The sequence below is a fragment of the Rhinatrema bivittatum genome, chromosome 8 (genome assembly GCF_901001135.1).
Source record: "Rhinatrema bivittatum chromosome 8, aRhiBiv1.1, whole genome shotgun sequence".
Taxonomy (NCBI): domain Eukaryota; kingdom Metazoa; phylum Chordata; class Amphibia; order Gymnophiona; family Rhinatrematidae; genus Rhinatrema; species Rhinatrema bivittatum.
The window spans coordinates 122800820-122872908 of NC_042622.1; the positions used below are offsets into that span (position 1 = coordinate 122800820).

The window sequence follows — 72089 nt, forward strand, 5'->3', positions numbered from 1 at the left end:
AGGCGCCAGGCACAACGGCCATTTGCCGCTGTGCCAGGGATCGCGGGCCGGCAGTTGGCCAGTGTGCGCAACTTACTTCAGCCCCAGGACTGAAGTAAGTTTTGCAACAAAAAAAAAAGACGAAGGAAAAGGTAGGGTGGAAAGGGAAGGTGGGGTGGGGAGGAAGGCAGCGTGGCTCGGAGTGGGCACAGCACGCGCAAGTGCACAATTATGCACCCCCTTGCGCGCACTGACCCCGGATTTTATAACATGCGCGCGCCTGCGTGAGCATGTTATAAAATCGGGCATACATGTGCGCGCGCACCCTTTTAAAATCTACCCCTAAAATTCTTCAGCTGAATTTTAAACATTCTAAATATTTTATTGTTAAAAATGATGCAATAGAGAATATATTCTTTAATTTTAACTGGTTGTAAAAAAAGTTATTAAATTTGATTTACTTTCACAAAAGTTTGAATCTTCACTTTATTAGTGAGAAATCTGGGACTGATGTTTTGGTTCAGGGTGGAACAGAAAACAAACTCTCCTGCATCTCACTGTCAACCTCAAGAAGTTCTGAACTCTTCTGGAGTTTTTATAGAGCAGAGCAAGGATGTTAGCATAGAACATAGTAACATAGTATTGTCAGCAGAAAAAGACCAAATAGTCCATCCAGTCTGCCCAGCAAGCTTCCCATGGCAGGAACTACCACTGCGTGAAGGTTATCCTCATGTGTCTGTTAAGGGGAGTAACTGCCCCCTTGCCTTATATTAAGGATAATAATGCTTATAAGCAAAACCAAGCAACTGTCAAATCCATAACAAAATTACTGCAACATTTTTACATGGTGAGCAGCCTTCCTGATAATTCAGTCAATTCTGCTTGAACATTCTATGCTTTTAGTCTTGGCCATAGAAGCTTTATCCCCAATGTCAGCGTTATCAGTACCCAAGACCGTAAAATGTTTCCCTTTTCAACTTGCCATACAAAAAAATATGTTCAAATTCTGGTATCCCCTCAGTCACAGCACTTCAAAATCCCTCCCCTGCCAGATACTTTGTGAAATAACATGAAAACCTGCAATAAAAAACACTTAGAATCTATACAGCAAACCTGCCATACCATTACAGCACTAACAGCCAGGACTCAAACAGCAATAACCCTACCTATGAAAATACAACACTGCAAATATAGAACACAGTACATTCCTGTTGGAAAACCAAAACAGACTACTAAAGATCCCTACACAGAACCTGCATGCTGGTCAGCAGAATCCCTTGTCGCTGTCACACACGCAGAGCACAGACTGACCCTTACCTGTTACACAATGAAGGACCAGAAATTAAACCAGAAATATGCAAATAGTGAAATCTTGAGAAGCCAGACTCTCTGGGGCAACTTGAAAACCGGGGGCAGAAGTATAAAGTCCACAAAGAGTTTTTACCCATAGGGCTAGATTTTAAAAGCCCTGCGCGCGTAAATCCTGCCGGACTTACGAGCACAGGGCATTTGCGCACCGGCGCGTCTATATTGCATAGGCCGCCGGCGCGCGCAAAGCCCCAGGACGCGCGTAAGTCCCGGGGCTTCGTAAAAGGGGTGGGAGGGGGCGTGTCCAGGGCGTGTCTGGGGGCGTAGCGATGGTTCGGGGGCGGGCCGGGAGGGCGGTTCCGAGTCCCCCGGCACTGCGGCCTGTGCCGGGGGATGCCGAGGCAGCGTGCGCAAGTTACGCCTGCTTCAAGCAGGCGTAACTTGCACAACAAAGGTAAGGGGGATTTAGGTAGGGCTGGGGGGTGGGGTAGATAGGGGAAGGGAGGGGAAGGTGGGGTGACGAGGAAGGAAAATTCCCTCCGAGGCCGCTCTGATTTCGGAGCGGCCTCGGAGGGAACAGAGGCAGGCTGCACGGCTCGGCGCGCACAGGCTGCTGATTTTGCGCAGCCTTGCGCGCGCCAACCCCGGATTTTATAAGATACGCGTGGCTACGCGCCGGTTGTGCGAACAAAAGTACGCACACGCATACTTAAGATCTACCTCAGTGTGTTTACACCAATTTCCAAAGGGAAAATATTTCTTTTTGAAAAATGAATTGGAAAAACAATGTGCACAGACTTGAACCTACTATTTTGTTTGGGTCCTTTTTTAGATTATAAATCATAGGTACTCCCTGCTCTGCCCTCTCCTCAAGCAGCAGGCACATGTGGCTGTTTTAGGAAGCATAAGCTTGCTTTGTATAATTTTTGGTGACACACGTCCCACCTGTTGTTGTCATACCAGCGTGTGCCGACACACTGGCAGAGAACATAAGAACATGCCATACTGGGTCAGCCCAGCATCCTGTTTCCAACAGAGGCCAATCCAGGCCATAAGATCCACTGCTCTAAAAGAGCCCAATACATGATGTGGGGTTGGTCAAAAGGCTAATATTTGGAAATTATGAAGAAGTGATTAACAAACATAGAAAACCTTGTGCCTCATATTAGTCTATGATATGCCCGCATCTTGAATACTGAATAATGTTCAGCTCATCCCACAGGTTTTGGATAGGACAGCCCAGTTGTAGTGTCCGGTTACAAGGGTAACTGGACACTATAAAACCCGGTGAGGCAAGTCCAGGGGGGCCAATCAGTGGTGGCAGCCTGGCAGCGCTCCAATCCCCTGCCTGTCTTCTGGGCTCAGGTTCAACTCTCCTCCTCCTCTGTGACTTCCACGACTCTGGAGTTGATGTGCCACTTCACTTTGACCTCATCTAATTCCTACGTGGTGCCACCCCATCTCTCCAAGCTAAAGATAATTAGTTGTTCGGCACCTGCTGCTGCTTTGTGCTTTCTTCCTGCCCTCTCTGTTTATGTGAGTCCTGCGCAGGCCGCAGCACAGCAGAACAGTAATGTTATTGGGCTTCTAACTTCACAGTTTGGCCGTACTGGCTGTGCTGCGACCTGCACGAGACTCACTTAATCAGGACAGGGCAAAGCAGCTGCAGGCGCGGCACAACTAATTATCTTTACTTTGGAGAGATACGGCCGCACCGCGTGGGGCTCGGATGAGGTCAAAGTGAAGCGACATGTCAACTCCACAACTGTGGGAGTCGCAGAGGACAGTCAGGCCCCAGCCCCAAAGACAGGCAGACAATATCTGCCTGATTTGAAAGGGGATGGGGGAGGCTGCAGCAGCCCCACCTAAGTGTCCGGTCCTGCTCCGTGGAAACGTTGGCAGACCTATCACCCCACAGCACCTCCCCTTTATCTCTCTCTCTCTTCCCACCTTTACATCTCTCCTCTCAGGCCAATGCAGAGAGCGGCATTCAGACGAACATGCAGTTTTATAGCGGTAGAAGGCACATCTTGTGAGTGCAGACCTTACTGCTGATGTAGCAAGGAGTTTTATGCTCACAAAATGTGCATTCTCAAGTGGGAGCACTGGTCACCACCCTCGCATGGAAATGCCATGCAAATGAGTGCATTAAGCAGTGCTCCTTGATGCAGAGGGGTGTGCTGGCCAAACACAAGTCTTTCTTAGCACTGGAAATTCAATTCCTGGGTCATTTCTGGCACTTAAAAAAAAAAAAAAAAAGATATTTGGACTTATCTGTGTAGGTGGCGGCGGCTGCTACTTCTCTGAATACGTTTATACGTATCCCAGATAAATGACAGCCACCGCCATTTAAATGGATGCATTTATACTTATCCGACTAAGTAGCAGCTAATAACGGGACTGCATCGGCCTGTCAGGGGCATCCTCTCCCCCCCCCCCCCCCTTCCTGAGTTAAAATCTGCGTTCAGCCTGTGCCAAATGCACATTTTAAACTCAATGAGCTTTTTTTTTTTTTTTTAACTTCCAATGCATTTGCAGGAAGTTAAAAAAAATATATTAATCTGAGCATTAAAACTGTTCCCTGAAAACCAGTGCACACTTTCTTAACGCTCAGATTATTTCATCGGTTAGTGCAGTTAGTGTAGCTGGGTTCAAAAAAGGTTTGGATAAGTTCTTGGAGAAGTCCATTAACGGCTATTAATCAAGTTTACTTAGGGAATAGCCACTGTTATTAATTGCATCAGTAGCATGGGATCTTCTTAGTGTTTGGGTAATTGCCAGGTTCTTGTGGCCTGGTTTGGCCTCTGTTGGAAACAGGATGCTGGGCTTGATGGACCCTTGGTCTGACCCAGCATGGCAATTTCTTATGTTCTTATTGGTCTTTCTATGAGCAAATTACAGGAGGTAAAATGAGACTGAGGACTGCGTCTATCAAAAAGTGCTATTGAAATGGTTAGTAGTAGCAACATCAGCAGTATCATCAGGTAAGTAAAATCCCACCTCACTTTAATGTCTTATTGTTTTAATTTTAAATCGGAAAGTTCAAAATCCTTATAACAAAATACAATTTTGGTTTGTAATCCATGACATCATCACTGTATTGTGATGCCTGGGCTATGCAAACATGTAATTAAAAATAAAGGAAAAGCTGGGTTGAAATAGGGGAAACGAAAGAAAAAATCTATACTACACAGAGAGAGTCAAGGAATTAGAGACAGGACATTAAATGGATTATTTATTTCATTATTTGAATTAATTGTTAATGAAATAAACTCAGTTCATCCTCCTCTGCCACCTCTCATCTCCTCTCTGCATCAGCCTCAGGTGGTCTCTCCCACCCACTTATGATGTCATGATGACAGCAGGATGGCTTGTAAAAGCCAAAGCTGCCAGGGTTCACTGTCATTTCAAAGGATGGCAGCAAGCTGTGAGCAGCTCTGTCTACGCTAGCTCTGGATATCAGGAGATGGAAGGACCGGAAGATTCTGGAACTGAACTCCAAGTGACAGAACAAAGGTGAGACTATTGCAGCACAGAACTAAAGTTTATCTAAAACTAGAACTAACAAATGTAATAACTCCTTCCTTTATGCCTCACCTTTCTTTTCTCATCCTCCCTTCTCCCTTTTATGTATTTATTTTCAATTTATTCACCAAATCCCAACTTTCCCTTCCTCTGCATACACACTACCCTTCCACCTACTCTCTCTAGTTTCCCCCTCCCCATTCACATTCCCCTCCTTATTTCATCTTCCCTCCCCACCCACAGCACCCTATTTCCTCCCATCCACTCCCACCCATTCATTGCTTCCCCTCCCTCTCCTTCCCCCTTCTCTCCCTTTATCTCCTTGCCCTATTTTTGCCCTCCCATCCCATTCTTTATCACCTATCCCCTCCAAATTTATCTCTACCTTCCCCCTCTCCTCCCACCCTTTTTCTCCATCCCAATCACTCTTGCCCATCCCAATTCCTCTTGCCCCTCCCCTTCTACGTCCTACTTTTAGTTATCCTTGACACTCAGTTTCCCTCTCACACTTTCTCCATTCCTCCCCTGCTCTCCTTTCTCTTGCCCTCCCCGTATTATCTACCCATCCCCTTCCCTTTCATGTACCTTGCCCCTCCACTCCTACAATTGCCCATATAGCTTCCCCTTCCTTCACCATTTCTTCCCCTCCCCTCCCAAACTTTCTTGCCCTCACCCTCCTCTTTGTCTTCTCTTCCCAATGTTTCCCAGTCCACCACCCCCTAATCTTTTCCCTCCCACTTTTTCTCTTCTCCCTTCCCCTTTCTCCTCCCTTCCCTTGTGATTCACCTGGCCCCTCCCCCTTTCCTGCCCTCCTTCCCTTTTCTCTCTCTGTACTCTTCCCCATCTCCACCCATCATTTGTCCCCTGACATCTTTCCTTCTCTCCACCCCTTCTCCCCCTGTGCCTTTCCCTCCCTACACCCCACCCCTTCCCCTTTGCACAGTTCCCCTCACCATCCTTTCTCTGCATCTTCCCCTTCTCTACACCTTCTACTATCCCTACCCCACCATTTCTCCCCCTACCCCTTCCACCCTTTCTGCTCCTTTTTCCCCATCTGTCCCCCCTTTCTTCCTCTTCACCTTCCCTGTCACCAGCCCTTATCTCTATGCACCATTTCCCCTCCCCACCCCTTCTTCCTCTTGACATTTCCCCCTTATACACCATCCCTTCTCCCTCTGACCCATAGACACTCTCCACCCCACCCCTTCTTTGTCTACATCCTTTCCCCTCTCCCTAACCATGCCCCTACTCCTTCTTCCTTCCCTATCACCCATACTATCCTTTCCCCTCCAACACACTCCTTCTCCCTCTCTTCCCTGCTCCTCTTCTTCCCCCTCCCCTTCCCCGTTCCTCCTTCACTCCCATTATTTCTTTCCCTGTCCCTTTAGCATTCTCTTCCCCTTCCCCTCTCCTTCCACCCTTCTTCTCTTCCACATCTCATTCCCCTTTTCCTTTGCTTGCCATCCTACCACTACCCCCTGCCTCCATCCTCCCCCTCTACATCCCATTTTCTCCTTCCACCCTCTCTCCTCCATCCCCTCTCTTTCCCATTTTCTCCTTACCCTTTCTTCCCACTGTCTCCTTTCTGTTCCTCTCCCTTCCTTTCTCTCCACTCTTCCTCCTTCTCTTTTTTCCTCACTCCCTTTCCTCCCCCCCTCATGTCTCTTATCCCTAGCTTCTCTCCTTCCCCTTCCTTCTCCTAGCTTATCCCATCTAATCCCAGCCCCTTCCTTTCCCCTACCATTTCTCCCCACACCGTCTCCTTCTTAGTTCAACTCCCCACCATTTATCCACCAGTCCTATCCCCTTCAACCTCCCATCACCTTCTTTCCACCCTCACTTTTCCCTTCCCATGCCCCTCGTTTTCCCCTATTTTCCTCTCCCCCTTTTTCTCCTCTCTCCTTCACCTTTTCTGCCCTTCTGTCTCTCAATTCCCCTCTTACTCTTCTTCTCTTCCCCCCACTCCACCCAACCATTCTCCCCCTACTCCCCTCCCCTTTCCTCCCTTTCCTTTTATTACCCCTTCCCCACCCATCCCTTCCTTTTTCCCTCCAGTCCTTTCTCTCTCCCTTCCAATCCATCCCCATTGTTCCCTCTTCCCTTTCTCATTATTCTTTTCTTTCACACTTGCTCATCTACTCTCCTCTTCTCTTTCCCCTCCATCTCCTTTTCCTTCCTCCTTTCTCCACTTCCTATCCCCTTTTTACTTTCCCATTTTCTCCCCTTCTTCCTCCTCCTCTCTTCTCCTCCCTCTTTCCCTTTACACGTTTTCCCTCTCCCAACATTACCTCCCATCTCCCCTTCCAACTCTCTCCCCTTCCCCCCCTTCCCACACTTTCCCACATACACATCCTTCTTCTCCCCCTTTCACCTTTGCCCATTCTCTTTTCTCATCCCTATCCTTCCACTTCTACACTTTCTCTCCTTCCTCTCCCCCACCCACTTTTCCTCTCCTTTCCCAAACTTTCTTCCCATCACCTCCCCTTTCCAGTCTTATTACTCAACCTTTCCCTCCTATTCTCCCCTTCCTCTTCCTTCTCCCCTTTCTCTATCCCCTTCTCTTTTCCCACCCTTTTTCTCTTTCCTTCCAACCTAACCTCTCCCCTCCCCTTTCTCACTCTTCTTCCCTTTCACCTTTTCCCTCCATCCTTCCCATTCCCCTTTCCCTCCCATCAATCTCCTTGCCCTTCTAATCTTTATCCATTTCTCCACCTCATCGTTCCCATTTCTCCTCCTCTCCTACTTTTCCCCCTTTTATCCTCCATTTTCTCCCCATCTCTCCTTCCCTCCTCTTCCCCTACATCCCTCTCTCCTTCCCCTCCTCTCCCACCCTTATTTACCCCTCAACTTCTGTTCCCCTCCCATCTCACGCTTCACCTCTTCCTCCCCTTCCATCTTTTCTCATCTCCCTCCCTCTTCTGACCCTCCGCTCTAGTAATATTTCCCTCTCCCCTCTCTTCCCATACTATTTCCCCTCCTCCACCTGTTTCCCCTTACCTCTCCAATCCTTTCCCTCTACTCTTCCATTCTATCCTCCCTTTCACTCTTCCTATACTTCACCCTATATTGCTTTCCCTTCCCTTTTTCCCCCTCCACATCTTTCATCTTCTCTCCCACCTCTTCTTCCCTCCCCTCTCCTTCCTCCAACCATCCCACTTTTTCTCCTCTTCCATCTCCCTTCCCTAATTTTCCTTTCTCCCTTCCCCTTCTTCCTTTCTGCTCCTCATAACCCTTCTCCCTTCCTCTTCTTCCCTTTTTTTTTACAACTTTTTTCTTCCTTCCTCTTTCTAGCTTTCTCCCCCTTCTGCTCCCCCTTCTCCCTCTTTTCTCTCTCTTCCTCCTCCTCCCCATCTCTTTATTTTATTTAATTATAAATTATCCCATGTAAATCACAAATTGATACCCATAAAATTTATAATAAGGTTTGTTCTCTGGGCTGCATTTTAATTTCTGAGATGGCTGTTAAGATCTTACTGCCACACAAAGTTTTATTTGTAACCTTGCCTTTTTAAAATATTTACTTAATATATTGTTTTCCTGAGATACAGGAGCATAATTCCCCACTGATAAAACTTTTTTCTAGTCCAAACACCAATCTAAGACATTGTTTTAGGAAATTTTACCTACACGTAGATAAGCAACCTTTATCACTGCCTTGTGAAACACGTTTAGATGCTATGGATGCTTTAGCCTGGTCACCACTGATTCAATAACCAGCACATAAATGTTTGATTTATTGTTTGACTTATTGTTTGTTTGTTATTCCTTCATTGCTATCTGGGGCAATTAACATTGATATAGAAAAGGTTCCATGGTCAGATCATTTTTTGGTTTTATGTTGCACTATATTTACAAATGTGTCATATTACCACTATGCCAACAAGGAGTATTTTAAAATGTGGTTACATTGATCCTTTTGAGATTATTTATTGATTTTGTTAAACATTAATGGCATGTTAAACATCCAAGCCATTGACACCTGGCATAATTCTCTCTTGTCAGTTTCTGAACATCTAGCTACTTTTAAATCTGTTTCAGTCAGGAGAAAACAATCAGTTCCATGGTTTGCACAAACAACAAAGCACTATCAGGCTGGAACCAATGTAAAATATCACAACCCAAGGTATTACAAACAATTAATAGATTAAGCTCTTCATCTTGTTCCCTTAACCCAACTTGGCCCAAAATGAACTTGTTGAATCAATTGCACAGATAGCTAATCTTTCATTGTCATCTGGTCAACTTCCATGTGCATTAACACAAACATCATTTAGATCTATTCAAAAGGAACCCAACTCTGACTCTATTGACTTCTCAAATGTTTGCCCTATCTCATATTTACCATTCCTTGGCAAGATAATAGAATCTGTAGTGCTGAAGCAATTATCTGAATTTCTTGATAACTCAATTTTTGATGAGTATCAGTTTGGGTTCAGAAAATTTCCTAACTCTGAAACTTTGCTCCTGTCCAGTTTTGATTCTATACTTCAAGGTTTTGACTCTAGTATGCAATACATATGTTCATTTTATTAGACATCACTTCAGCATATGACACACTCAATCATGCCATTCTTCTTGCTCATCTCATGGATCTCAGGATAGTTGTAGCAGTCCTGTCTTGGTTCAAATCATACCTTCACAAGCATAAGCAACGTGTTAGAATATCTTCGACGACTTCCTCATGATTTACTATTCCCATGGCAAGCTGGCCCTGGAACACCCTTCCACTCATTTGGCTTAGCATAAAGGATCCTAAAGATTTCCAAAAAGGGCTAAAAACAGTCCTTTAAAAAGCCAAGATCAAACTAAGAAGATGGTTTCCCTGTCACAGTTGATTTTCTTTAAAAATTATAATTAAAAAACACCATGATGGGGGGGTTTGAGAGGGAAATATGTGCACCAAACCTCTCTCTACATCTCCCTTTTAGTGATGGAAGCCTGCCTTAACATTCCTGTTTTCCCCCTTCCTTGTTTGTCACACAGCCCATCCCAACCAGTATCCCTCTTTCCCTCCAGCAGTCCATCCCTGCTAATTGCTCTCTCTCTCACCCTTCACTAGTCCAGCCCCACCAGTTGCTCTCTCTCACTCCACCAGTCCAGCCCCACTAGTCGCTCTCTCTCTCTCCCTCCACCAGACTATCCCCACCAGTCTGTCTCTTTACCCCACCCTGCTACTCTCTCTCTCTCTTTCTTTTCACAAGTCCATTCACTCTGGTCACTCCAGATCCAAACCGATCAAAATATGTGGCTGACTGTAGTTATATCAGTAAGTATTATTTAATGTTTTATACATTATCAATGAGTGTGTATATAATAAGTTCTTATTACATAAAATAACTTCTCTATATAAAAGAGAATCATGTGGGGCGTCCATGAAAAATTTGGAGATTGAAAAGGGTCAATGCTCCCAAAAAGGTTGTAAACCTCTGACTTAGAGCAATTATTTCAACACAGAGGCCAAAGAATATTAGTCTCAAGTGAGAGGTCTCCAGACTGGGTTGAAGCATTGGGACATCATGGCCATAAAACCTGGACCTTGTGTAGGGAGTAGGCCTAGGTAGGTCACGGTGATCTACCACAGCCTAGGCAAGGCCAAAACTCTTAAAATTATAGCATTTAGAAAGTTCTTTCTGCAGCTTTACATGCTGGTTCCTTTCTTGAGATTCAAGGGGAAATATATGGATTATAGTAATGATTTATAAAGATCTTGTGTTGTATTAGGAAGTGCTCAAGGAAGGATAAATGTGCTTCTCTGGTAGACAAAAAATAAGGTTAACAAAGATGCATCCACATATTATGTCAACTTAAATCATGTACATTTTCCATTGTTGCAGTGGAGTAGCATGGTGACTAAGCAGAGTGGCCTGGACCAAGCGGCCCACGAAGGACACAGCGGGGCCGACAGGTGCTGGATGATAGCTCTGAGGAGAACACAGAGGGAAATGGGCCTGCCGAAGAGCAGCGCCAGCCCGTCATGGAGGAGGAAGAGGTGGCAGACCAGCCAGGTGAACCTCATTCACTGATACCAGTCATTGGTCAGTTTGAAGGTGGGTAGCAGGGGAGTCGCTCATTTGAGGAGAGACAAAGATACATAGCCTCCAGGATGCAGTAAAAGAGGAAAGGCAGGCCATCCAGAAGGCGATGAGGGAAGAGCTATCAGCTGTTGAGGAAGAACTATAGGGCCTTCTGCAGTCCATGTAGGCACAAACAGCAGTACAGAGGAAGATTCTGCAAATGCAGCACTCACCACCCTTTCATGCACCAGATGTCTGGATACCTCCATAGGCAGAATGTTTACCTGCACCATTGCCCACTCCAACCATGATTCTACCACTACCCATCATAAAAACACTTCCAGTAATGCTGCCAGCACCAGCACCACTGTCCATGCAGCCAGCTGCATCACCACTTGCAGGATCATCATGCAGCCATGCTGCTGTGCTTCTGCCCCCCAGCTCCTGTGCTTTCCGAGGGCAGTGTGAGTTGCAACCGCACACCACTGAGTAGGAGCTCCCACGTAAAACAAGTGAAGGCCACAGAGCTTTTTCCCTCACCCCGTAAAAAAAAAAAAGGATGGCTAAGGAAGCATTCTTTATTTCTTCTTTATTTACATGGGGGTAGAAATTGAGCAGGCCACCAGCTAAGTTACAAGTATATTAAGTGGCATGGCTACGGAGAGGCATGGCTAAGGCGCTGAATATCTGCATACAAAGGGGACTTAGCCACATAATACTGAAGTCTAGCCCTGCTCAATAAGTTATCCGGTCTAAGTAGCACTGCCCAGTGCCCATCCACCTTTTATGTGGCTTAGTCGCTGCTATCTGCCAGTTGAATATCAGCACTACAGAGCACAGTTTTAAATAAATGCACATTAACTTTAGAAAATGTGTTTGTATCAGAGTGTTTTCTTGTGTAGCCTGTCATTGACTCATGTGCTATATCTCCTGTAAGTGCCTGTTCCTCCAGCTGTATTCTCTTTCAGTCCCTCTGGAGGAGGCAGGCATCTGATTTTGGCCAGGTTATGTAGCATATAGCAGGCTAGAAAGATCTCACAGATTTTAATTGGGTTGTAGAGAAGGCATCCCAGATCTGTCCAGACAATGGAAATGTGTTTTGAGTAAGCCAAAGGTTCTCTCTCATTGACTGCCCTGGTCTGCTAGTGGCCCCTGTTGTAACAAACCTCTGAAGTGGTCTGTGGGCAAGCCATGGGAATGAGAATCCAAGTTTAACATAGCATAAGGTCAGGCAATGATTGGAACAGTTGACAATAGAAGGCCAGAGCAATCCTGCAGGGCAAATGCTGTCAGTCCATCTATACTGAAGGAGACAATAAGAAGAGGTTAGCTGGTGTGTGTGGTGGTAGTGATTAAGTGCATGCCTATCTAGAAGCCAGCACTCGGTGATGTGTGTTTCCTAGAAGCAGTCATGGATTCCTCACTGCGAGGATGTAGGCATCATGAGTGGATCCAGGAAACCTGGGCACTTAATCCAAAATAATGACCTTGGCATCATAGACCACCTGCATATTGAGGGAGTGAAAGGCCTTGCAGTTGTGCTAGGTGACCTTTATTTGTTTTTTTTATACCGGTATACGTGGGTACATCATATCCATTTATAGCAAACTTAACAGGTTACAGAAAACAATATGCAGTGAACTAAACGATTTACAATAAAACAGATTGAGGCAAACTTAATGAAATACAATTACATATAGGGGGGAATACAAAAATTTACAATGGGTGGAGAAAAATATAGGGGAAGAGGGGGGATATGGGTGGAAGTGGGAGGTAGAAAACTAGATACAGGGGAAGAAGGAAGGGAGGGCGAGCACTATTCTGGATAGGCCTGGTAAAAAGCCATGTCTTAAGTTTTTTCTTGAAATTCTGGATGCATGGCTCTAGGCGGAGGTCAGGTGGCATTGAGTTCCAGAGGGTAGGCCCTGCGCTGGAGAGGGCACGTTGTTTCATGGATTTGAGGTGTGTAGTCTTGGGGGAGGGGATATATAGGCAACCTTTGTAGGCGGATCTAGTGGGATGGTTGGAGGCAAGGAAGCAGGGGGAGTCATCGAGCCATTGGGTGTTGTTGGTGTGTAGGGTTTTGTGGATTATGTGGGAAGAGAGGAGTTCCTTGAGGACTTGGGTAATGTGTTCAGATTTCCAGGTGTTGGTGAGAATTCTAGCTGCTGCATTTTGTAGCATCTGGAGGGTAGGCCTAGTAGTAGGGAGTTACTATAATCCAATTTGGAGAAAATGGTGGCTTGGAGTACTGTACGGAAGTCGTGGATGTAGAGGAGGGGTTTAAGTTTTTTAATGACCTGTATCTTAAATAATCTGTCTGTCTTTTATGATTGTGTTGATGTGCTTTTTCATGTTAAATTGTTGGTCAATGGTGACACCGAGATCCCGTATGCTGTGAGGGAACGAGATGGTGGGGGGGGGGGGGGAGTGGCGGATTACAGAGGGGTGGCATTATGTCATGTTGGGCAGATATGAAAAGTCGCTCTGTTTTAGAAGTGTTTAAGGCTAGGTGGAGATTGGCGAGGAGGGTATTTATGGATGAGAGGCAGTTTTCCTAGCTCTTGAGAGTTTTAGATATGGATTCTTGTATGGGGATAAAGATTTGTACATAGTCTGCATAAATATAATGTTTGAGGCCGAGGTCAGCAAGGAGTTGGCATAGGGGCAAAAAGTATATATTGAAAAGGGTGGAGGATAGGGAAGACCCCTGGGGGACACCTTGGGTTAATTGGATGGGTGTGGATTTGGTGTTACCAATTTTGACTATGTAGTCTCTCTTATCAAGATAAGATTTGAACCAGAGGTGGGCTGAGCCTGTAATGCCAATTTCTGAAAGGCGGTTCATGAGGAGATTGTGATTTATGTGTCGAAGGCAGAGGAGATATCAAGCAGAGCAAGAATGTATGAATGACCCTGGTCTAGACCTATAAAAGATGGTGTCTGAGAAGGAGATTAAGAGGGTTTCAGTATTAAAAAACTTGCAGAAGCTGAATTGGGATGTGGATAGTATGTTGTGATTTTCTAAGTAGTCAGAGATTTGAGAGTTAACTGCCTTTTCCATAACTTTAGCTAGGAAGGGAAGGTTAGAAATGGGCCGTTAGTTGGCAGGATCAGCAGGGTCGAGTGTGGGTTTTTTTGAGTAGTGGTTTGACTACAGCCTGTTTTAGTAAGTCTGGGACTTTGCCAAGGGATAAGGAGAAATTGATCATTTCAGATAGGGGTTTGGCGATAGAGTTGGGGATGGATAAGAGGGTTTTAGTGGGGATAGTATCAGAAGGGTGGTTAGCAGGTTTAATTTTCTTTATAATGGATTCTATTTCCATGGGTGTTGTGAGATCAAGCGTGTCTAATTTGGCATGGGGGTTTATTGTGAGCGGGTTCGCAAGGGTACTGGGGGAGGGGAAGCAGAGCAGAAGGTTTCCTATTTTATTAAAGAACAGTGCAAGTTCTTCGCTTTGTATGTGGTTGATTGTTTTGGGGTGGGGTCTTTGCGCCAGATTCTCTCTTTTATTCTGCGGTCTAGTTTAAGTTTAAATTTGGGGGTGTACCAGGGTTTCTTGGATTTGTGGGAATGGCATATTTCTCTGTGAATAATGGGACATAGCTCATTAGCAATATTATTGGTAAGTTTGTTCCAGGATGCGAGTGCGGCGTCTGGACTCATAAGGTCTAGTTTGTCGATGGTGTTAGAGAGTGAGGAGATTAGGTCTTCTTTGGAGCAGGGTTTTCTAAATTGTATGGTGTTACTGAGTGTGGGGTTGTGTGTGGGTAAAGTCATAAGGGTGAGGGAGGGTTCAATAAGGGAATGGTCTGACCAAGGGATGGGTGTGCAGAGGGGAGAAAGCAGGCATTGTATGGATCTTTCACCCCCTGGTGCCCTCATAGGGACATGAGTGCAATCAATAACTCCCAAGACAGAGGGGAAATGTGCTGATAGAAATCATGTATAATTTCATGTTTTTTGTGTTCTCTTGAGCACAAGAACAGTTTTTGGTTATGAATTGTGGAATATAAAACACTTGTAAATAAACAAGACAGCCAGGATCTGATCTGTATAGACAGAAATGGCAGACTGGCTGATTCCAACTGTGGCCCTAAGAGGGATTTGAAAGGTACCAGGGGAGTAGTAACCTTGAAGGGTCCAAGCAAAGCATGGACCCTTCAGGTGGTAGATTCGAGATGCCCTATAACTGCTGGCATAGGTATAGTTTCCTTGTTAAACCTGAACCTGTGCACTACTTGCTCTTCTGCCTCCTCCTCTGCTCTTTCTCCCTCCTGAGCCACATTGACCTGAGTACACAGAGGGCCAGTACAGTCATCTTGAAAAAGGACTTTACCAGAGTTGCACAATACCCTATATGTTGCTGGAGGAGTGGGTAATAGAGGGGAGATGAGGAAGGGGTGACGAGAGAAGAGATGGAGAGGGAGGCGAGGTGGAGAGGTGAGGAAGAAGAGGGGAGGAGGAGTGAAGAGCTGGAAATGGAGGAGGGAAGAGGGGTGAGATGGGAGGGAGGAGGGAGAAAAGAGTGAGGGGAGGGAAAGGAGGGAGAAGAGGGGAGGGAGAGAAGAGGTGGAGGAGGTAGAGAGGAAAGAGAGAAGAGGTGAGGAGGGAGATAAGGTGGAGAGGGAGAATGGGATAGGGGAAAAGAGGGAGAGAAGAGTTGGAGGGAGGACAGGAAAGGGGAGGTTGAGAGGGAGGGAAAGAAGAGGTGAGGAGGGAAAAGAGGGAGGAGGTGAAGACATTTATTTATTTATTTAGAATTCTTATATACCGACATTCTTGTAAATTGACAAATCATCAGTTTACAATCTAACAGAACAATCGCGGTTAAGGCGTTACATTAAAACAAAGCTTCTAATTGAGTAAATAGAACATCATAACAGTGGCAGCTGTTATGTTTGAGAGGGAGGATGGGAAAGGGGAGGTGGAGAGGAGGGAGAGAAGAGGGAGAGAATAGGGGGGAAGAGAGGACAGGGAGGAGGGTGAAAAGAGGTGGAAAGAGGAGGGAGAGAAGAGGTGGAGAGTAAGGCCAGAAAGGGGAGGTGGAGAAGGAGGAAGGGAGGGAAGAAGTGGGAGAGTAAGGGAAGGGATAGGAGAAAGGAATGGTTTTAGGAGGGGAGAGATGGGAGGAGAAGTAGAAGGGAAGGGAAAGGTGGGGGAGGGAACAAGGGGGACAGGGGAAGGTAGAAGAGTAGGAGGGAATTAGAGAGAAAGATTTGAGTGGGAAGGGAGATGGGCAAGGAGAAGACAAGAATAAGGAGAGGGTGGAATGAAGAGAGGGAGTAGGAGGGAAAGAGGAAGCGGAGAGAGAGGGGAAAGGGGGTGAGAGGTGAGTAGTGGATTAGAGGTAGATGGGAGAGGGAGGATGGAAGGGTAGGAAAAGGAAGAAGGGAAAGAGGGGGAGGGGAATGAAACAAAATGTAGGAAGGAGAGGCAGGGGAAGGGGAAAGGACAAGAAAGGGAAGGAGGGAAGGTAGAGAAGGAGAGGGAGAAGGTGAGGGAAAGGAGAGAAGGTAGAGAATGAGCAGGGAGTTGGGAGGGAAAGGTGAGGAGAGGATGGAGAAAAAGGGAGGAGGAGGTGTAGGTGATAGGGAAGGAGGAGAGGGGAAAGAAGGTGGGGAGGAAGTTGTGGAGGGGAAGGGGATAGGGAAGTAGGGGAAAGGAGGAGAGGGAGAGTGGAAATGAGCAGGGGAGGGGAGAAGAGGATGGATTACAAGTAGAAGGAAGAGAGGGAGGAATGTGGTGGGAGGAAGAGATGGGGAGAGAGGGATGGTGAAGTAGCTGGGGAAGTGGTGAAGGGGAGAGAGGAATAGATGAGGAAGGGAAGAAGCAGAGGAGAGGGGGACAGAGGGAAAGAGGGCAGGGGAGAGGAGAGGGGAGGAGGAAGGAAGGGTGATGGGGAAGGAGAGGGGAGGGGGAGAGAGGTAAGGGGTGGGGAGGGTAAAGGAAAGGAGGTAATGTGAGGTGGAAGGAGAGGTGGGGAGGGTGAAGGGGGAAGAGGCAGAAAAAGCAGGAGGAGGAGAGGGAGGAGAAAGTGGAAGGAGAGGGAGGTATTGAAGGATGAGAGAGAGAAAAGGGGGAGGGGGAGAGGAGAGGAGAGGGAGGAGGGTAGAGGGAGAAAAGATGGAGCAGGAAGGGAGAGAGGAGGAGAGAAAGGGAAGAAGGATGGGGATAGAGAGTGGAAGGAGGAAAGGAGAGAAGAGAAGGGGAATTGGGAGAGAGGAAGGGAAAGGAGAGTGGAGTGGAGAAGATAAAGGGAAGTAGGGGAAGGGAGGAAGGGGAAGAAGGGAGAAGAGAGGGGGAGGTGGAGATGAATGAGGGGAATGAGGCACAGGAAAGGAGAGGGGAAAGGTGAAGAGTGGGTGGAGAAAGGGAAAAAAGAGGAGAGGGGAGTGAAGTAGAGAAAGGGAGGGGAGAGGGAAGGGGAGGAGGGAGAAGGAATGCAGGAGGGGAGGAAGATGGGATAGGTGTGGAAAGTGTGAGGTGTTGAGGAGGGAAGGAGAGGGGGGAGAGAAAATGAAGAGGAGGGGGAAAGCAGGGGAGTAGAGGGGAAAGATGGGTAGTGAGAGATGGGGAGAGGAGTAGGGAGAAAGAAAAAGAAGGGAGCAGAGAGGACAGGGTGGGGGAGAGGTGGAAGGGTACAGGGTGAAGAAGGGAGGAAAGGGAAGGAGGGGGGAAAAGCAGAAGGGTAGAGGTAGAAAGTGGAAAATGAGGGTAGATGGGGGAAGGTTTGAGGGAGAGGGAAGGAGGAGAGTAGTGTAGAAGGGAAGGGGAAGACGGGGTGAAAGAGTGAGACGGGGAGATGGGACATGAAAGGAGAGGGGTGACTGTGTATGGAGAGGGAGGGGGAACAGGGATAGAGGGGAGGAAGATATGGAAGCCGAGACAGAGAAGGAGAAGATGGTAGGGGAGGGGTAGGAGAGGGGGAAGGAGGGGAGAGAGAATGGAAGGGAGGGGAAGGGGGAAGGAGGGGAGTGTGAAAGCAATCTTGAAAGGTGAAAAAGGTAGGTAGAGGAGAGGGAGAAGGGGTAGGGGGATATGGGGGAGAGGTGAAAGGCAGGTAGAGGAGAGGGGAAGGGGTAGGGGGAGAGGGACAGGAGGAGGAAGTGGAGGACAGGGGAGAGGAGGGATATGAGAGGTGGATTGGTTAGACAGAGGGGGAGAGAGAGGGAGAAAGGGAAGGAGAGGAGGAAGGATAGAGGGGAAGGTGAGGTTAAAGGGGAGTTTGAAGGAGGGGGAGTGGCAGAAGAAGTAGAGGGGACATGAGGAAAGAGTGATGGAGATGGAAAGGAGAGAGATAAGGGGATGGGAAGAGAGAAGGATGAGGAATGGCAAGAAGAGGGGGCAGTGAAAATAGGAAAGGGGAAGGAAAGGGGGAAGTAGGCAGAGGAGAAAGCAGGAGAGGCAGGTATGGAGAAGGGAACATGAAAAGAAGGGTGAGGAGATGAAAGTGGAATTCGAGGAGGGAGAGGGCGGAGGGAGGAGAAGGGAAGAGGAGGGGATAAGAAGATTGGGAGGGGGAAAAGAGGATATGATAGGGGAGAGAGGAGAGAAGAGGGGCAAGGAAATGGGGAGGGGAAAGGAGATGTGGATAGAATTAGGGACAAGGAGGAGGAGGATGATAGGTGGAGAAAGGAGAGTCAATATAGGCATGGAGGGTGTAGAAAGAGGGAGAAGAGGGAAGAGGAGAGGTGTGAGGAGGGAGCAGGAGGAGAAGCAGAAGAGGTGAGAGAGGGGAGGGGGACAGTGTTAGAGGGAGGGGAAGGGGATCAGAAAGGGGGAGCAGTGGAAAGTGGGTACAAAAGGAGAGAGGAAATATGGGAGGAAAGGGGAAAGAAGAGGAGAAAGGAGTTGGAAGAGAAGGTGGGAGAGGGGAACGAGAGGAAGATAAATGGTGTGGTTTGAAAAGGTGGGAAGGGAGGGGGAGGCATTGTGAGAAAGGAGGGAAAATTGGAAAAGAGGAAAGGAGGATGAGAGGAGGCATAAGAAGGAGAAGTAGTAGTTGGAAAAAGGTTGGTGGGGATGGGCAAGTGGATGGAGAGCATGTGGGGGAGGGGATAGGGAAAGGGTGGCTGGAGAGGGAGACGAAGGGTAAAGAGGATGGGAGGGGTAATTGGTGAAATGATGGGATGGGAAGGGGAATGGTACGCAGAGGGGTTTAGAAAAGGTGGGACTTGAGGGAAAGGGAAGAGGTGAATATGTAGGAGGGGGAAGGATAGGGGATTGTGGGAGAAAGGATGGACTAGGGAGAAGAAGAAAGAAAAGGCTAAAGGTGATAAGCATGAGTGGAGAAGAGAGGATGTAAAGGGGAGAAGAAAGGAGGAGAGAGAAAGGGGATAAAGAAGGGAAGGGATTGGACGAAGTTCCGAGGCCAATGGGGAGGAAGTGAGGAGAAAGGGTGGAGGGGGTAGGGCAGGTGGGAAGAAGAAATGGGGAAGGAGTGGGGGAAATTAGAAACCTGAGGTGGAAGGGTAGTAGTATGTAGGGGAAGAAAGGGAAACATGGGATTGGGGAGGATTGGATCAGGGAAAATAAATGGAAGGAAAGAAATTAGGGTGAACAAAGGAAGAGGAGGTATGAAGAAAGGAGTTATTACAATTGTTAGTTCTAGGTTTAGCTAAACTTTAGTTCTGTGCTGCAATAGTCTCACCTTTGTTTTGTCGCTTGGAGTTCAGTTCCAGAATCTTCCGGTCCTTCCATCTCCTGATATCCAGAGCCAGCGTAGACAGAGCTGCTCACAGCTTGCTGCCATCCTTTGAAATGACAGTGAACCCTGGCAGCTTTGGCTTTTACAAGCCATCCTGCTGTCATCATGACATCATAAGTGGGTGGGAGAGACCATCTGAGGCTGATGCAGAGAGGAGATGAGAGGTGGCAGAGGAGGACGAACTGAGTTTATTTCATTAACAATTAATTAAAATAATGAAATGAATAATCCCTTTAATGTCCTGTCTCTAATTCCCTGATCCTCTCTTTACTCTGGGGTTTTTTTTAATCTTTCTATTTGAACTCAGCTCCTGCTTTGCTTGTATCTCCCTATGTTTGCAGAGCCCAGGTTTACTGTTCCCATCACAATGCAATGAAGGTATTATTGATTATAATCCATGACGTCTCTGCAGCAGAACCTGAACTTTTTCATTAATAGTGGAATAGGAAGATACTAAACTGAAGAGGGAATTTTAGTTCACTGTTTTGGAAGTCAGTAACCACTCAGCTGATGCTACTATTACTAACCATTGAAGCACAGTGCTTGATAGATTCAGCCCTGTATCCCATCTTAGCCTCTGTAATATGCTCTTAGACCAGGGCTTTTCAGGGTATCCACAATGAATATACATGAGATAAATTTGAATACACTGAGTCTCCATGATATGCAGATTTATCTCATGCAAATTCATTGTGGATATTCTGAAAATCCAACTGGCTGTGAGGTCCCCAGGACTGGTTTGGGAAGCCCTGTTTTAAGACTATGGAAAATAATTCCCATTGATTCTACCCACTCACCCCAGACCTTTCTTTAAGCAGTGACCCTCTCAGCACAGTGAGCATGGGAACTGTGTCTGTAATCAAAGGCCTCACCTCTTCTGCAGAGGGTAGGGACTATGAGTAAAGTCTTAGTCTCTGCCCTCAATATGGCTGTGGGGATTGCGCTGGAGCCAGAGGTTTGCTAGGAATGGGGATTTGGAAGGCCACAGCCACTGAATCGGTGCTTAGGGATGGTGGCAGACTAAACCTGTCCCTGATTCTGACAGCAGAACGGAGCAATAGCTATTAGAGCTAGATTATCCAACATGTAGTCCACCATCCAGCCTGTTGGTCTCCCTGTCTTGTGCTGACACCAGAAACGCTTTCTAAATTCACAGGCCAACACTTCCTGGCTGCCGATCTCCTATGTTGTGAGATCAGTGGGAAGAGGTATCAGTTTGTCAGAATGCTCGTGATGCTTTCCCCCTCCCCCAGAAATGAGAGGGCATTTGGTGCAGACTCAACGGTATCTGCACAAGAACAAAGATGAAAAGGTGGCAGATGAATGCCAGAACATCGCCTCCAGAAAATGACTCTGGAGTGTCGTTACCATTGCCAGAGGAGGGAATCCCAGTCTGCTGTTAGCAGAAGAGGAGAACACACCATCTGGGGGCAAAGAAACAGGAAATGCTGGAGAGAGACAGAGGGGAGATTCCGCTGTTAGAGGGGGAGAATGGAGATACTGGGAATTGAGCAGAAGAAAGAGAGTGAGGAGAGATGCAGGAGTTGGGGGGAGATAGGCAGGGGGTAGAACCAGAGAGTAAGAGGAGAAATGCAAAGGTAGAAGGAGAGAGAGAGAGAGAGAGAGAGAGAGATAGGGGAGGTGCTGTGGAATGAACAGAATGTCATGGGCACAACGTAGACTTGTACGAGACACAAGGTTTTCTGTTTTGTTTGCAAATCTTTTTTTTTCATAATTTCAATAATTAGCCTTTTAGACCAATGGTGCATATTGGCCTCTTTAGAAATCTCCAAGCAATAACTCCAAAATATCTTTTCTAAGTAATAATGTCCAACCCAGCATCCCTAATTGTGTATGAGAAGCTTGTTTTTTGTGTATTACTTTTCTCATATCTATACTGAAGCTTAGGTGACACTATTGATGGAAATAACCAATAGGCTTCAGTAATAAATTCAGGAAAGTGAAATTTCCTATTGAAAATATATTTTAGTGTAGTTTAAACTTGGTTTAGTTCACACCTTTCTGCAGAAAACATCTTCACTCAATACATGTTGTAAGATACATGAAAAGCCTAAACATTTTAAGGACAAGGGGTTTTGATATGAAGCTAGAGTGGGGGAAGGTTCAGAGGAGACAGCTTTTTTTTTTTTTTTAGGGGTTTTATGCCAGTATTCAGTATTAGCACCTTCCTCCTGCTTTGATTGCCTTGTGGTCTCCCTAGAAAAACATGCATCTGGTGCTGCCTCTCCTCCCCCTCTCTCTGCAGAGAGAAGAAACGTGGGTAAGAGGCTGTTGCCTGAGCAGGGAAGCAGAGTGAGAAGAGGACTGATGCTGGGTCCTTGAGGGGAAAGAGAGAGGGGATTCAGTTTGCTTGCTCTCTGAGAGGCAGTGTGTGTGTGTGTGTGTTTGTGTGTGTGTGTGTGTGTGTGTGTGTGTGTGTGTGAGAGAGAGAGAGGGATATTATGTGGGACCACTGAGTCCCCATCATCATCATCATCCATTTGTGTATAGAGTAGGGAGGTTTTGTAGCTGGTGAACTCCTGTCATTGTTGTGGGAGGGGGATGTTATGTTAGAGTCCAAAATATCCAGACAACAAAGATAGACAAAAAAAAAAGCCTTTTCCTTTTGGTTTTGAATATGTCAGCTTTGCCAATGGCAATGTGTGCGCCATCTTAGATATCTTTGTATTTTGCGTGGTACAGAAGTTTATGCCTTTCTGATTCTATTTCTCCAGTGTTGCACTCATGCACAGTCTGGCTTCTTGGGATCGCCAGTTCAGTTTCTGCCTACATATTTCTATTTATAATTAGTGGCCACGTATTCTGTATGCCGTTAGAGTCTATCTACGTTGTGTCTGTGTGTTGAAGGAGAGGCATTCTGCTAGTGTATAGTTTCTGTATAGTGATCTGTAGCAGCCCGGCTTGTTCTATTTTCCCAAAAGGATGTGTATTGGTGTTCCATGATTGGGCGTAATATTTACAATGCCGTCCTGTCCTTTCATAGGCTCTGGGAACAGATGCAGGGAGTGGGGCCTTTGGTACTTGCCCCTTCCCAGGCTATCCCCAAGGAGGGTCCTGCAGGCAGCAAACTCTCTCTTTCCCCCAAGTCCCTTCTCCATGCAGAAGAGAGGACACGGAGCAGGAGTGGAGGTGGCAGATTTTTTTTTCAGGAGTACCTGCTCGTTCCCTCCTGTAAAGAAGCCCTGGATGTGGTGCTCTTTAGGGGTAGTGGTTGGGCTTGAAGATAATACAGTATGTAGTTGTAGGTACACTGTTTCTTAATTGCCTAGAGAAAAGTAGCTACAGAGATTCATGCTTAGTTTTGCTGTGGATATTTTTATCTCTGAAATACAAAGTGCATAGCTTTGAAAAAACAAAACTCTACACGCTATTGTCTCCCCCAGGCTAACCCTATTCCAGAAATGTCTCAGCCAAAATGTGGGAGGGGCCCTGGGTGGTTGCCCTTTATCATCCTACTTCCACGGAGGGCCCTGCATGTGCGGAAAGGCACATTTTTTTCCAGGGGGAAAAAAAAAAAGAACTAATCAAATCCCAATCCCCGGGACTTCCTGTACATTCTTGAAGGAAATCCCAAAGTGGTGACTCCCTTCGGTTAAGCCCTTTGGCAGTAACCCACAAAAGGGCTTGCTTTAGTGGCTCCCACATATGATGTTCATTTCACTCACTCGGTGTCCTCTGCTCTTCATCACTGGGCAGAATTCTAACAGTATTTGAGAACACGTTAATGACAAACCTCTTTCTTTTCTTCCCTCGCCGTGCTCCTAATCTTCCTCCCAAGTTTGTAGAGTTACACCAAATTCTGGATGTGCTATACATTTTCAAGCACATAGGTATAGGCCCAGGCAGTGGGCAGGCCAGAAAGGTCTGGTGGGGACAGTGAGGTGTCCCTGCCTATTTTACTCCACCAGCCTCAGAGTCGCACTTTGGGCAAAAAAGGATCAACCCCTAAGCTGCCCCCACCAGGGACACGACTCTCCTCCCTGCCCACTTTCCCCATGGAACTTGGGGTTTCTGTTCTAAGTGCATGCACTGGACCTCTTTCCTCCCCTGTTTTATTTGTCATTAGCACTAACAGCTGGCTTTATCTATTTATACTCTCCTGTTTTTTTATGGCACTTTAATAAAGTGCTTGAACATTTAATGCTGTTGTTTCATCCAGAGAGCAGTCACCTGTCGCAGGCCCTGCCCTCCCATTAGGGTATAAATACAGGAACTTCAAAGATGGTTTGGTGTTTTGTTTTGCTTTTTTTTTTTTTTTTAAAGGTTAAAGAGAAAATTGAAGGGAGAAAATGGATATTTGACTTTCCTTGTATGGATAATTAACCATTTAGAACACATGAGCTTTAATTTAGCTCCTGAAAGCATGAAAGAAGCTGGCTCAAATAGGAGTCTGAACTCAGTTAGGGGCTCCAAGGAGGACATTCTCCCAGAAAGGCTGGATAAAAATCCCGAAATCGGAGGACTACAGATTATTACAGATAATCTGTAGTCCTAATCCCTGTGTCTTACTTGGATTACTTACAGAATAAGAGAATGACCAGCTGAAACCTTCCTGTGGAAGTTACTACATTTTCCCCCTTCTTCCTATTTTTTTGGCTCCTTGGACTACTATTTCTAAGAAGTAAGGTGCTTCTTTTTTATTTGAGGAAAAACTGGTGATTGACAAAAGATTTGCCATAATGATTTAAACCAACCGTAAAGCAAAAGTGGCTTGAAAGGAAGGCATGAAGGAATTTGTTAATGTAATCCGCCCTTGGATTACATGAGGGTGTGCACAATTCCCAGAACTGTCTGTCATATCCTGGCACTTCACATAGCTCCTGGGATGCCAGGGTCTGTCCAGCGGGCAGCAGGGGTTTAACCTCCTGGGGTCCTGGTGCTGGCATAGTCACCAGAAGCCCAAATGCACAGGGGAGGGGTCTTCCTGATGGAGAGACACACTGGAATGAGGCAAAGAGTCCAGTGAATGGTGTTCGAATCAAAAACTCTTTACTGAAGCGTAAAAAACAAAATGCAAAATAGGGTGGCAAAAATCATGAACAGCATAATTACAATTCTTGTAACACGTCTCTTATTTATTTATTGACAGAGACTGCGCTGGACATCGCCGAGAGCGGGTAAGTTCGGACCTCGCACTAGGTAGGGCTTTTATGGGTTTGGGGGAGAGGGGTTTGGAGTGTGACGGCCAGTTTGTCAAGATGGTGGGGGGTGGGAGGGCCTGGCGGAATCCTTACAAATCCGTGGGGGGGGGGGGGGGGGGGGAGAAGGTCCGCAGCAGGAAAGGTAAATTTGATAAATATAGGCGGTGATGTGGAGTGGGGATTGCAAGGCTGCTATGACAGGACCCTGTACGTTTTGGGTTTTTTTTCTTAACTTTCCTGGCACTACTTACCCGGATACCTTTTAAAGATATCAAGATAAGTAGCAAGTTATGTGGCCACACAAGGTTGGATAACTTTAGATCTTCTCGGAAACAGGTTTAAAGTTATCCAAGTAACGTTGCTGGATATATGTGATAAGCCATTAAGCCCGTTAACAACGGGCTACATTAAAACATTTTTTTTTTTCGGTTTGTTTTTCGGAAATGGCACTCTTCTTCATTTCTTCTCCCTCACTCCCCCTTCCCCTCTCTCATTCACCTTGGTCACTCACCCCCCTTCCTCTACTCACCTCCCTTCCCTCCCCTGCCCCCACTCAAACTCCTTTCCCTCAGTCTTATTCACCCTCTTTCTCCCACTGCCTCCCTCCCCTCTCACTGGAAACCCCTTTCCTTCACTCTCACCTCCCCTTCCCTCATTCTCACTCCCTCCCCTCCTCAGTCATTCCCCACCCTCTCCCAATCCCATCCCTCACTCTCATCCCCTCCCGTCCCCTCTCAGTCACTACGCTATGTGACTCACTCCTTCCCTTGTGGCATGGCAGTCTATCTGTTACTCTTGGCCCTTATTGGAAACTTTTTGTTTCTAATTTTCTTCCCCTCTGCCACTGATGCAGAGAGCAGTGCTGGAGCTCCATCAAAGTAAAGGCTTGCTTTGCTCTCTTTCTGGGAGACCTGTGCCTTTAAGAAATCCACTCAGGGACTTGAGAGGGAGGAGGGAGCAGGGAGCAGGGCTCTGGCTTTCACTTTTGTTGCTCTGCTTTGTGGGGAGTGGGGGTGGAGGGATGCCCAAGTAAACTCTTCCCCTGGTGGCTGAGCCCCCCCCCCTGTTGATAGCACTGCTCCCCCCTGCGGCAGTTGCTGTTTACTTGGCTTCTCCTTATCTGCGGGACTCAGGGGGCGGGCTGACTCAAATCTTCTCCATTCAGTTGTCTTGGCTGTGCTCCTGCTGCTTCTAATCTGCTCAGCTGAAGGAGCAAGGCCCCTTCGCAGCACGTGGGTCTCTACTACACTTGCTGGCAACTCTTCTTTCCTCCTCCTGTCCCTGTTCGTGACGGTCAGGCCGTCCCTCCCTACTCCCCCCCCCCCCCCCCCGCGGTGGAGGAGGGACGGGCTCAGGCTGTTAACATATCAGAGCAGCAGCTCCCTGCCCTTTCCTCCTCCCCTCTGTCGCTCAGAGTTCTCTGTGCTGCACATGCGCAGTAGAGCTGCTCTCTACTGCGCATTTGTGGCACGTCGGTCAATCTTCATTTATCTAGTTAGATATTTGGCTCAGTTAGCCAGATAAGTCAACCTCCTCTGAGGAATACCCCTTAAATGCCTTTTTCTTATCCGGCTAAATTATAGCCAGATAAGTAGTTAACTGCATGTTGATGGCCCTATTAGTCATTCCCGCGCGATACAGTAAGTAAAATGTGCAGCCAAGCCACACATTTTACTTTAAGAAATTAGCGCCTACCCAAAGGTAGGCATTAGTTTCTGCCGGCGCCGGGGAAGTGCACAGAAAAGCAGTAAAAACTGCTTTTCTGTGCACCCTCTGACTTAATATGATTGAGATATTAAGTCAGAGGTCCCGAAAGTTTAAAAAAGTTAAAAATAAAAAAATAAAAATTTTAAAATCAGCCCGCGGCTCGCTGGTTGAAAACCGGACGCTCAATTTTGCCGGCGTTCAACAGCAAGAGGAAATGTGGAAAAAAGGATTCACACTCACAAAGAGGGGAGTAGCTGGCTTGTTACGGCGGTTACTACCCCAAATCAAATAAGCCTGATACTTCACTTTCAATGCATATACAGCATAGTTCTCTGATTCAACGGCAGGGGAGAAGAAAAACTGATACTTCACACATCCAGCAGAGCTCTCTGCTTCAACGGCAGGGGAGAAGAAAAGAGGGTTCGCACTCACAAAGCGGGGAGTAGCTGGCTTGTTACGGCGGTTACTACCCCAAACCAAATGGGCCTGATACTTCACTTTCGATGCACATCCAGCATGGCTCTATGCTTCAACGGCATGGGAGAAGACTTATACGTCACGCATATCCAGCATAGCTCCCTGCTTCAACGGCAGGGGAGAAGAAAAACAACCAATAAGGGCTAATAACATAGTCTGGGTAAAACAAATAAGCATGGGTGCAGCTTGCTTATTGCGGCGGCTACTACCCCAAACTAATCAAGCTAGATATTTCACTTGGATGCAGCTCCATCACTGCTCTCTACATTAAAGGTGGGGATGGAAGGGAAATAGAACCAAGAGCTAAGAGAAACAGATAAGTATGAGAGAAAATATGTGTGAAGCTTGCTGGGCAGACTAGATGGGCCATTTGGTCTTCTTCTGCCGTCATTTCTATGTTTCTATGTTTCTATATGTCCGCTTTCTGAACCCGTGGCTGTCAGCGGGCTCGAGAACCGACGCTGGCAAAATTGAGCTGCCGCTCTTGTCCAAAAAGAGGCACTAGGGACGCTCTAGTGTCCCTAGCGCCTCTTTTTACCGCGTGCCCTAATTTACATATTTTGTTTTACTGTATCGCGCGCACAGGACACTCGCCCGCTCTCCCGCGAACTTTACTGTATCGGCCTGTTAGTTTGTTTGTCTAATTTGTAACCTCCTCTGACTCTTGATGTCCCCATGCCAAAGCCCTCACCATATAGGGTAGGAAAATTATCTTCTTCCTCCAGCTTTAACCAGAGGTTAAAACAGATCTCAAAATCTTTCTAAAAACTTCTCAAAAAATACTTCTCCACATACTCCAAAACTTCTCAAAAACAACAGCGAAAACCACGTCTACTGGTTCCAGGTGGTGGAAAAGGCAGCTCCAGCAGCAGTCACTACCCACTATTAACTAGCTGTGAGAGGCAACCACCAGCCAAAACTCCAGCCCTGCCAGTAAGGGGATCCCTTGATCCTCCCGGGCAGGCCATTGGTCAAAACTCTTAACTTCCCTCTCTCTTGGCAACCTGTGAAGCCCACCCAACTCCTCCACCTTACAGTATCACCTCCCCTCTTAATCTGAGCATGCTCACGCAAGAAAATACATGGAGTGAGATTCATCCCAAAAGGGGCATGGGTGTGCCACTAGGGAGGGATCAAAAATGCAATAATCCTCCCAAAGCAGGCCAGAGGGGAAACTGTTTAATAAAGAGGCAAAGCCCTCTTTACATAAATAAAAGCAAGAATTAAACTCACTAATTTCCATATTTAGTGGTATATAGCTGGTATCTAATGGGTCCAAAGGGCAGGATTGATCTCCACTTACTCCTGCCCATGTTGTGGTATATAGTTGTATCTGCATGTGTTTCATTTAGATCGTAAGATTTCCGGTCCTTTTAAAACTTTGACTCCTGGGTTCAGACTCAAAAATTCTATACAGGGATCTTGAATAGTTCCGGTTTATCAATTCCTGTGCTGGGTTTTGAACTCCCAGAGCGAAATGGTCTCCATTATTGGAATCTTTGTATTTATTAAGCTGTGTGTCTATCAAACCAATGGGGGGGAGGGTTTAAGGGCTTTTTAGGATGTGAGTATGCTCACGTTCACGTAAGAAAAGAGATACCGAAGCTGAACTGGCTGTTTGGGGTGAGTCTTTGTGCAAATGTTTGTCTGATGTTAGTCCTAATTTTTTAGTGATATATTTATTCCTTGTTTTTAGAATAAAAGCGGCAATCACCTGATGCAGGCAGCAGTATCTGCCAAAACACTGCAGTGTCTGGTGCTGTGAAAAACGCTATTTGTGCCGTATCTATATGGACAAGCGGCATTGCTGTCGAATGTTGGATACATTGTCAAAACACAGGATTGTGCCGTGGTAAAATGAAAAGCTAATTTTCCATGCCAGGTGATAAACAGGAAATACAGCAGCATGCGGACTGTGCTTTGGTAAAATGAAATGCTAGATCTCCATGCCAGGACACAAGCTGGCTAGTTTAACTTTGCATGTTTAAGCCGTTGCCATTTCGGCATGACCGAATATCATTCAGTTGAAACTTTGTCTCAACAATACGCTGTTCCAGTGATGCAGGAAGCACAATTATCGATGGCAGTAATTGTATTGGTGGCAGTGGATTACTAGTGATGGACTTCGATTGGATTACAAATCTTTAATGGAGTCTCATTTAAATGTTTTTTTAAATGTGGGTTTTTTTTTTATTTTTCTGATTTTTCTAGTTTTTCTTTTTTTTGGGGGGGGGGGTTCTTTTTCTCTTTTCTTCCCCCTTTGTGTGTGGAAGTATTTATATTCATGCCTATGTTGTGTTGTTTGTTGTATCTGTTGTGATTGTTGTGTGTGTGTAGGGTACAATACAGGTTAGGGAGGCCTGGTTCAATGTTAATGAAAGACAAAAAATTTTACACAGTCCTTAGATTTTGTTAACTGGATTTGATGGTATTCAATAAAGAGTTTAATATTTTTCGTTAATTGATTACTGTGAGTGATTTTTTTGTGTCTGTCATACTGAATATGTCCTGGTCATATTTAAAAATATGCCAGCCTCAGAACAACCAGTATCATTGTGGATTGTCTCGTGAATAGGGTAGGAGGAAATGGACATCATTCTTACCCTTTACACCCCAGAGGGACCTCTGCATATGACAATCCACAATCTGTGACACTTATGGCTTATATGAAGAAACAGAATGGTCCTTGCTAGTTTAAATCATACTCTTTAACTAATTGGTCAGATCTAACATATCCTCTGTTATTGATTGGTCCTCCCTTAAGTCACTAGAGATGAATAAAGAATGTACTTCTGGTATAGGGCCAACCAGACTGCAACAACGCCGTACTACGTTGAGTAATGTGGACATTATGAAATATGGCTTGAGAAAAGCGGCACTGACATTAGCAGTAACACAGTTAAAGTGAAAGATTCCCCTGAAGAAGAAGACTATAGTTTCAAAATGTGGCCCGTGTTGGGTTTCTGAAGGTTAAAGAGTGTTGCAGTGTACTGCATTGAAGGATTTCTTTAGACAATAAAGCTTGAAGCATGTTATATTGACCACTGTAGATAAGTGTTTTACCAAATATTTAATCATTTTATGTGGCATTTGGGTAAAAATAAACAAATTTTTTTTCAAAAACATATATGCATGAAATCAGGATGATGATGATATAAAGGCTAAACGGTGAAAATATTAAGGACAGTAGCCTAAAATTATGAGTGGCATCCCTTTCATGCAAAGTTTGATTTCAGTTGGTATTAGGATCTTCCATGCCTATTGAAGACTGTACTTTTCATCTACAAGTGGATTTCAAATTTAGTATGGAAAAGCCCATAAACCATTATTAGCCATCTAGATTTTGGAAAGCCACTGCTTAACTCTGGTTATGAGCAAGATATTTATTTATATTCTGCTTTTTCAGGCACTTCAAAGCAGATTGCGTTCAGGTTCTATAGGATTGGACCTATTCTTTGGGATCCTGCCAGGTATTTGTGACCTGGACTGGCTGTTGTCGGAGACAGGATGCTGTGCTGGATGGACCTTTGACCTGACCCAGCATGGCATTACTTATGTTCTTATGGTCAGCATACTAGTAGCTAATTCAGAAAATAAATAATCCAGCAACAAAGATATATATATATTCATTTGTAAAAGGATGTTTACAGTATTTGAAATGGTGCCCTGTAATTTTCGTAGTCAGTTTATTATCTTTGAGTAATGGATTGGGCATTAAAAGCTTGATAGAGCCAGACTTTTATTTGCTTCCTAAAATAAGAGTAGTCATTGTATTTATCAGAGCTCTTCTGGAAGGAAGCTCCAGAGGGCAGGTGCTGCTCCCATAAAAGATCTGATGCAGGTGTCTGTTCTTTTAAAATAACTTCAGTGTAGCAATTTTTGCAGTATCAGACTCCATTACCATAATGGACCTGGGAAACAGATGGGATTAAAGAGAAAATCATGGAGGTCAGCTTTCTTCAAGACAATGCTAAATTATTTCCATTGAGCAGTTACAGTATGTGGAATACCTGTTTTGCATTTATACCTTTATCCATGCCCTGCCAGTACTCTCCCCCCCTTTCCCCCATACACAACTACATTCACGCACAAACATACCACTAGGAACATCATCGAGAAGGGCCCAAGAAGATAATCAGGCAGATATATCAAAGCTTCACAATGGTGCAAAAACCGTTCCAGATTTTTAAGTGAGAATATTTCAGTGTTTTCAATGACAAAAATACAGAAGCAAATTTTAATAAATCTGTTCAGTTGAGTTTTAAATGTTGTCTGGGGAGAGGGGTAGGTCATTTAGTGCAGTTGAGAGGTTCTGGTATGACAGTGCAATTTATACAGTAGTGCAGTTCCCACCATCTACTGAACATGTACACTCTTCTGTCCTGATTTCTGTATTCTGAGGCCTGGGAATGCTTAAGTAATTAGGATTTGTGCAGAGTCCAGGTTTCTTCATAAAATGATGAGCTGCTAAAATTCTAGTCCTATGGTCTTCTACTTATAATCTTCCCCTCCCCCTCTCCACTATTCTTCTACTCACATCACCCCCCCCCCCCTCCTAAGCTTTCCACTTACCTGCTTGTTCTAAGCTTTTATCAATTTCAGATGAGCAAAGCCGTGAAACAAAAGCAAGAGAAAATGCTGTGATTGCGAATACAGGGATTTCTCAGCCACTCTGTTCATTCTAATTACACAAAGTCATCATTTAGCTGGTGCCCGAGGACAGGAAAAGAAAAGAACAAACCTTTTCACATTCTCCCCTGTGCTCCTTTGATATTTTCTCCTTGACTTTTTTTTTTTTTTTGCATTTAAAATGTTTTTAGAATTTCCTGTAACCCTCAACATTCTGAAGTGTTCTATAAAATAGAAGTGGTGACACTAACCTTTTGTGTAAAAATACTTCCTGGGATTTTCGTGGTAGAATTTTCCTTACTATTTGCCAGCAACATAGTCCTTGGCTGCCTCTTTGGAGTAAGGTACAGAAGTCAGCTCTCATGGCTTCTCATTGAAGTCATCCATTTTAGGAAAGGGATGGAGAGCTCTTGTCTTTGAGTACCAGAAATGCTTTACCATTTGCATAATAAATATTCATGAGAAATGTTTGTATATATTTTATTCAAAAAGCCAGACTGATTTGCATATTTTGACTACCCTAAAAATCAGACCTTTTTGTGGCACTTGAGAAATGGAGTTTGCTATCACTGTGACTGATATATGTAGTATCAGTATGCAGTGTTTGCCCACACATAAGAGATGGCACCCAACGTGGGGCTGAAAGGGGTTCACAAAGGTTATTGAGAACTCCTAGAAAAACTATTTAATAACAAAAATGGTCAGACTAAGTAAAAAAGAACTGGAAAAAAATGTATCCATAAACTGGTATGGGTGAAAACTCCTCAATAAGAAAATGAAAGCATGCCATTGGTCCTGGAACCCTCAACCTATCACTATTCACTAGCAACTGAATGTTATTAAGAGAGAAATTTTGGAAAACATGATATCTTACTCTTCTACTGACATTTACCAGAGTAGAGAAAATATATAAAGAGATAAGATAGCATCCTGCTTAAATATTAAAAATGTATTTATTTCTAAACATTTGATATTTTGACTTTTCTTGACAGTCTTAAGGCAGATTATAATCACAAATTATAACTGGAACTCCAATTACAGTTGTAACACAATTTATAATCAGCAACTGGTGAGTCTGTTTTCATTCTCTGTCCACAGGAAAACTAGAAACACTCCAAAAGTTTTTTGCTTGACATGGAAACAGGCTGGAACCAGGAAAGTAGTTCCAGTAGCCTGGGCCATAATGTCAAATTATGGGCCAGATTTAAGAATAAGAGAAAAGAATTACAAACCCCCTTTCTTCCCAATAAAACCTTAAATATTTTACACATGCAATGAATTTGGCATTTTGTGCCTCAGTTAAGATTTGCATTGAATTCCAGCAGTTGCTATCATCATTATGCCATAAATAAAACATGGCAAAAAATCTGCAAAAATGCTGCAACTCAAGTAGTTTGTTCAGTTCTGAATTTGTTCCAGTTTTAGCCAAATTATATAAATTATATGGTTGATATTCAAAGAAAGCTACATGCTTGACCTAGATGCCTGTTTTAGGAGTCTAAACTTGGGAGAATTTTCAGCTAAAATTAGATGTCTGTTTTGGGCTGAAATTTCACAAAACTTCAGGTGCCCAAAACGGAGGTCCCTAAATTTAGGCCTCCTATTTCTTCACCTAACTTTGTTCTCCTGACCTGACTCTGCCCCTGGTTCTGCTCAATTTTTTTGTAATTCTTTATTTATAAACTTTTAAATTACAAAGTAAATTGCTTGTACCAGAAACACATGGATTTCTACATTACAGAACTACTTATAAGGGAAAAATAAATTCAAATTAACAATTACAATATAGTTTTCTACATCCAAGCAGTAAGAAAAGAATAACAAGAAAGAGGTAAAGAAACAAGGAGGGAGTACAATCAGAGATAATAATCAAAGAAATGGCAGTAACATAGCTGTAAAACAGCGATGATATATTTTTAGCTCCAAGATACTTGGGGCCCAGGGGAAGAGGTGAGTGGTCTTCAGGCCTCTACAAAGGATTTTGATTGTTCAGGCAAAAAGAAAATGAAACATTCATTACCCCTTTTAATTACACATTTATAGGGGTAGCAAAGTAGAAAAGAAAACCCTAAAGATATAATCTCCTGCCGAAAAGTTAGAAAGCCTATCCTCCTCACTTGAGTAGCTTGAGCAAGATCGGGAAAACTCTTCACAGTTTGACCATAAAACAATGAAGGAACTTCCTAAAATAATTATGCCTCACACTATTTAAGTCCATAGTAGAAATAAATGAGACCATTCCAATAAGGTACTCCTATCCAGAACCTCCAGTGTAGAATTTTCAAGAAAATTGGTCAAATGATCTTAATCTCAACATTCACAGCAACCTCAGGAGTTGGTTTTTTTTTTTTTTTAATAACATGAGTTTACTGATGGCATTTGTTCAATCACAAAACCTATAACTTCATGAAAGAAACTCTTCAGCATTAGAAAAAGAATTTCCCCAGTAACTTTGGAGAAATTAAAAAAGCACAAATTAAGACGTCTTACATTATTTTCTAAAAATTCAATATGCCTAGAGAGAGCAGTTCGATCTTTTATGGTAACATTAAACTCCTGAATAGTTTTAATTGTATCTTCCACCTTAGAAACTTTAGAAATAGTAGAATTAACTTGTTCCTGTAAATCCAAAGCTTTTTTATGGCAATTTAAGGAGAACAGATCCATCTTTGAGCAGCTTTAAAGAGTTCCCGAATCCAGCCATAAAGTCCCACAGAGCCACCGCCTCAGGATGAGGTGGAATAAAAAAGGACTCCTCACTTTCAGCAACCACAGCCTCCCGTGGTAAACTAGATAGGGTAGATCCATCATTGGTCCCAAATTCAATGGGCCTGCCATGGATATGGCTCCAATGGCCCAAACAATCGATTAACCATTTCTCTCAAGCAAGGAAGGCAGGGCCAGTCCAGAATGAAACTCAAGCAGGTGCCCCCTCCACAGTGAATGCAGCCAGTGCATCATCGCTGTGCAACGTGGAAACACTTTCCTAAGTGTCTCGATGCACTGGAGGGGGGCGAACGTCTAGCCTAAGGGATGCCTCTTCTGCCGGTGATCATGGTACTCCCTTGCTGCAATACACATCAGGGTCCTCAGCTTTCAAAACCTCTGCTGATGGTCATGTAGTGGGTGATGACTTATTGCTCAGATGGAGGAAGGGGGTCTGGAGAGAAGACCCGAACCGTGTCCTTACACTTAGAAAGCATTCCGAGCAGGAAGAAAGGTACACAGAGAAACAATCAGGACAACAATGCTGTGTGACCTTTCTATGCCGCCAACTTGCCTCAACAGCCATCAGCTCTGCCCACCCTCCACGGGCTTCCTCAGGGGGTGTCTTAGATCAGTGCTGGCGCAAGAGCCTTAATGGTGTCGTCTGATATTCACACTGACAGCTGCTTGTTCCAGATTATGCGTTGTTCAAACATCCTTCTCAGGAATTTTCACACGATGCAATACATTCTTCAAGTCGAGCTCCATACGTCACATCCTTTATCTCATCTCACCTGAGTACCTTGTAATATCACACACGTTCAATTTGCATCGCAGAACTATACAACACTAACTCTCCCAGATGAGACTACTGAAATTTAATGCTTTCAATACAAGTTATCACAAACTGGCAAATTGAAGGTGTATGTGATATTATAAGGTACTCAGGTGAGATGAGATAAAGGATGTGACGGATGGAACTTGGCTTGAAGAATGTATTGCATCGTGTGAAAATTCCTGAGAAGGATGTTTGAACGACGCATAACCTGGAACAAGCAGCTGTCGGTGTGAATATCAGACGACACCATTAGATCAGTGCTGGCGCAAGAGCCTTTTAAGATTCCCCCTGAGGAAACCCGTGAAGGGTGAAACAAGGGCCTTTGTTGGGGTTTTGGCATACACTGGGGGTTTGGATAAGTGGTGGGAATTAGGTATGGGGATATAGTATTGTCTTTTGGGGAATACTATGTGGTTTTAATATGGGGTTGTTGAATGAATGAGTGTGTATGAATGATGGGTAAATGTGGGTTATTGATTTATAAACAGCTATTATGAAAACTGATTTTATGATATATGGAGATAATTTATGAATGTGTCTGTATACTTTAAGACTATTCTAATTTGTAATAATAAATATAATAAAATGTAATTATTATATGCATGTTTGCATGGATTAATTTATTTATAATTTGGTGGAAAATGTAATATTTAATATTGCTATTACCCACATCTCACAAATCAGCAATCTCACGCAAGTAAGGGAAAGAGCACTGTCACTGGCTGGTCCTGTACTCTGGGAATACCATGCCACTCGAAAGAAGACTACAGACAAATCTGAAATTATTCAAAACTAATCTGAAAACCTGGCTTTTTAAACAAGCATTTTATAAAGATAAAGAAAAAGAGAAAAATAGTTGAGCGATAAGGATGCACCAAGCTAGAAGTTTTTAGTAACCTACATAAGCACATTAATGTTAAAATCAAACTGCCCAATTTGTTCCTAACAATCAGGTTTAACTTACACACCTAGTTTATTATGTTAAATTGTTACCGTACTATGATGGCACACGAGTAATTTGTAATCTATACCACCCATATTTCGCTTTATCGTGCCCTTCTGGAAACCGTTGTGATGGTATTTAACTTAATGACAGTATAGAAAAATTTTTAAATAAATAAAAATGTAAGGATTTATACATTTTAAAGAGACCATCCCAGGAATGTCCTGAACTGGCCCATCTGTACCCAGCTAAATTTGTGCAGGTTGTAGTTTTATCTGCACACATTCAACTGGTTGAAGGGGAAATTTTAGCTGGATGTTTCTCTTGAATATAAACTTCACTGCACCACCTCTTCCTTCATCTCACAGTAATTTTAACTGGAAGAGACAGCATTTCCAAGAGCTATATTCCTCCTCAGAGTCTGTGCTCATAAACCAGTCCCTACAGTGACATGAGGTAGGAGAGGTTGGGAGTGGAAGATTTCCAGCTCCCACATAACCATTACTCTCAAATTAAAAATTTTACAATTGAAGGAACAGAGACTATGACTTCCATCATGCCTAGACAATGAAGCTACGACACCAATACTAAAATGTGTGCTGAAAGAGGCAGAATGACTTAAGAATGATCATTTTTACTGTTTGCATTACAAAAAGGAAGGAACCAGCAGCTACCACAGTGAATTCCCCAACTTGAGACCACTCCATGATACATTATGCCTACATTATTCACTATAGTACTTCCTGCTCTAATCAGGAATTGTGAGTTTCTTTCCTCCACAGCCTAAACTCTTATCCCATCGTCTTCCCTAATTTCCTTTAACATTTCTGAAAATCAGACATAATGACACATTTTTTGTATTTTGCCTACAGTTTCCTGAATTAGACCATGGCTTGGTAACAGCATTTTCCTCTGGGGTACAAGTTTATAAAAGATACTACCCCCATTTGCTGTTTATGGAAAAAAAAAACCACTGATCAAAGCTTTGCCTTTAGATTTCAAGCTGACAAGGGTCAGCAACTGGGGCTGCAGTGCTTAGGTAATGAACAGAGGCCAGGGAGGGAGGCAGGCAGTTTGGGTGACCCCTAATGGATTTAGAACAACCATAATATGGGTAAATTATAAAAACTGTGCACTGAGACAGGAGGAATCTGGATTCAGGTTCCCCAGTCATTAGAGCAATCAGGCCTGGATGGGCTGCAGAACTGCATTCAGGTCTGGGAAGGAAGGGAAAATGGTTGCCACTACTATGGAGCCCTTGTAAATAAGTGGCTCTAAGGATAAGCATCAGAGGGAGTGCCTCTCCCATCCTCGGGCAGAATAATTCATAAAGCCACACGGGCATGACATCTGGGGAGAGGGTGAGTCAACGATGGAGCAAAAAATAAAACGAATAATGGAGCTTTTCATTCCAGCAGACTTTCTAGGGCCTTCAGAATGACAAAAGATGGTTTATAGTTAATAACTTCAAATGATAATGGAATGGGGAGGGAGAATGAAGGAAAGAAAGGCAAAAAGAAAAAAAAAGATTCAAGAGATGCTCTAGGATATGAGTTCAAAACTCACCTCTACCACCAACCCTATGTGTGACCTTGGGTAACTCACTTTATCACCCCCTGTCTCTGGTCCAGTCCAAAACAAGACATTTGACCTAATCGACATATGTTGTTGTTGTTATTATTATTATTGCTATTAATAAAAATATGTGTGTTTTTATTGTATATCGCCTAGGCCTGTCTGTGTTAGGCGATAAATAAATTTTAATAAATGAAAATAAAACAAATATAATAGCTACCTGCTGCACAGTACATTGTGAAAATAAGAGAAGAAGGAGTGAACTTGTGATGGCTTGTCTTTTAAATATATATTAGTACATAGTAAGCAGGTACATGCTAGACTGGATTCACTGGGTGTTGATGGTACTCTGTAATTTCAGATGTAAACCAAAGCAGGATTCAGCCAGGCCTGAGATGAGCACTGGGAAATGAAACGCAGTCATTCTGCTCTAATCACGCACTTCCAGTGAGGCCTCCAGCATTCAATTTTAGATAACCTCTGATAGACCTATAAAGCCAATTTAAAAACATATAAATTCACACTGCCACTGATTACAATTTAACTGACCGTTATAACTGAATTATTCCATTGCATGAGTCACCCTTTTAATTTAAACTGAAAGCTTGAATGTTCAGCCAATCCAGCAAACAGCACCACAGTATATCCAAGCATTTTATAATATCCCATATTGAAATGACACTGTACCAGATTGCACCCAATGATCACAAAAGTTTCACTTGAGCTTCCCAAACTCTAAAATGTACTGTATATATAGAAAGAGCTACTGAAGCTTTGAGGATGAGAAAAGAAGAATCAGGAGGAAAAAAAGGCAGAGAGGCAAAGTGAAAAAGGAGAGGCAGAGGGAGAGCTGGATGTATGCTTGGTCTCCCACTCACCAGTGGAGCTAGAGGTTTCACTTAGTCCCTTGTATGGTTGCTTTCCCCTGTGCTGCTCAGTTCTGACATTGCTGGTTCTCCTCTATCAGCCCTGTTGGATGAGATACAGATGTTGGTGGAAGCAAGAAGGGAGGGCCATCCGGCTCCAGCAAAGCCCCATACTTTCCAGTGTAGAGAGTTCACCCCAAGCCCCATCCTCCAGTGAGAGGAATTAAAGAAACCTGTTAGGAATAGGGGACAATGTGAGTCAAACTCTCATGGGAGCAATGCGGGTTGTTGAACCAAAGGAATGACAGACAAGGTCTCCTCCTGCTCCTGCAGAGCTACCACAAACAGATGAGTTCAGCATTGGTTAAGGTGTAAGATGGTAACCTTGGATTCACTCTGCAATTCAAGTATGGGGAAGTCTATTTCTAAACATTCAGATCGGTGATTTCCAACCTTTTCATGTCACGGCACATCCAGTACTGGTTCACTTTGATAAAGCACATCATCATCTCTCCTCTCCCACCTGGCATCATCTCCTTCATTCTCCCCACCCCCTGGCATCATCACTTTCCTTTCCCTGCTCCTCCAGTATCATGTTTTCTTCCCAGCTCCCTGGCATCACTGACCATTATCTCTCTCACCCCCTTAAAATCACCACTTCCATGCCTTCCCACCCCCCTGGCATTAGTACCCTTTTCCCTTCCCGCCATCAGCATCTTCTCTTTCTTGCCACTCCCCTGACAGCAGTATTCTCCCTTCCTTTCCAACTCCTTAGCATCATCAGCTTCTCCTCCCTTCCCACTCCCTGGCATCAACACCTTCTTCCTGTCTCTCCCTCTTCCTTGGCATCACGTTCCCTTTCCCCATCTGGATGTCCACCAGCTGGTAAGAGAAATCCATCAAGCAGCGTGTCTTACCAGCTGCCGCTCCTTCTTCTATCAGCTTCCTTTGAAAATGGAACTACGTGGGGGCAGAGGGCCTCTCGCGACTACGGGGCCCCAAGTGCTTCTGACTTCAGAGGGAGACCAGCAAAGGAGGAGGCAGCAGCAGCAGCAGGTAAGGAGTGCTGCTCCTGGACTCCCCCTGCCAGCAGCATGCCATGACATAGGGCATCGGAGTGGAAGGATAGGCAGAAAAAGCAAGACTTTGCTGCTGGTAGTGGCAGCTGTGATCTGCCCCCATCTTTCCTCTGCAGGCAGCAAACCTTTCAGGGCACACCCGAGGTTCACTCGAGGTGCACTAGTATGCCGCGGCACATTCATGGGGAACCTATGACTTACCCAAACTGAAGGTATGTATGTGGAGCTAGAAAGAACAATCAAAACAACAAAAAATCTCCACGTAAAAATTCAAGCAATTAATAGTGTCCACCTACCCAGATGTTTGTAAATTGGAGGAAAAAGACCTCAGAACCTCCTGCTAGTTTAATAGAACATGCAGCATTTGTGGGGTAATATAATCATCGGTCTTAAAAAACCTCCATCCTACCAAATTTATATTTTATTCTTGAAACATCAAAACGTGGCTGTTCCGCCTAGCCTTCCCAGAACCCTAGGATACACATTAGACGTTATCTACTCCTCTGATTACCTGGACAGCATGGATACCAACTCTAACATGTGGACTAACTCTAATCCGAACTATCTCTAGTCCGGAATTTGTTATTTCTCCTTTTAACTTAACTTTATCTTTTTTCTTCCAGCTACCTAAGCTTCCAAGTTCACGGTCCTCGTTTAATGTAACTTTGTTTCTTCCTTTACCTAGTTATTTTTTACCCCTGTTCGATGTAAACCGTCCTGATATGGTATTTAACCATGAAGGTCGGTATAGAAAAATGTTAAATAAATAAATAAATAATTTTTTTGTTTTTCTATTTTTTTATGTCCTTTTTTTTTTTTTTATCAAATGTTTGCTTAAAAATGCTATCCAATTTCATGAGTTGCTTTCAAAAAAACGCTGTTTTAGGAAGCTGTGGAAAAGGATTAGAGAACCCCAATGATTGAAATAACACCTGTGTTCTCTTATTACTGCTCACTTATGTGTGCCTCTGTATCTTTCGTATAATTAGAAAAAGTCCAACATTTCTTCTCTTATATCACTCAAATCGGGAAATTTCAAATGACACTTTGAACTTATCTGTGCTGGTATGAAGATAGTCCATTAGTCCTTCCCTCCCACAGGTCTACTTCCAGGAAGTCGCCGACATTAGCCAATGTTTCCCACAAAGCTGTCTCAAGGCAATTCTTGTACGACACAGCGTAAAAAAATCTGATCTTCTCTTTCAATGCGGCGACTTCATGGAACATCTGGATAGGTGGACACTATTAATTGCTTGAATTTTTATGTGGAGATTTTTTGTTGTTTTGATTGAACCTGTGACTTAGCCAGTTAACACTGATTTTCAGAGCTAATAGGTTGAGTTCAGATGCCTAACCCCAGCAGCACTAAATCTAGTCAGTCAAATTTTGACCAGCTGGATTTAGGGAAAGGGATTTTCAGCTGTAAACATTGCTCCTGGCCTGCCCAAAAAGCTGCCTCATGTGCATTTCTTGAGTATCTTAAAATTAAAAAAAAAAAAAAAAATATATATATATATATATATATTTTTTTTTTTTTTAAAGGAAAGGCAGAAAGAATATAAAAATGCCAAGAGGTGAGGAAAGAGACACAGAGGAGGGAGCAGAACAGAACTGTCTTTTGTGTAATCAGAAGATGATGAGTGATTGCATTTAGCGATCACACTGCTGGTTTGTATACCTGGTGCTGATAGATCATAGCTATCCAAAGTGACAATTCCCATTTCAGGGACACTATCAGTGGCAGTGTGATCAATAACACTCCACAGCCATGTACTGGCATTTCCTGTTCCTCCTAATGATCTCAAATGTGAACTCTAACAATTGCTTACTCTCCCTTTGGTGCATGAATCTGCTATTCAGGATGTTTTGTTGAGTTATTCTATAGAGGGAGTTCCCTATTGCTTTTGGTCAGGATTTCACAAAGAGCAAGGTTGATTATCCTAAGTAGCAGCACAGAGGAACCCAGCTAGTAATGGAGAGGTAGCCTAATAGAGCAGTGGGTTACAAACCATGGTAACTAGGGTTCAAATCCCACTACTATTCCTTGTGATTTGAAGCAAGGTACTTTATCTTCTATTACCTCAGGTACTTAGATTATAAAGACTTCTGTAAACAGGGAAATGCCTACAGAATCTGAATGTTATTCACTTTGAAGTGCTGAAAGGTGGAATATCTATTTATTTGTTTTATTGTTTATTTGTATTCCACTTTTTCAGCACTTTAAAGCGGATTACATTCAGGTACTGTAGTTATTTCTCTGTCCCCAGAGGGCTCACAATCTAACCCGTAGGTTCATCATTCTGCTATATTTATAGCAGAATGATGAGTCGCAAAAACAAGGAGCGGGGGAGGCAATAGTAGACAGCCAGCCATATCGTGGAGGTGCAGTTTCTCCCGCCGCACACTATCGCCCCCATAGCGCCACGGGAAAAGGTGGTGTTATTTGCCGCGGTGCTGCTGGCAATAATGTGGAAAACATTATTGCCGGCAGCACTGGTGAGCCATAGCCTCTCCCAAATCCTGCCCACACTCCTCCCCTTCCCCTAATTAGCATGGCATCGCTGTGATGCAGGCGTTATTGCATGCGGTAGGGCCGTTATCGTGTGCGTTAGGGACTTATTGCATGTGATAACAACCCATTGCAGAATAAAGGATGACCCTGTGAGTTTGTATCTGAGGCAACGGAGGGTAAGGTGACTTGCCCAAGGTCACAAATAATAGTAGGTGAAATGACAGAATCCTGAGTATAATCACCATTTTTATTTATTCTTTCATGGACCACATCATTTGAAGTCTTCAGGTGGGGCCTGAGTGAGGGGCACATATACACAAAGCCAGTCAGATGCATAGTCTCATAAGCCGGACAAATAATACCACAGAAATACTAGCAAACAAAGATAGACAGTCACACAGACATACATAGCAACACACACAGAACACCCCTACACACATACTATGCCCTCTGGCATTGCTCAGGTGTAGCCGAGAGTGCAAATGAGAACCTTGAAAATGTATTCATAAAGTTAGCGATTCCCAATCTTTTTTAAGGTTATGGCACACTTGGCACTAGGTTCACTTTGTTATGGCACACCATTCTCCCTTTCCTCCCCCACCCAGTATCAGCACCTTCTCTTCCCTTCTCCCCACCACACTGTTACTTTCCCCTCCCTCCTCCCCATCCCTCTGGCATTATCTTCCCTTCTCCCTGTAGATACTATGAGGTCTCCATTAGATGGAGGCGTTTACCATTCCTAATATGCACCTTCCCTAGAGGCTTGTTGGAAGGTGTAGCCCTGAGACCATCAGAGGGGTTAGGAGTGAGGAGAGTGAGGAGAGTGAGGAGAGTGAGGCAGGGAAAGGAGCGTTTTCACTGTGCTCTTCAAGTTTAGGCCGTCTTCCCTCCCTCCCCCATGGCATCAGTCCCTTCTCTTCCCTCCTACCCCCTTGGCATCACTACTTTCCCTTTCTTCCCAGACCTCTGACATGAGCCCCTTCATTTCCCCAGGGCCAGCGGAACCACTAGGGTGCCGACCATTAAGTGACGGGACGCAGGGGCGATTCTATAATAAGGCAGGGTGAGGCAGCCACTTCAGGCAAAAAGTGCCCCTTCAAAATTCTGCCCAGCTCCCGCCTCATCCTGCCCCCCCCCCCCCGTCGCACCACCCTCCTGACCCCCCCCCCATTAGGGGGTGCAAGCCATGTGGGGCCGTGAGCGGCAGCACAACGGCAGCACAGAGGAGTGGACCACATGCCGCCTCCCCAAAATTTAAATAAAATAACCCCCCCTGAGACTCACAAAAAACCCTGGTGGTCCAGCGGAGGGGCCACGAGCGATCTGCCTCTACCAGGCTGTCGGCTGCCACCAACCAAAATGGCGCCGGTGACCTTTAGCCCTTACCATGTGATGGGGCTATGTAATGGGGGTGGTAGTGCGACCGGGGGGTGGGGGGGGGGGGAGGCACAAGGCAGAAGGTGCCTAGGACACCTAATCCCCTTGCATTTACCTTCCTTCCCACCTTTGCTTCCCCCATTCCCCAGGCATTAGCTCCTTCCCTGCCCCCACCCCTTGGTATTCCCTACCTTCCTCCCTTCCCCTCTGACTCCCCTAACATCATTTTCACTTCCCTCCTCTGGATGGCATCCAGCTGGCAAGAGGAATCCAGTGAGCAGCATTTCATACCTGCTGCCTTCTCTGTCGGTTTCCTTCTGAAACTGGACCTGCATGGAGCCAGTGGCTCTCGTAAGACTACAGAGCCCCGGGTGCTTTTGATTTCAAAGGGGAACCAACAGAAGAAGAGGCAGCAGCGGCAGGTAAGGAGCACTGCTTGCTGACTCACCCTCTGTTGGAAGGCCATGACATGGGGGATCAGGGTAGAGGAGGGAATGAGAGATTTTGCCGCCTATATTGGCAGCTGTGATATGCCCCCACTTTCCTTCTGCAGGGGCCAAAATCTCATGGTGTACCTTAGGTGCCCCACAATGCTATTGGTCTAACAACTACCTCTTGACCATAAAGAGCTAGGAATGAGGGGAAGGCAGCAGACAGGTATGACGCGAGAGATACGGGAGAGAAAAATATGAGAGCAATAAAAATAAGTCAAGAAAGAAAGAGCAAGCTCTCAGTGAAAGGAAGATCAATGTGTCCTGTAATGTGCTGTCTGAGCTTTATTCCTCATTGGTACTTACTATGGCCAGAAAAAGCAATGGTCATGTCAATGTTTTTGTAAAACATTGACATGACTTGCATAGGGATACTGTCAGGCTGATACAATAAGGCACGCAGTAAAATGGACACTCGTATTGAGCGCCCGTTATCCCAATGTGTGCACAACCACCTCTCCTGGGCACCTGATGTTATATTAAAATGAGATGCTGCGTTAAAAAGGACACACTAGCGAGAAATTGTGCGTTCCTAGCGCTCAAATGCATTGGGCACCCAGGAGATGAGGCTCTGTGCCCACAACTGCAAAAAGCAATCGATAGGCATGTCTGTTTCTTCCCACTTCAATTGATTTACACACATAAGGGCAGATTTTAGATGCCCATCGTGCATAAATTCCAACCTTTACGCTCATGGCCGGGCCTTATGTGCACCGGGCGAATCTTCCAAGAGGCCCGGCCACGCGCGTGAAGACCAGTACCCGCTCAAGTGCTGGGCTTCTTGGAAGGGGTGGGCCGGAGGGTGTGTTTTGGGTGGGGAGTGGCAGGGCGAGGCGGGGGGGGGGTGGGCCGGGGCAGCGCCATTGTTCGCTGTCCCGGTTGCCGGTGCGCGCAACTTACTTCAGCTGGGGAGCTGAAGTAAGTTGGCGGAATAAGACTAAAAAAAAATTTTTAATTGGGGGTTGGGGAAGAGAGGGGAGGGGTAGGGAAGTTCCCTCCCAGTCCGCTCCATTTGGGGAAAGCAGCGATGCGTCGCCGTGCGAAAGTCGCTAAAATGTACCCACCCCTTGCACGCGCCGCCCCCCGATTTTATAACATGTGTGCGCCGGCGGGCGCATGTTATAAAATCGCGCGTTCATATTTTAAAAAAATCTACCCCATAATATACTTGCACAATAGCAAGAAGCGAAATTGGCCTGGAGCATGTATATTGTGCATCCAGAACATTTTTTTTTTTTTAATCAATCCATTATATTCTTATTTTATTCTTAACACAAGCAGTAGATCTAATGTTGGCTGTGGTTCCTTCACTGTGGAGGAATCACAGAGAACAGTATTTTTGATTTTCTCACGTGTCCTTGACTCATAGATTGACTTAATGCCAGTTTCAGGGATGGAGTTAAATTTTCCACGTTAAAAAATGTGCCTTGAGTGCCTGAGGATTTACTGCATCAGGGATGAATAGATAATAACCTCATCTACATGGACTTTGCATTTGGTGAGCGCTATCAGCCACACAGTGGTTTGGGCTTGCGTTTTGGATGTGCTAATCCTCTTATTGCATCGGGGGTTGGTCTAGTGCATCCAAAATGCACCTTCAACTGCTCGCTAACCCGAGCGCTAGGCTGGGCGCACTTTATTGCATCGGCCCCTGTAACCTGAATTGCACAATTCCAATGCTAAAGAGTTAGGAGGTTCAACCTGGAAGCAAGGCACAGAGGCATGTTTTGTGCATCTCTTCTGCCTCTCCCCACCGGCTCAATTATTCATATGCTTCTGCAGCCGGCAAGGATGGGGTGGTGCAGTTATGGGGGCTCATATGTTTTCCTTGAGAACCAGTTCAAAATCCACAGGTAAAAGTACCCACAAACTTTGTACCTGTCTGCAGTTTGAAAAAGTGCCTCATTAGTGCACCGCACGCTATTTTTTTTTAATTTAGTGAGCTAAATGAGCTTAATCCCATACTAATCTTTAATGTATAGGCCTCCTAGTTCTACACTTAGGATCCACGTTAGCCTTGCTCCTGAGGGAGTTGAACCTTGTGGCCTCTTGGCCAAGAACTGTCACTTTGATGGCCTGGCTGAGTTGGGAGAGGAATATAAAACTAGGTGAAAATATCCCCAGGTAGTTGCAAATGAGGGCTGATGGCAGCAGATCACCGCCCTAATTTCAAATTGAACTGGAAGCCCAAAGGAGCAGGAGGAAACCACCAGACCAAAAAAAAAAAAAAAAAAAAGCAAGTGATCAATTGCAGTCTAAAATAACTCCAAAGAAATCTGGTTTTCAGGGTCAACAACACATGCATTTTAGCTAATGGACGAGCCCATCAAAACGGGCAAAAAAGGCAGGTACACGCATAAACTCCCTGCCCCAATCTCGCCGCACCGCTGGGACTGCAGCATTTGTTAGACTCACATTCAATATGCGCATACTTTATTACTTTCACCACATGCTGTAACAGAATATGCAATCTTGTAGTTGCAGAGATGCCAGGCCATACTGCGGTCTTGCCTGCGCACATTACCCATGGGTAATGTGTACAAAGTGAAACTGATTTTAATTGAATTTCCCCTTTAGGGCCTGATTGCCTTAAGGCTTTCCCACATTTTGTATCTATGAGGAAAAAAAGCTTTGCAAATTATGCCAGTAAATTTCAAATGGGCACATGGGGGGCACATATACGCGGGTACGACACTGCTTTCCCAGAGATGCGGCAATTTTATAACATGTGTGCATGATATAAAATAGTCTAGGCGTGCGTATCTGTGTATGCCCGGCATCAAAAGTAGGCTTAAGGCTGGGCAACTGCCTCTACTTTATAACAGACGCGCATCCAGCCGAGGAACAGTTTCACAGGTTTGCCCTGTCTAGAGCTAGGTCCTCCAAACCCCCGTGGTTCTTTAGCCTGCACTCACCCTAGTTAACCCAGACTCCTCAAACCCCCGTAACATTTTTTTTTTTTAATTTACACCTCCTCCATAGCAGAAGTAAAGTTACGCGGCATTGGACCTGGGCAGGCACCCAGGTGTGTAGGTACATGCAGGCACATCTCTTGGCCCCACCACGGAATTCCTCGTCCACACCACACCCGTTTTTTGGCCAATGCAAGATATTTGTGCATTGTTATATATATATATATATATATATATATATATATATGTTAGGAGGGCTCTAACATATATATATATATATTGTCAATAATTTCTGGACTCAAAGCCAGGGCAACAAGAACACTTCAACTCAGCAAGAGGTTTAAAATTTAGTTTATTTTGGCTTTGTAAAGAAGAGTCAAAGACAAGTGTTCCTGGGAGATGCTATATGCCCTCTATCTGTAATAACTAGCATCTCCATGAATATATGACATGCCCTGACTTATATAATCAAAATACAGCACTACCGAAGTTTCCAGAATCATGTAACTGCCCACAACCTCATTTACAAAAACCCATGATGCTGTTGTCATGACAATCTATCATGTATAGGAAATGCTTGTGAGGACATCCCTCAACTGAGAATTCTAACCCTGTTCATCCTCCCACCATAAAAGTTCCTTTATCAAACTGGCTTTGATGGCCTTTGTTCTTCTGTTCTTCTCTTGATATTCTTTGTTGTGTAAACAAATCGCAAGTCTCTGGCCTGAATAGGAAGCTCAGCATGAATTCCGTTTTCTGGAGCCAGGACTTAATTAAAACTGTAACTTTAAAAGAAGAATCTTTTCACCTGGCTCCTGTCCGTTGAGATATGCATTTGTAAGACAAAAGCTTACATCCTGGTTTCATGCGAACCCAGCTTCATTGTATTATGAAGTAAATGTTGCCATTGAATATGTTGGTGCCAGTAGGTCTACCTCAGGGACATTCTGCAAGTCATGCTCAGAAAGGCACTCAGAGTTCATTCACCTCTGACAGGCCACAGTACAGCAGAGGCGTCTGGGTATTTTTCCTTCCTAATATTGTGTATCTGATCAATCATATTCTTCAATATATATATATATATATGTTAGAGCCCTCCTAACTCTTGTTTATGCTGTTATGCTGTTTATATCCACGCCCACATCCCTGTTCTATGTACTTTCTATCTGCTGTTATAATGTAAACCGATATGATGTGTATTTTAATGTCGGTATAGAAAATCTGTTAAATAAATAAATAAATAAATCAGCACATGAGAGCGCATCTACCTGCCTTATAAAATCAGGTGGATACGGATAAGTGCCAGATGCATGCCCATCTCCTGGTTTCAGTGTACATCCAGCTTTTAAAATTCACCTTAAAGCCTTTAATTACAATCCCTAAAAGGACAATTTTGGGTGGGCATCAAGAAGAGATCGTAAGGAACCAGAATCAAGCATCAAATTTCCCAAAAGTGACAGCACGATAAGTGTTTTTGAGTGAGCTAGACAGAGTGACCAACACACAAATGACAGAGATTATAAAGAAAGATGGGGATCTTTGTATCTTTTGCTGCTTGAAAAATTATTTATTGAAATTGCTTCAGAATATGCAAGGTCTACATTCAAAGAGTTGTATTAATTATTCCTTTCCAATGCAGTTGTTTAGAGCCAAACGTGCTAAGGTTTTATTTTATTTTGTACCACTTAGGAAATATTAATTACTGCTGGCTTTTAGTACTTAATATGGGGCCATTCAAGCTACAGAAACGTTTCTTCATATTGGGCCTAATGCATTTGTTAGTTCACATTACCTGCTTTTTGGATGCTTTTTTTTTATTTTTTGCAAAAAGTGTATCAATGATTTGTTTGATGGTAAAGTTTTTTTTGTGTGTGTGCTCTGAGTGAATTTATTTTGTTTGATGCACACATGGGTTAATAGCAAGTAGTTTATTGCTGAAGACATATATGATTACACAATCAACTTAGTGTAAAGAAAAAAAAAGCCAAGGTTAAAAAACAGAAAAGCAGTAGAGGCTGAAGATGAAATGCCAAATCATAAGTGACTGATTAAAACTGAAGAATAATTAATCCCAAGTGTGTTATAGTTATTAAGGTTTGGGGTGGGTTTATGCTGGCGGTTGAAAGACTGGCTTCTTTTATGAAGATGCTGAGCTTCAGCAGGGGGGGGGAAATGTTTGTTCCACCATGTGCCTTCGGTCTTTTTAAGCACCCCCTCTTTTCTCTATTCCTACCAATTTGGGGTGTCACTATCTCACTGGCTGAAATTTCCATTAAACAGGTCATTCTGCTAGAAAAAAGAAGTGCCATGTGGGAGCAAGCAGGAAAGCAGACATTCATCCTCTTCTCTAATCATTTCCAAATCCATCTTTGGGGATATTGCAAACCTCTGTTTGACAGCAACAGACAGAAAATGAACAGGAAGATGAAAGGGCTTTAGGGAGAATAAAAGGGGTGAGGGGGAAGTGAAGAGGAAGAGAGGAAAAGGGAATGTGAGGATGGATGAGAAAACAAGGGGGCAGCAAAGAACATGTTCCTCAAAAAGATAAAAAGGCAGAGAAAGATACAACAATGTCAGGGACAGAAATGAGTTGGAATCCACGAAGTTAAGCAGATTCCTAGCCTCATGCTCTCCTGTTCCACGCAGATCCCCGCATTCAATGGTTCACTGCAGGACAGAAGAAATAGGAGAGGGAAACAGGAGCAGGTTCTCACTGCAGGTGGAAGCAACATGAAAGAGGCTTCAGCCTCTCTTAGCACTTTGAAGTGCTTCCAAACACATCTGGATCCAGATGAAAATATTAAATAACAAGTTCACACAAAGCTAAGTGATTGAAATCCAGGGTCTTAGCAGTTACAAGGGAGTGGGTGGGTTATTGGTGGGGGGGGGGGGGGGGGGAGGAGCTGGGGTGGCTGCTGAATCAGAGGGTTGAAGACAGGTCCATGCAGATCTGAGAACATTCAATTCCTCTGCAAATGGCCTCCGGTCAGACTCGCTCTCCTCTTTCCCATCTGCTCTCCGTGGTTTGGGTGGGGAAATGAATCCCTTCTTTATGTTTTCTATAATTTTATTGATAGGAATTTGGTTTCATCAGCTGCTCATGTACAAAACTGGAGATAAAGAGGGAAGAGATCAGTGGTTAGGAAGCCTGCAATGAGTAAAAGGCAGGCAGGACATTGGTCACAGTCGTGAGAAATACCACAACCAGATGCAAGCCACAAACACAACTTTCTGCAGGTCTGTAGGAAGTAAGTTTTTCAACATTTTTTGAAGTCCAAAAATTAAACTTTTAACTGAATCCCCTATGAATCTTTTCCCTTTGAGGCACATCTGTAATCAAAAAAACGAAAAAATAAAGAGACACCAACATCATAAACTGTGACCTTTAATGAGAGGGTTAGAGAAATAATGGAATTTTTATGGGTTCAGAAAAAGATGTTAACGCCACTGGCTGAGTGTGATGCATCAGGCTGTCTGGGAGCTCACTCGCACTCTTCTGCACTGTGCTGACCCAGAACATGTTTCTTTTCTACAAAAAGCTTTTAAAGAAACAGAAAAATGCTGGGCCACTCTTAAGAGTGTCGTAGTATGTCAAGCATCAAAGCAGGAGATAATGCCTCCTTTGAATCCAGGTTCAGACAGGTCTAGGAATGTTTGACCTGACCTGAACCTGCTAATCAGAGTCAGCTCCAACCCAATATAAATCTTGCTCTGATATTTTCAATCATGATTGACATTAGAATAGTGTTGCACTGGAAGAGGTTCCTGGGGGCTCTCAGCAGCCTCGCATTAAATTATTTTATGAAAACAGTGTCTCACGAAGTGGAGGAGATCTAGTGAGGCAAAAAAAAAAAAAAATGCAACACTGCATTAGTTTCAATTTCTTGGGATTGTTTGCAGTGAAGCTATTGAATGTAAGTACAGCTTTGTGAATGTCTGCATCCCAGCAAAGTTATAAAAGTTCTGAGCCAGGAAGACACAGAATGGCAGGCTGAGATGCTCCTAGTCCAGATTTATCAGAGCAGAGCTGTGAATGGGCTGGTAGTATCTGCTGAATCTGACTTGGGGTCTGCCTCGGTTGGATTCTGGCTAACCAGACCTCTCCAGATTTGGATGAGCTTCACCTTGAATGGTAACCATAAGGAAGATCGGTGTTTCCCAACCCATACCTGGAAGCAAGCCCAACTGTACTGATCCTCAGGAATGCCACAATGTATATGCATGAGAACGATTTGGACACGCTGGTCATCCAATGTATGCAAATCTACCTCATGCCAACTTAATACAGATACCCTGTAAAGCTGATGGGCTCTGGATCCCTCCAGAACAGGGCTGGGTACCACTATGCCAGAGCTTTCTGTAGAACTGTGCTGAAAATGCTGAAAGTGAACTGTGCTGGAAATGGGAACGAGACCTCAACTATCACTTCTCGGCCTTTCGGCTAAGATCAAGGGAAGTGGAATGTAATACCTATCACCCCCTCCCCCTTCCCATCAGCCTCCGATCAGGGCCGGTGCAAGGTTAATAGGCACCCTAGGTAAACCTTCTGCCTTGCGCCCGCCTCCCCTGTCGCACTGCCCCCCCCCCCTCCTGGTCTCGGCCCCGACTCCTACCTCATTCACGCCCGCTGAGTCTGTGCTTTTCTGGGTTGTGAACAGAATGGGCATTGCCCGCTGCCCACCTCATCTCTACTCCTCTTTGCCGCGAGCAGGATAGGCTCCGCTTGCGGCCCCACATGGCGACCTTTCAGCACCCCCTAATGTTCAGCACCCGAGTTGACCTACTAAATCACTTAATAGGATGCGCTGGCCCTGCCCCTGACTGATCCTTGCATAGTTTCACAAAAACAAATAGCTTTTTGTGACAAAGACATTTTCTTTCTTTTTTTTTAAAGAGAGTTATCCTCATTCTACGGGAAAAAAATCTTCATTCAATAAAAGTTCAAATCCGTAAATATTGCCTGTGTTCCCTTTTCAGTAAGAAGAAATGGGCAAAATTCTTTAGAAAACAGATTTGTTAAAAGGAGGGCAATTTTCAAAGCCATTTACCCATGTAAATACTAGTTTACCCGTGTAAAATGGCCTGTCTTAAAATGACCCTCCTCAGAATGGCTAAAAAGTATGCACTTATTTCCATAGCCAACGTACTGTTAGCCAGGTTATACAAGGCAAGTCTGAGGGGGTATTTCGGTCAGGGTTGGAAAGAGCACAGGCACATGGATTTTCATAAATACTCATGCTATTTTACCCTCGGTTGGCCGCACTGCACAGATAGAAGGTGCAAGGTACACAGGCACTTTTAGTGTATATATAATTTTGGATGGTTAATTTCCAAAGAGAATCTATGAGGATAATTTGTTTTTGAAAATTAGCCACACAGTACCCAGAATAAATGTACTCACGGACTTTTCAACTAAGCAGGCTTCTCGAAATTGCGCCCATACTAACAAAATAAGAAGCCATTACATTTTTGCGAGAATAGTAACTATAACCACAGCACCCTTTTTCCTGTGACAGCTTAAGGGTAAATTCAGCAGCAGGTTTTCTCAAATTCTGCAGTGCTTATGTGTAGTATTTGCATATATTTTCATATTAGATGACATAAATCTCTCTATATTACAAGAATATTAGGGGCCTGGGTAATCGTGACTGTACATGCGCATGCTCCAGTGCATGCACGGATCGGCAAATAGTATGGGAGGGAAGACAGAAAATCAAATGCTGAGCGGGAAAAACCAGAGAAACTGCTGGATGGGAGGTAAATGAATGCTGCTACAGTTTCTCACACCCAGAGGGGCTGATGCAGTAAAACACATGCTGAAAATGGTGCTTGTATTGAGCGCTTGTTTACCTAACACGTGGGCGCCCGATGCAATATTTAAATGAGAGGCAGAATTAAAAAGGGTAGCGCTAATGGAGAACTGAGCATCTGCAGCACTCAACAGTTTATTGCATCAGAAGCCCAATTGCAACAGATGCTCAATACGAGTGTCCATTTTGATCCCGCAGGACTAGCACTTCCTTTATGCTGATCTTGCAATGAACAAGATTAGCATGAAGCAAGTGATAGCTGCACAAATTTAGAATACAAGGGAGTCGCACAGGAGAAGGAGTAGCAGCTGAACGGGCTCCCTCTTGTTCCCGGTCGGATCATGCAAGAGCATCTTCTTGCCGTCACCACCGGTGGGATGGGGTTCACCAGCGGCACTCAAGGCCTGATTTCTTCCTCTTTCCACCGGCAGCCATGAAGCCTCTTCTCTTCCTCTTGCTACTGGCAGCGTGCAGGGTCTTCTCCTATTTTGTTTGCCGGCAGGGGGTGGGAACCCCACGGACGTTTAGCTAAAAATGTATCAGGAGGCGGGAGAGGTGGCCACAAGGTATTTTGGAGTGCACCTTTTGCTGCTCCAAAATTTTGCTGCCTAAAGCAGCCGCCTTAGCCTGCCTCATTATAGAACCGCTCATGGGGACCCGGAGTTTTCTGGTGTTGACCTGGAAACCTTCAGAATTCTGGTGTCTCCAGGCCAAATCCAGAGAGTTCCCAAATATGAAGATCAGATGGTGCCTTTAAAAGAAGATCAGATGTTGCCTATGTGTAAATCTGGGCCTGCCCATATCCCCTACAATCCCCTTCTTCACTCATCCACTCTGTACATCTCTTATCCCTTCTTTTATTGCCTCCCACTTTCACACTCACTCACCCATCTCTCTTTCGCCAATCTCTTTACTCACGTACACATTAAGGGGTAGATTTTTAAAAACTGCGCAATCGCGTACTTTTGTTTGCGAAGCAGGCGCAAACAAAAGTACGCTGGATTTTATAAGATACGCGCATAGCCGCACGTATCCTCTAAAATCCTGGATCAGCGCGCGCAAGGCTGCCGATTTTGGGCAGCCGGCGTGCGCCGAGCCGCGCAGCCTGCCTCCGTTCCCTCCGAGGCCGCTCCGAAATCAGAGCGGCCTCGGAGGGAACTCTCTTTTGCCCTCCCCTCACCTTCCCCTACCTAACCCACCCCTCCGGTCCTATCTAAACCCCCCCCCTACCTTTATCCATGGATTTACGCCTCCCGGAGGGAGACGTAAATCCACGCGCGTCAGCGGGCTGCTGGAGCGCCGAGACCCGACCCGGGGCAGTTCCGGAGGGCGCAGCCACGCCCCGGAACGCCCCGGGCCGAAACCACGCCCCAGGGCCCGCCTCCGAAACGCCGCATCCCGCCCCCAAAACACTGCATCGTTCGGCTCCGCCCCCGACACGCCCCCGACACGCCCCCTTCAGAAAACCCCAGGACCTACGCATGTCCCGGGGCTCTGCGCGCGCCGGCGGCCTATGCAAAATAGGCGCGCCGGCGCGCAAGGCTCTGCTCGTGTAAATCCGGGCAGATTTACGTGAGCAGGGCTTTTAAAATCCGCCTGTAAATGTCCTGTACTCACCCCATCTCTCAGAACCCTCCCTACCCCTTTCACCATTGCTAATCTTGGCTTGATCAGAGGCCAGAAGTATCTTGCATATTCATTGTAGATATTCTCAAGACCAAACTGGTAGGTGGTATCTGAAGATAAACACTTCTATAGCAAATAGGAATGCATAAAGTTTGTATAATGGATGCATGAACAAATTTGATTAATATTCACAGGGTTGCTTGAATGGTCTCAAACAATTTTCAAAAACAGATCTCTTGCTAGTCAAATCATTGCTATGTCCATAGAAATCTGGACAGCAGCAAAATTTGCCTTAGATTTCTACAGATAGATGGATATTCCTTGGATTTCTGCATATTCATTAGGGATGGAGTACTGCCCTAATTGTGCCATTAACAAGTCTTCCATACTTCATGGAAGCAGAATTGTAAAGGAAGCATGAAAAGAGCAAGTGCTGGACACTCTGCAGAAGTCTGGTGCTCCTAAATGAAAATCCATCTTCTCTACATTGAAAATATGCAGACTCCTTACTTTGGAATTCTATTCCAGATTATTTAAGGTAGATTTCTAACCATAAAGAATTTAAGAAAAGTCTAAAAACATACTTATTTTCCATTGCATTTGGTTCACCTTCCACCTCTTAAATTTGTCATAAAACATCCCCAGGCACACGTTAGCTGTGACCTTCCAGCATTTCTTGCTCTTGTTTTATCTTATTGAGACTGTTCTCTCTTACTTTAATTGTTATTTCACTATGTTTTAGTTCCCTCAATGTAATTGATTTTTATGTAGTTTATGCTGATTTTATTCTGTAAACCGTTTTGACCATTTGTTGTAAAGACGGTATATAAACAATTGTAAATAAATAAATAAATTCCCACCCTTAGGGTCTGCTACAGCCATTGCCGGTCCCCGAGAGACCATGGACCCATGTGACCATGGATTTTATCACTGACTTTTTTCCATCCAATGGGGCAGATTTTATTATCTGCGCACATGGGGTACATTTGTGTGCGCTACCCGGCGCAAACAAATGTACACCTGATTTTATAACATGCGCGCACAGTCGCGCTCATGTTATAAAATCCGGGGTCGGCGCGCGCAAGGGGGTGCACACTTGTGCACCTTGCACACACCAAGCCCTAGGGGAGCCCCAATGGCTTTCCCCATTCCCTCCACTCCCCCCCCCCACTTTCCCCTCCCTTCCCCTATCTACCCCACCCCTACCTAAATCCTCCCTACCTTTATTTCAGGATTTACGCCTGCCTCTGGCAGGCGTAACTTGCTCACGCTGGCCAGCTGCCGGTGCACAATCCCCCAGCACGGCTGCTGAGCCAGAGGCCTCAGGACCGCCCCCGGACCGGCGCCCCATCCAAGGCCCCACCCCCTTCTCGCCCTGTTTTCAAAGACCTGGGACATACGCGCGTCCGAGGGCTTCTGCGCGTCGCTGAGCCTATGCAAAATAGGCTCGGCGCGCACAGGAGCAGGTTTTTGTGGTTATGCGTGTAACCCTTTGAAAATCTGCCCCAATGGTTTTACCACCATCTGAGTCATAGTGGGCAGGTTTTTGAAGATGGCTCATTTTATACCACTCTCTGGACTCCCCTCCACTCCGGAATTGTCTCGTCTTTTTTTCCAGCACATCTTCCGACTCCATGGCTTACCCAAGCACATTCTCTCTGACCAAAAAGTACAATTTACAGCAAGTTCTGGAGAATCCTGTGCAAGAAATTTGGAATTTCACTGGATTTCTTTGCAGTATATTACCCACATATAAATTAGCAGACTGAAAGTACCAACCAAATCCTCAAAGGATTTCTAAGAGCCTATGTCAATGAACGGCAAGATGATTGGGCATCTCTTCTTCACTAAGCAGAATTCTGCCATTATTTATTTATTTATTTATTTATTTATTTATTTATTTGGAGTTTCTTCTATACCGATAGCCGTTTGCACAACGTATCGGTTTACATACAACTAAGAACTGATGGGCATGGCCCTTACATAGAACAATAGCAAACAATGGAACAAAGATACATGGGATAAGTATGTATAAATAACAGGGACTATATAATGGAGTATCATAAACAGCTATAAGAAAACAAATTAAATATAGATTTGAAGAGAGATATAATGCAGGGTATCATGCATGAAATAGCAAGACAATAATTATGTCAGAGATTCTGCAGGGTCTTCCCCCTTCTATATTTTATATGGCAGACACCCATGGGCTCCACTTCCCATGCCTGTGATAGTTCCATGTCCCTCAACTGATGAAGTGGGCCAAAACCTTGTGAAATTATGGCAAAGGACTTCTTATAACAGCTACTGAAAAATACAAGACGCATACAGACAAAAGACGCCGACCAGCACTTCATCTGAAATCTGGAGACCTTTGACTGAAAAGTCCATCTTCAAAGTTTTCTTCTCAGTTCATCATCATCAGCCCATTTTCAATCACTCATCAGCTTGGACCAGTTGCATATCAATTGAAATTGTCACCTACTCTCAAGGTCCACATCTTCCACGTATCTCTCATTAAGCCTTTACTTTTGTCTTGGCCCTCATGATCCCTGCCTAAACTGAGGTAATCTTGAAGGAGAACACAGTGTATGAAGTTCAAGATATCATAGACTCCAAGCACATCTGAAACAGTCTCCACTACCTCATCTCCTGGAAGGGATTTGGCCCTGAAGAGAACTCTTGGGTACCAGCTTTGGATATCTAAGCTCCTCTTCTTACACAAGAATTCCATTGCCTCTTCCCAAGTAAGCCCAGGCCCAGGGCCCTGGGGAAGGAGCTTAAGAGGAAGAGTACTGTAATGCTTGGCCAAAGGTGGGAAGATCCCTGGCCAGCCATGTTTATCCCAAACACCGCCAAGAACTTAAAGATGCTGCAGGATTCCTGTGCAGCACGGATGCCACCATCTAGTGTTCAGCCAGTCATGCTGCACCTCCCTCTAGGCACCCTGACTTTCTAGGCCCTGTAGTGGGAAAGAGTCTTCTAGCACTTCCTAATTATGTCAGTTCAGCTGGACATTTAAACCCAGGTCGTGCTCCAAGACAATGCCTCAGCAACAGATCCTCCTGCTCTTGCAGTGCATGTTGAGTCCTGTCTCTGAGCTTTATCATATTTTGCCTCCTTGTTACCTTGCCTTGTCCTACCTCATTGTTGCCTTGCCTTGTCCTACCTTGCCCTGCTTGTTCCTGCTGTGTCCTGGTCCCCAGTGCCTTGTCTTTCTCTCATCTGCCTGACTTCTGGTTCTGACTCTGACTACTCTTCTGGACTGCCACCTGCCCTGACCTTAGCCTGGACCTCAATACTGCCTGACCTCTGCCTACCACATCCTTAGCCTGGACCTCAACACCACTTGCTCATTGCTTGCCCTGACATCTGCCCACTACTTGATTTCGTTTGACTGTTCCTTACAGCGCTCTTGCCTAAGCTTTGCCAGGCTCTGGACCCCAAGGGCTCAATCTGCAGGGAACAGGGCAGGTACAGGTGAAGTCCTAGAACCAGTTCTAGTAAGAGAAAGTCTACCTGCTATTGGCGTGGGCTTAGTAGATTTGCCTGCTAGGCTGTGACAACCACGGCCCAAGGGCTTATATCCATGATGACAACTGAGTCTTGTAGCTGATTCTGCGTTAATTAGCAAGTATCCCAGACTAGACTGTAGGCTTGTACAGTATTAAACACTTACTGAAAATATAGTCTATAACAAATTGGTGCCATATCCCACAGTGAAAGATAACAAGAGTATTCTTTTTCTTAAAGGTACCTTTTACAGAGACGATAAAGCATTTTGGGATGCATTTCCTCGAAACATGCCATGAACAAAATGTTGTAGAAATAAAATTGAGTTGCAGGAAAGGAACTAGTGTGTGACATGGGAGCCTGAGGATAGAGATCTCATTATTGGATATTGGCATTTGCAATGTTAGGAAGGAGTTTGCAAACAAAGCCAGATTGAGTAAATTATATTTCTGGCACTGGGACAGGAAGGGGAAGGCATATCTTGGACTCAGGTATGTGAAAAGCATAGCAAACTCTTGTGAGCCAAGACTATATCTGCTTTCATGTTTTCATTATTTTAATTATGCAGTTAAACTGTAGGTCTGCTGATTGCTATGGCTGTGTTTCTCTCCTAGAATGGGATTTTACTTGTAGGCCTGCTGTCAGTCTTTTTGGTGTGTGTTATTTATATTGACTAAATACAAAATTATATACAGAAAAATAGAAATAGATATAGCTATAATATATATATTTTATTTGCAAACTATCCTCCTAGGTGAAAAATCTACTTGTACTTTGTACCACGGATCTTGCACTTAATTTTTAAAGGGAAAGTACACTTGTCATTTCTGTTTGAAAGCTACGTGAAAGGGCCTGCAGACTTATGAACTCGCAGTTTCCACAGGTGAAATTTCTATGGAAAATGACATGCATAGATTTGAAAATATGATCTATGTGTTTATTTTCTGATCCTGCCCAAAATAAGCCCCTAGGAATGACTCACCTCAATACAGCTCTAAGTACATATACTAGGAAACTCTTAGGGGTGGACTGCAGGAAAATATCAGCCCGGGGGATTTTTTTCAAAACCAGCCCACAAGGGATCTATCTGACTCTCTTGTGCACTTTCCCTGCAGCATGTGTTTCAACAGTTCCCAAAAGCATGCCAAACTGACTCTTCATAGGTATATCATGTGACCAAAGCCTGGCAGAATTGAGCCCACAAATCTCCAACATAATAGTCACATTTTTCCTAAATAACTAAGTAGAGGAACACACCCTAGACCAGAGGTGAGCAAACGAAGCTGTATGCCCTCTTCCATCGATGCAATCAATTGCCATCTGCCCGTAAGTCTAGTTACATCTCTCATAATTATATCTTGGAATCATGGTCTGGTACTAAAGTCTCTTGCCAACCAATCAGCTCTTGAACCAGTTGCCAAGTAATGTGACAACCACACTGCCAGCCAGTGTCAGACATACACATAGTCTCTCAGACACAAAGACACTCAGACACACATTCCTGCTCTCAGTGTATGGGTGTGTCATAGATAAAGTGTGTGTATGGGTGTCTTTCTAAAAGTGTCATATGACACTCTATGACATTCACACTCTCTCTCTGAAATACACATTCTGTTATTGTACTGCTGCTGCTCATATGCTCACACAGTGAGTGTCCCTGCTCCAGTACTTCCATGTGATTATCTAAAATAATTTTGCTTGCCGTAAGCCCTTCCCCAGCCAGCAAGTGCACTCACCCTCTCTCTTTCCCATTCCCATTCCCACCCTCACTCTGGGAGACTCACTGTTTCCAAAGCCAGCTGACCCTATCAGGAGGAAAGCCCAGCCTACAAAAGCCTCCCCAACATTGCATAGGCACTTCCTCTTGGCTCACCCCATCTGTTTTTGTGACTGTTGGTTGTCTCCACTTCTGCATACCCCACCACCACAATTCCAGTGCATTCTCATTGACTGCATGCTGCAGAGTCTACTGCTTTTATAGCTCCCCAGGCTCAGCACTGCCTACCTACTCTATTACAGCAGGTCTTAAAACACCAATACACCTGATATTAGGATAATAGAACAAGTCAAGTTGTTATAGAACCCTACACATGCTAGCAGAATACCTCACCTCAGTAACACATGCAGCACACATAGACCCTCACCAAACACAGAATAAAGGGCCAATAAAATTTAACTAGAAACATGCAAACAAAAACTGAATTGGAAGCCATAATAAGACAGACTCTGTATGCAGTGCAACAATAGAAAAACAGAAACATCACCATTCCTCATTAAACATCATACAGTAAAATCAAGATATATAAACCATCAATCATAATTGTAAAACCATACTCATAAAAAGAATAAATATTTCAAAGTAACTGATTAATAGAACATCGAATGATTAAAAATATATAACACTGTTTGTTTATAAGTTTCCAATCAATAAAATATTTCAAACAGCAGATGCATCAAATAATACCCAATAATTAAAACTAAGGCTAAATAAAAATCCCTTGCTCTCCATACCTGGGAACTTTAGATTTTAGTTACTCTCAGATTGTCATGGATTAGTCAGGGAGAGAAGGGATGTACAGACTTTCTTCTCTGTCTTATATATACACACACTTTCTAACATATATGCTCATTCTCACACAAACTCCCTTATATTCTCTCTCACATACATGCTGACTGGCTCACAAACTCTGGCTCACACACATGCTCACTGTTTTAAATAGTCCTCTTGCTTACACAAATGCTCAATGGTGTGCTCATTCTCTCTCATTCACATAGAGATTGTTTTTCTATATCATATCTGTTCGTACTTTGTTCTTCCCGCGGTTAACTTTGTTTTTTCCATGTTTCGTTTTCATTTTCATTTAGCGCGCACTAACACGAAATTAGTGAAATACGAAAAACACTAACTCCCGTTAGTGCTCACCAACACGAAATTCAAATTTTTCCTGAATTCAGCAAATTATTGTTCATTTCGGGGAATTATCTAATTCATCTAAAACAAATGCATATCTCTAATGTTCATTGGCTCACTCATGGGCCAATACAATAAAAGTCGCGGGAGAGCCGGCAAGCGCCCGCTCTCCCGACGCGCGCAAAGGCCAGTGTCCTGGGCGTGCGATTCAGTATCGGCCCATATGCAAATTAGGACCCACGGTAAAAGGAGGCACTAGCGACACTAGTGCATCCTTAGCACCTCCTTTTTGACAGAAGCGGCGGCTGTCAACGGGTTTGACAGCTAACGCTCAATTTTACTGGCGTCAGTTCTCAAACCCGCTGACAGCCACGGGTTCGGAAAACGGATGCCGGCAAAATTGAGCATCCATCTTGCAACCCACGGGCTGCGGGCAGATTTTTAAGTTTTTTAATTTTTTTTTAGTTTTGGGGCCTCCGACTTATTAAGTCGGAGGTTGTACAGAAAAGCAGTTTTTTCTGCTTTTATCGCACGGGAATGACTAATAGGCCCATCAACTTGCATTTGCATGTTGGGGGCGCTATTAGTTTCGGGGGGGTTGGCCACGAGTTTTCCACGTGCTATTACCCCTTACTGTATAAGGGGTAAAAATAGCACTTCGATAACGTGCAGCCAAATGAGGGCTAACAGTGCGCTCAGCCTGAGCGCACGTTACTGCATCGGCCCGTCAGTCTTGCTCACACACATGCTCTGGAAACCATAGCAAGCCTGACTATTATGAAGTGCAACAATGTAAAAAGAGAAACAACATCATTCCTCATAAAACATTAAGCAATAAAGTCAAGAATATAAATCATCATTCATTATATTAAACCATACTAAAAAAAAGAATAAATATGTCAAGCAGAAAACAACCAGGGAACATCCAGTATTAAAATAACTCAGTTTTTTTTCTAATATTTCCCAAACAACAAATATTTCTAACTGCAAACATGAAATAAATCCCTAAAATGTAAAATAATAGGATTAAAAATTTGCAACTCTCCATACCTGGGATCTTTTGATTTCCAGTCACCCACAAATTATTGAGAATTGGGGGAGGGGGCCTCACAATCTTTACCTCTCTCTCCCTCCCCAACACACACATTTGCTGTCACACACACAAGCTCTCTCTCACTCACATATATGCTGTCTCTCTCACACACACAGTTTCTCTCACTCTAACACATTTTATTTAACATTTTTTTTACACAGGCTCAGGCTCTTACAGACACATGCAGGCACTCGAGAATAAAAGCAAGGTCTCATACACACACACATATGCAGGCTGTCTCATACATACAAGCAAGCTCTCTCTCATACACAAATCCAGGCTTGCTTTGTCTCATACACACAAGCATACACACATATAACTTTCAAGCCTTCTCCTTTCTTCTGGCCTTCCCTTTATCCGCTGTGGGATGGCAGCACTGCTCTTCAATGTTGGCAGGGAGGTGGAAGAAGGCTACTGCTACTTGTGGCTCCTGCAAGGGGGGGGGGGGGAGACCTTGGCTGAGGCCGTGCAGGCCTCTCTTCGGGCCACAGAAGGATGGGCATGCAGACCTCTCTCTTTGGGCCGTGACTGAATGGGCTCTGCCACGGCTGCGCAGCACCTCCTTTGGGCCAGGCAGGATAGGCTCTGCCACGGCCATGCATTCCTCTCTTCAGGCCATGGCAGGATGGGCTCTGCCATGACCGTGCAGGCCTCTCTTGGGCCGCAACAGGACGGGCTCTGCTGCGGCCCTTCTCTTCAGGCCAAAAAGCTGGAAAAGTAACCACATGATCGAAGCGACCAGCCCACCGGGGGTTGCCCAATTGCCCGATAGGCCAATCCGCCCCTGGAAACTTTGTGCATACTTTTAGGTGGATTGAAAAAGGACAATTTTCAGACTGCCAATTTACCTATGTAACTGGTTTTGAAAAGTGCTCTTTTCTCACATGTACCCAAACTCACACACACATAGATTGTTAGAGATAAATTGACATAGGCTATAGCAATCTGTAACTTTGATACACAAGTTTGGGAACTAGATTCAAACCAGTTTCACATGACAAAATCTGTTCTCTTCAGCTATTAGGGAGCTGTATTTTAGAACTTGTTTTGTGGGAAAGCTACATGAAGACTGTGTTGTACCTCCCCAATGAGATTTTAAATTAGAATTTCTAAGATGACATAAAGTCATAAATTGTTGCTGAAAGTATTTTCCGTTCCTTCAGACAACTTTTAGTTTAGGACTACCACAGTTCTTTAAATAAGTAAGGCATGAGTCTTAGATATTAACTATAATACTAGCCAAGTGCATCCTTTTACCTTCATTAGAATTGTGGCCTGCGGTAAATAATATTCTCTTTCTTAAGCCAACAGTTCTACAGATTCTTGAGGAACATTTTGCTCCTAGATTTGTTTTTTGAGCTATGGCACAGGATAAGATAGGCCGACTCAAGCATCAGATGGTAGATAAGTAAAACAAATTTTACCACTCGGTGATCTATAACCCAACTTTGCATAGTACACCACAGAGCCAATAAATCAGTGACTCTTAGTAGATTAGAAAGGTGTGCATGGGAAAAGATAGTGTTTCATTTTATTTTTTGTTCATTTTTGTTTCATTACTTTAGTGCATATTAAAATTATTTAGTATTAAAATAATTTAGCATGCACATAAGCATTGTAATGCATGCTAAAATGACAAAATTTAATAAAACAATTTTGTTGTTTCAGATTAGAAAGGACACAACATTTTATTGGTGTTTTTCTGTCATTTGAAAATGACAGCACACTCTTACAAGATTATATAGCTGCCAGAGATACCATGTATACAGTTCAAGAAATACCTGCAAGCATTACTAAATATAAGCAAATTATTGCAAAGTGAACTACAAGAAAATTATATTATCTAGTCTACTAGTGGTAACCACATTACATTAGTGATGTTCTTCATGGAAGCTGGCTTCTGGGTGGATAGACAGAAATAAAGGTCAGCAAACAAGCTCTAGGCGAAACCTTTTTATTAGACTAACTTCATTTGTGACTTGCTTTTGAGAGTTCTTTTCTCTTCATTGGGTCAGTGCAATACAAGAAGGAAGAATAACGTGTGAAAGCAAATCAAAAACCTGTTAAGTAAATCTATTAGAAAGGTATCTACAACTTATTCATTGAGCCATATTTTTATTCTTCTCTTAATGGCATGTGCTGGAAACACCTTTTTGTATGATGGAGATAAAATAAGAGGCAATCATCCTTTTAAATATGTGATTTAGTAACTCTGTCCCAGCGGTGGGACTGCCATTTTGATTGTTCATCAACTAATTCCCAAATTAATAACTTAAAAGTATGTTATCCTGGAGAAGTATGACATCATTTACCCTAAAACATCTGATACATGAATAACCTAAGGATGGTTTGCTTTTGAAAGGCACAAGGCTGTCACTGCCAAAGTAACACATTTACATCTTTAGTAGTACAAGAACACTGCCATCTACTGGTTAATTATATTATAATTATATAATTATACTGGGTAGAAGCCAAGTTGGCTTTCAGTAGGAAGGGTGCATTCTTTTGTGTCACTCCAAATTTGTGGAATTCTCTCCCTAGTAAGCTTAGAATGATGCAGGACTATTGGAGTTTTCATAAACAATGTAAAACTTGTTTTTTCAGAATGGCATTTTAGAATTAATTTTTTGATAATGACAAATGCTGATAAATCTGATGCTTAGTATAATATAATTTGATGCCAGAATTGAAATTTGTATTTATTTGTGGTTACTATTTCTGGATCTGATATTTTATTTGGTTATATGCTTTATGGCTTTATTAGTTTGTTTTATGGATGTCTTAATATTGTAATTTTATGTTTAAATGTTAAGTCATGGAAAAAATAGAGGGAAACAGAAGCATAAAGCAAAAACTCAAACTATGCTCAGCAGAGCTTTCTTAGACAAATTATCATATAATGATAGGCTTCACCAAGTCAGATGGCGTGTCCTGCTGTAGTAGGCTAGGACCTCCCAGACATCTCAATCATCCACCCACAGCCTAATTTTTTGGTCTTTTTCAGAAAGCATATAAAAAGTTATAAGTCTAGATCAATGGTACACAACAAGCCCAACATGGCTGGTGTTTCGCTGAAAACAGCTTCTTCAGGGGTAAAGAATATTGATAATCCAAAATGACTATCCATTTTGGAATACTTTGTGGAGACTTGAAGTCCTGCTCTGAATGATTACAGCCATTTTGGTGGATTATCAATATTCTTTACCCCTGTAGAAGATGTTTTCAGTGAAACACCAGACCAGGTAGAGAGTCCATCAAGCTAGGTTGAGAGAACATTGCACAAATCTCATCTTTGGGTGAGTTTCCTCACGCCGAAGGTCATCAAATCTTCACAAGAGAGCACTGTTCTGTTCGTATGTCTCACTTTGAATGTCAAAGTGGCCCCTAACCCCTACACTAATAACTAAACCTCACCTTGAGTTATTAGGTGGGTCTCCCATAGAGATATAAATACCTATCTAGCAAACCTGTGAGCCCAGCCCACTTGGCCAAAATTCACGCCCCAATAATCCTCCCCTTTTTCTCATTTGCATCGCACCAAACGTTATATATAGCACTTTGATAAATAACCCCCATAGTTAGCCATTTTAACGTTTTGTTTTTTTTTTGCAAATTCACCAAAACTCCCACTAAGACAATTGTTCTCAACAGATCTGGGTTTTCAAAGTATCCAAAAACTGCAAGTTAATCCAGTGGATCTTAGATCAAATGTATCCAGATAAACCTCATGCATATTTATTGCAGGCATAAAAAAAAATGGAGCTATTTTGGGGTCCCCAGGTTCATCATTGAGAACTTGCACAATAGTAATTAAACCTGGAGATTTCACAACTGACTTTACAAAGTTCTGTTCATGAAACAACCAGTGAAAACAAACTGGTCATATTTACATGTCTCCCCAGGGAGAGAACCCAGGCCTAACAGGAGATGTAGTGCATTTAACATCCTATCTATGCATATTCTTAATGAAATGCAGCAAATTGATCCCTCATTTTCCAATTACATAGAGTTTCTCTGAAGAAAGGAACATGGGGCTTTTTTCTACGTCTAGAATATTTGGAGGCTGTCATATCTTTTACTGAAACCACAATAAAGATGGTGTAGTGTAGGGGAGTTCATGGGAAAAACATTTGTTTGGTTTTTGCATTTTGTTTACTATTTTGTTTTATTTCTGTGTTGCAGAGCATGCAAACAATTTAGCACGTGCTAAAACACAGTAAAGAAATGGAACATTGTGTTGGGGTTTTTGTTGTTTCAGATGGAAAACATCAAATGTCTTTGTGATTTCCCTGTCATTTCAAAATGACAGAACATTCATATTATAGTCCATGAACCTTTGAGACTACAAGGGGGTCCTTCATCTAGTGTAGGACTGGGATACTACAACTCTACATAACCATTCAAGAAACCATGAGGTCCATATTCAGCTACCATGCAACTGAGCCAGATAAACCTATCTGGCTAACTCAGTCTGGATATTCAGTGGCACAGCTGCACTGCTGAATATACTTGGCTACCTTAAAGTTAGTCGGATGATAGTGACTAGGGGGTGAAGCCAAGATGGCCGCTTGCTAGGCTGCAGCATTCTGGTGCTCATTTTCTTTAAAACATTTCTTCAGTATGGCCCTGAAGAGGAAAGGAAAACCCAGGCAGTACCCCTCCTTACTTGAGGTTTCTCCTGGCCAGCAGGCACTTGATTCTATCCTGAGCCAATCATTGATGATTGGGGATGCAAGGTCCATTGAGCAGTTCTGCGAGGGAGTGCAGGTACCTCTGGAGGTTAGTCTTAGTCCGCTGGAGCATTTCCCTCTACCTCAGCCGGGCACTCTCGAAGTTACAGCGTCTGAGCCATCGCAGGAGAATGACACGGATGGCAGTTTGGTGGGAGGGGCTGTTGTCAGTGTAGTTTGGCCTGCCTTGGAAAACTGCTTTTCTGAAGGGAGTAAAGAGATGCCATGTGTGGGCTTCTCTGCATCGGATGCTGTAGTTGGTGAATCTTATTCTGCTTCTCTCCTGAGTTGCCTTTTTCAGCCTCTGGTAAGACCCCCTCAAATCTCTTTGGATTCTCTTTGGTCAGTCCTGGTGAGAGTGGACTCTGCAATCAGTGGCTGTGCCTCTGATATTGATCTGTTAGTGAAATCAGTATAAAAACCTCAGGAAGTTCACCTGCAAATGCTCCAAAGGATTGAGTCTATGGTTGTGAATATGGGAAAACAGGTTCAAGAAATTCAAAAGGTGAACACTGCTTTGATAGAATATAAGAACAAAGAATTTCAGCATGAACTAAAAACATAGTAATTTAAAAATGCCTATAACCTGACTTAAAAATATCTGAACTCAGAGAATGTATCTACAGACTCTCTAAGAACATAATAATTGAACTAAATACCACACTTCATTCCTACTATGTCCACTAAATGTACTAGAACATCCCTGTAGACTATCATCCCTGATTACATTAGTCAATGATTGTGTCAACCTATAATATGTATGTTATATGTTCATATTAAGTCAATGTACATGTCGATCAAAAATTATGTATGGCATTTTGTAAACTATTGTGATCTTCATTTGGAACGGCGGTATTTAAAATGGCCAAATAAATAAATAAATAAATACATACTTACATACATACATACTATTCACAGGAAAACAGAACAGTTAGAAAACTTTTCAAGACGCTTAAATCTGTGATTTTTAAGCTTTCCTAAACTTCCTGGGACTCCTATTGGTGACAAATTGAAAAAATATGTTATTGAAATTCTTGGTTTGCCTGCTGAAGCTTGCCCACCGATCAATAGAACTTTTTTTTCTACCTACACCTAGAAGAGAAGAGAAGAGAATGGCTCTCCTCTTCCATGAGAAGCAGCATTGGACGTATCTGCTAGATTAGAGAGTTCAGTTGAAGAGGCTGTGGACAGAGAGACCCTTTTGGTTTCTTTTGTATTTGAGCAAGCCTTATATATGATTTTAAAATTATATTTTCATAAAGCTCATAATCTCTTTGATGGGAAGCGTATCTAGATTTATCCAGATGTTGCTAAAACTACATTCTTGTAATGTGTTAGGAGATTCTTTTCTTCTTAGATATCCTTGCAAGTGAATGGATTCATATGCTGGCAATAGCTATCATTTTTATCTTCCTGATCAGCTTTATTTCTTTTTAGATCAGAAGAAATCTCTTCTGTCAGCAACTGATGACTCCATTTAGTTAAAGTACTTCGATCTGTAGCAAGTTAATGTGCTTTGTTTCCTTACATTTTATACTTTTAGCTCTCCTATGCCTTATGTCCTCCCCTTTCTTTATTGTGGTCCATGGCTATTATTGGAGATGTTATGATTTTTCTTTTCATTGGATTGATGTTACTTTGTTTTTTTCTGTATATTGAATCTGCTGCCTTTTCTTGTCATGTTAATGGCTATGTAATTAAGAATGCTATAAAAATAAAAGATAGCCAGATAAGTCTATCCAGCTAACTTTAGGACAGGACTATAGCCTGTCCAAAGTTAGCCGAATACCTGAACATCAGTATTACCTGGTTAACTTATCTGGCTAACTCAATTCCTCTCAGTTACACCCATGCCCCGCCTCCCACTTTAGTCATCTGACTATTTAGCTGGATAAATAGTTATCAGTCTAAGTGGCAGCTGCTGATCCCAGGCAGATATTCAGCTGCCACCACTTAGCTGGACAAGCCAAAACTTATCTAGCTAAATGATGCTGAATGTCTACCTCCATATTCTCTTAAGGGCATCACTAGTAAAAATGTTGTTTACCCTTGAATGATATATTTTTGTTAGCTGATATCACTAACTGGAATAATTTATGTATACTTGATATCATTTGATGGAGAAATGTGGTCCTATCGAGTTTATCAACAGCTATAATGTAGTTGGTGTGGGTAGTATCCCTGGCAGGTATTAGTTCCTTTACATACTGCGGTCATTTCTAGTGGCTTGATTAAATATTTATTTTTGCCTCTCGTCTTCTCTCCTTTGGTTTACCTTTGATTAACCATTCTGCAAGAGCGTTCATCCCTTTTCATCTCTCCACCATCTTTACGATAGTCTGAAGGTGATATTTATACCCTTGGAGATTTTCCAAGATTATTGCTGGAAATCCAGTGGCCTTACATAAGACTCACTTAGATTAAAAGAACTCACAGGAGATGAAAATGCTGGAAATTCTAGAAAAATGCTGGAAACTTGGAAAATATGTAGTAATGGCTTTTAATCCCAAGGGTGCACACCCATCTTAGAACTAGATCATAAGCTGTGCTTCCTGTTTTCTGCCAGGTTATATCAGGGTGCCATCCTGGAAACTTTTAGAACATGCTTCCTCTTCACCATAGCAGCTGGAGTAGAAGATGCAGGCTACTGCTGGCCCTGTCCTGGTACTTTGCTTTTTAGAAAATGATCAGTGGTCATCGCTGGTATAACCCCCTGTACACCTGGGGGTCACCCTCCCAGCCTCAGGAAACATTGGGGTTAGTATGCTGAAGTGGGGGATTGAGTGTCTGGGACCATGAGCTGGGGGCAGGATAACCTGCAGGGCCAGGACCAGACTGAGAACACTCCACACAAATAAATCAATCTCCAGACTCAAGTTGAACTCCAAGAAATAAATAATTTACTGCAGAATCTTCAGAGTCAAACATAATGATACCCCCTATGTTTAACAACAGTTTGAACCTTTTGAAACCCTGTTTAACCCCCCTTATCTCTGTAACATTGTATTTTGTAAACCGTTATGATGGCGTTATTTTGACGATTCCGAATGAAGGTGTATAAAACTCATTAAATAAAATAAATAAAATAATAATGACAGCTCAAGCAGATGCAGAAATTAAACAGAATAACAGTTCCAGAAAATCTGGAACTATAATTTATTTTCCTTAAATCATAATTTCTTCTTACAGCAACACGGTGACTCTGGTTACTTTGTTTTTCTTTCCTCAGGCTTTTGAACAAACTTAGCCAGATCCTCTCTTTCTTTTCACCAATTAGCCCAATAGTTATTACTTACAAGAATGTTGTGTTCCGCTGAAGAAAAAATCCTTCTGGTGCAACATCAGAATCCTCTGAGCCCCAGAGCAAGTTCCCTCTGGCACAGTTTGTCTTCTGGTCCAGATAAGCTCCTACCTCAGTTAAGCATAGACTTTATTTTTTAAACTTCCAGGCTGTATTACAACCCTATACTTTTTCTCCTCAGGCCTTTGGAGATTTTAAAGAGAAAGTCTCTGCCCCACTCTTGCTGCTCCCTTTTGTAACCCTGGGAGAGGATCACAGCTCCATCCTATCTCTTTCTCTTACAGTCTGGAGCAGCCCCAGAATCAGTATAATCAGGGTTTTTACCACTTCTCCACTATACCTGAGTCCCTAGGGGATGTACCCCTTTGTCTGTCAAGAAGGGCATGTAGCATCCTCTGACCAGAGTCCTGGAACATTCTTACTAGGGGTGTGCATTCGTTTCTAATGTATTTCTCATCCGCAACGTATAGGGCCCTATTCGTTGTATTCATGGGGAAGCAAAACATATCGCGATTCCCCACGAATACACCAAATCTGCCAAATTATTCGGCCGCCTAAAGGACCCAATTTAAACAAACCCCCCACCCTCCTGACCTCCCCCCCAAGACTTACCAAAACTCCCTGGTTTGTCCAGCGGGGGGTCCAGGAGCCATCCCCTGCACTCTCACCCTGGCTGACACAAGAGGGAAATGATATAATAATTCAGAACTATAGTGAGGGCAAAGGCGATCGGCGTCATTTTGAATACTGGCATCCGACGGCCGGAGTGCAGGAGGTCGCTCCCGGACCCCCGCTGGACTTTTGGCAAGTCTTGTGGGGGTCAGGAGGGTCCCCCAAGACTTGCCAAAAGTCCCTGGTGGTCCAGCGGGGGTCCGGGAGCAATCTCCTGCACTCGGGCCGACGGCTGCCAGTAATCAAAATGGCGCCGATAGTCTTTGCCCTTACTATGTCACAGGGGCTACCAGTGCCATTGGTCAGCCCCTGTCACATGGTAGGAGCACAAGATGGCGCCGATGGCCATGTGACAGGGGCTGACCAATGGCACCGGTAGCCCCTGTGACATAGTAGGTCAAAGGCTATCGGCGCCATTTTGAAACCGGCAGCGAGGGTGTGAGTGCAGGGGATGGCTCCCAGACCCCCCGCTGGACCACCAGGGAGTTTTTGTAAGTCTTGGGGGGATCAGGAGGGTGGGGGGTTGTAGTTAATTTTAGTGGGGAAACAAATAGGAATTAACGGATAAAAGTATCGGGGGGCCTCCTTGCCAAATGCAACGTATCTGCCTCCCGACAAATCCGAATCTCGAATGCAACATATGGCGTCCCTCTGCACATCCCTAATTCCTGCACTGGCTCCAGGATAACCTCTTGCCCTCTATATAACCTGTGCACTTCTATAGTTGTGGGGGAATTCTGTGCTACTGCGGAGTGCAGAATTCGCGGAGAATTCCCCCCCCCCCCCGCACAGAAAATGGCAAAGGAGACCCCGGCATGCCATGAACGGAGACGGGAGCGCATGAAGATGAAGCCCCTGGCGTGCTGTTCGCGGCGAAGATGAAGGCCCTCCCATGTGCGAAGATGAAGGCCCCAGCGTGCAGTACGTGATGAAGATGAAGGTCTGCCATGTGCTGTGCTCTGCTTGTGGCGAAGATGAAGGCCCTGGTGTGCCGTTTGTGGCTAAGATGAAGGCCCCCGAATACCGTGGAGTGTGCTCCGCTCACGGCAAAGATGAAGGCCCCAGTGAGAGTGAATGTGTGTGTGTGAGAGGAGAGGGGTGTGAGAAAGGGGAGGGGGTGTGAGAGAGGAGAAGGGAAGGGAAGGGGTGTGGTGGAGGGGAGGGGAGGGGGTGAGAGAGGAGAGGGGAGGGGTGTGAGAAAGGGGAGGGGAGAGAGAGCATGCGAGCAGGGCCGGTGCAAGGGTATTGGGCACCCTAGGTGACCCTTGCGCTGCTGCCCCCCTCCGTCGTGCCCCCTCCCCTGTCGCGCCCCCCCCCCTACCTGTTTCAGTGCAGACTGTGTGCTTCTGAGGGCCACAAGCAGTCTCTATTTCTCTTTTCTGCGAGCAGGATAGGCCCCGCTTGTGGCACCATGTGACTGCTCTTCGGCACCCCCTATGGCTCGGCGCCCTAGACGACCACCGAAGTTCACCTAATGGACGCGCTGGCCCTCCATGAGAGGTGAGAGAGCAGGGGGAGGAATGTTTTAGTGTGGGTGCCAGAGCAAGGGCGCCTATATGAGGAGATTGTGAAGGAGTGTGTATGTGTGTGAGAGATTGGGAGCTTGTGTGTATGAAAAAGGG

General features: G+C 44.2%; 1 long non-coding RNA gene across 1 annotated transcript; it reads left to right on the forward strand.

Annotated features, from left to right (window-relative positions):
- The first annotated feature begins 4621 nt into the window (after positions 1–4621).
- On the forward strand, positions 4622–29338 carry LOC115098220. The gene is made up of 4 exons (XR_003858451.1): positions 4622–4803; positions 10647–10817; positions 24648–24675; positions 28580–29338. It is a non-coding gene; the product is annotated as an uncharacterized LOC115098220 (long non-coding RNA).
- Positions 29339–72089: the final 42751 nt, after the last annotated feature.